General features: G+C 38.9%; 2 protein-coding genes and 2 long non-coding RNA genes across 5 annotated transcripts; 3 read left to right on the top strand and 1 right to left on the bottom strand.

The window, feature by feature from the left end:
* Positions 1–24400: 24400 nt before the first annotated feature.
* On the top strand, positions 24401–26017 carry LOC138895937 (uncharacterized). Its single transcript, XM_070180700.1, has 3 exons — positions 24401–24972; positions 25054–25697; positions 25743–26017. Exons 1-3 carry the CDS (start codon positions 24401–24403, stop codon positions 26015–26017), a joined length of 1491 nt encoding a protein of 496 aa, XP_070036801.1.
* Positions 26018–34323: 8306 nt separating this feature from the next.
* Positions 34324–35391, top strand: LOC104097240 (transcription repressor OFP2-like). The gene has a single exon (XM_009603788.4). The coding sequence runs from the start codon at positions 34419–34421 to the stop codon at positions 35331–35333; it is 915 nt and encodes a 304-aa protein (XP_009602083.1). The 5' UTR covers positions 34324–34418; the 3' UTR covers positions 35334–35391.
* A 15674-nt stretch (positions 35392–51065) lies between these two features.
* LOC117277051 (uncharacterized) lies at positions 51066–51740 on the bottom strand. Its single transcript, XR_004507319.2, has 2 exons — positions 51517–51740; positions 51066–51382 (listed from the first exon to the last, which is right to left on the bottom strand). It is a non-coding gene; the product is annotated as an uncharacterized lncRNA (long non-coding RNA).
* A 1854-nt stretch (positions 51741–53594) lies between these two features.
* LOC104097234 (uncharacterized) lies at positions 53595–58577 on the top strand. Of its 2 annotated transcripts, none has more exons than XR_011409852.1 (3): positions 53595–53719; positions 54457–54543; positions 58264–58577. It is a non-coding gene; the product is annotated as an uncharacterized lncRNA (long non-coding RNA). The 2 variants fall into 2 exon arrangements; XR_011409851.1 differs by lacking the exon at positions 58264–58577 and adding an exon at positions 56363–56638.
* The last annotated feature ends 13512 nt before the right edge of the window (positions 58578–72089 follow it).

Raw genomic sequence — 72089 nt, 5'->3', positions numbered from 1 at the left:
TGACGCATGATAATTAAAGAAAGATGGGAATTTTATCCTAGATGCCCAGTAGTCTCTCAAAGATAGGTATGAACGTCATCATACCAATCCTCAAGACTCTATTAGACATTTGCTCATGACTCATAGAACCTACGAACCTAGAGTTTTGATACCAACTTGTCACGACCCAAAATCTAACCAGCCGTGATGGCACCTACCCAACCAGCTAGTTAAGCCAACTAATAGTCAACACAATCCAAATGAGATTAATAAAAAAATCAATGATAAATTAAATGAACTTTTATATAATAACTCAAGGACTAGTAATACAAATCATGAGCTTCTAAGACTTAGAATTTACGAAGCTGGTACGAAATAAATACATCATCTGCTCGGAATATACATAAACAGATCTGCAAATCTAAAGCTACCAAAGACAAGTGGCAGCTATGACCGAAATACATGTACATCTTCCATGCCATCTCCCGCCGTACACAACAACATCAGCTCCAAGATCTGCAGGCAAAGTGCAGAAGTGTAATATGAGTATAACCGACCACATGTACTCAATAAGTAACAAACATAATCTTAGGCTGAAAGTAGTGACAAGATCGTAAGACAATCAGAGTCCAACATCAATAGCCAATAACAGTTCATAATAGTATAGAGAAGACAATAAAGGTATATAACTCAGGAGATGTAATGCCCAGCTCGTTCACAAATACGGAAATGTAGACATGTTTTTGAAGTATAATAGCCCCAGTATAAATCTTACCACTGAAATCAATTAAACATGAGTTTATCAAAAGAACTGTGTTTTTCCCAATTTACAACCTCAGATAAGACTTTTCATTTACCAGTTAGCATGAGAAAAATGCATCTCTACGCCTACATGTCAAATATACATGTCGTGTAATCAAATGACATATCACTATCTAACACGAGGAAGGTACATCTCTATGCCTACATGTCAAATATACATTTCAAGTAATCAGATGTCATGTCACTATCTAGCATGAGGAAGGTACATCTCAATGCCTACATGTCAAATATACATGTCAAGTAATCAATTTCACAGTGAACTCATTAAGTACACACAGTCATAGAACACTCCAGGTGCCAGGCTTAAAAGCATGTTTCATAACCGTGGATCCATCAAAATAACCATACTTAGCACTATACGAGTGCCTGACATACCTTCCCATCATCGAGCACATGTATATAACATTGTGCCTGATACCGCTACTGGCATGTCAGACTCTGGAGGTTCGGATCCTACCCAAGCACTAATCATAATCACTTAGCCCAATAGTAGGTCATGGTGCACACGTAGCCTCAAATCATTATAACTTAGCCCAATGCGGGGTGTGGCATATGTGTCACCTCAATATCAATATAACCGTTGCAGCGTGCAACCCGATCCAAATACCCAAATTAATATGGCTCTATGGCCCACATCAATCAACAAACCGTTCGAATTTCAATATGTAGATACCTCACAGAAACACAATCCAATTAAAACACGGAATAACACAATATGTCTCAAAAATAGTTCAAACACATGTCACGTACCAGGACACCAGTAACATATGAGATGGCATATCAAAAGTGCTCAAAAACCAAGATATAACATACGGATGTAACGAGCGTGACTGTACATTATGATTACGACTAAGGCAAATAGCTCAACATGGCAAAAATAGCCCTATCATGTCTCAAACAATTGAACAGGTAGACTAGGCATGATTTCTAGCATGAATAATATCCCATGTAGTCACATGAATGGAGAAAATATGATATCAAAGAAGCATGATCACAAAACAAGGCATATAATAGCCTAAGAACTACCCGTATCATGAATACCTCGGTGCACGCACCTGTGCCCATCACCTAGCATGTGTGTCGCCCCAACACCTCTCATATAACATAGTTCCTTGGGTTAAATACTCTCAAATCCAAGTTTAGATATGTTACTTACCTCGAACAAGCCAAATCCAATACCGAGCAAGATGAACAATACTCTTTAAGCGCCATCTCGCATACATTGACCTCCGAACGACTCGAAACTAGCCGAAAGAAACATAAAAACATCAAATAATGCCAAAGGAAACAAACTCAATCGATAAAGGTTGAATCTTTAATCAAAAGCTCAAAGTCAACCAAAAGTCAAACCTGGGCCCGTACCTCGGAATCCTACAAAACTCACAAATTCTGATAACTCATTCAAATGTGAATCCAATCATACTAATTTTACTCAAATACGACCCGAAATCGATCTTTAAATATCAAATATTCAATTAAGAAATGTTTAGACAAAAATCCCCAATTTCTCTTTTGAAATCATCAATCAAATGCCAAAATCGAAGATGGAATCACGGAATATAATTAAAACCGAGTAGAAAACACTTACCCCAATCCATGTGATAAAAATTGCTTCCAAAATAACCTAAATCCGAGCTCCCCAACTCAAAATGTGAAGAAATAAGCAATGCCTTTGAAATAGAGTATATTATACATTACTCCAGGTACATTCTTCGCGAACGCGGACGAACCATTGTGTTCGCGATCAACAAAAAAAATGCACTGCCATAAAATGCCTTACGCATTCGCAACACTATCCATGCGAACATGATTCCCACAGACGCCACACTACGCGAACGTGACACGCGTCTCACAGATGCGAAGAAGGATCCTGCAGCTCTCAGCTTACCAGTGCGAACGCGACCTCACCACTGCGAATGCTAAGCTCAAGTTCCACAGTCTCCACGAACGCAACTTAATACTCGCGAATGCAATGAGATAAAAATTTTAGTCAAAATTTCCTCTACGTGATCGCAAGCCTAGTTCTGCGATCACGATGCTCTGCAGAGACACCAACAATCAGTATACAAAATCCATCCGAAATAATCTAAAACTCATTTGCGACTCAACCGAGCCCCTCGGGACCCTGTCCGAATATGGCAACAATTCCCAGAAAAATAACACGGATCTACTCGAGGCCTCAAATCACACATAACTGTTAGAACATGCGAAGCAGAAACAAGCATTCAATTCAGGCATCACATATATGTAAACTAGATAATGATATAATTACGAGATTAGAAACCACTAACCTCTTAAAAATGTTTCACAAGTCCTCCTCAGAGCAATAATCCAGGGCTGCAGTCTTCTGCTATAGTCCTAGTAAGACCTAGGGCGAATTTGATTTGAGTAGGCAAGAACAATACAACTCTAAAAGTAAGTCATTGGGTGAAAAACGTCTTCCTTATGTAGACTCGTTTTTCAGCCAAAGAAGGCTCCAAAAACGTGTAGGATTCTGCTTGTGCAAGTAGAAGTCTACTCTAACTCTACAGGATGACTTTTCTCCCAAGTCTCTTCTTTTACCCAAGTCAGTCTAGGTTTTACTAGGTATAGCAGGGACCACAGAAATAGTAAGAGGCTACCAATTATTGCATAATTAGAAAATTTGGATTAATTAATTCCTACTATAATTAATTACAGTTTATTCCACTAAAAACTGCAATTGAACTCCTAAATATTAATTTCAAAAATTCACTAACACTTATTTTAACTCCCCATATTAAGATCACAAATACTAGTTAATTAAATTAAATCACTAACAATTTAATTTAATCAACTAATTAAATCTTATATAATTCCGCTTATACTATTTCATGTGACGGATGCAAAATCCACCTGCCGGGTTTTCACATGAAAACTTATAAGCTTACATAAAGGGGTATCATCAAACTCAAAACTGAGTCATGGATTCTATTAACTAATTATTATTTCATAAATGTTATTCGTTATTGCCCAATCTATTAGGCATACACTAACTCTGAATAGAGTTGTACCTTTTGATAAATCAAAACAATAAATAAATCACATTGATCATAATAATTATATCAAGATTAGGAGTATAATCTCATTTAATGAATTAGAGAAAATGTTGTATATATATTCAGTACAAAAACATCTTTTCTCTACTTGGTCTGTTCAATATACACTAAGTATACTAGCACAAGAAGTCAGAGTAAAACCACTCTCATAATCAAGACAAATTATACTATAATCTTGTGCTACAATTATCAAGATATTTTGCCCAATAATATCTTTGATTGTGAACATAGTTTAATAATTATGAGAACCGACAATTTAATCTTCTGTGCATGAGCTAAGACTCCATACATTAAATTGTCTACTATATAGTTGTAATGACCCGGTCGGTCATTTTGAGAGTTATAGCCCCGATCCCCTATTAACTGCTTCTCCCATATCTATTTCTGCTATTGTGACTTGCCGGGAGGTTTCGTTTTGGTTTTTGGAGTGTTTTGGGACACTTAGTCCCTAAATGGAGGTTTAAGCCTTAGGATTTGGACCGTAGTCGGAACTGTATGAATACGACTCCGGAATAGAGTTCTGTTGGTTCTGTTAGCTCCGTTGGGTGATTTTGGACTTAGGGGCATGTCCGGATAGTGTTTTGGAGGTCTGTAGCTTATTTAAGCTTGAAATGGCGAATGTCGAATTTTTGGAGATTTTGACCGGTAGTGGACTTTTTGATATCGGAGTTGAATTCCAATTCCAGAAGTTGGAGTAGGTTCGTAGGCTTGAATATGACATGTGTGCAAAATTTGGGGTCAATCGGACGTGGTTTGGTTGGTTTCGGCATCGGTTGTCGGATTTGGAAGTTTTAAGTTCTTTAAGTTTGAATCGGAGGATGATTCGTGATTTTAGCATTGTTTGATGTGGTTTGAGGGCTCGACTATGTTCGTATGGTATTTTAGGATTGGTTGGTATGTTTGGTTGAGGTCCCGGGGGCCTCGAGTGAGTTTCAGGTTCTTAACTGATCAAAAGTTAGATTGGTGTTGTTGCTGAAGTCTTCAGGCATCTGGTGTTTTCGCACCTGCGGCGGGGAGACCGCAGGTGCGGGATCGCACGTGCTCTGCAAAAAGCACAGAAGCGGAGATTGGAGGCGTGGCCAGGGATCGTAGGTGCGAGGGAATTTCCGCATCTGCGATACCTGTAGATACGTTATAGGAATCGCAGGTACGGTGAATGATCGCAAAAGCGGACAGTGCTCCGCAGGCGCGCACACGCAGGTGCGGCCCCCTTGCCGCAGATGTAGTCCCAGCCCCCTTTAGTGATTTTTGCACTTGCGATGGATTTCCTACAGGTGCGGTACAGCAGGTGCGGTTGAAGGCTCGTAGAAGCGAGTTTACTGGGCAGAAAAGAGGAATTCGAGGGTTGATTACCCATTTCGATTTTGAGAGTTTGAGAGCTTGGTGTGAGGCGATATTTTGCGATTTCTTCAAGGAGATTGTTGGGGTAAGTGGTTTTAACTCGGATTGGACTATATTTTATGAATCTATTGCTATTTTCATCATCTAATTAGGGATTTTAGTTGGAAATTGGGGGGAAAATGGTAGAAACTTCATAGACTAAAATTTCGAGTATTGGAAGGTGATTTGAGGTTAGATTCGAGTAATTCTTGTATGGTTAGACTCGTGAGTGAATGGGTGTTCGTATTTGGTGACTTTTACCCAATTCCGAGACGTGGGCCCGGGGAGACTTGTTGGGGCGATTTTTTAATTTCTTGCTTTAGCTTTGATTTCATTAATTAGATTAATTTCTTATAGTTGTATTTATGGTATGAATTTGACTGCTTATTTGAACTCTGTAAAGCATTCCTAGTTGATTTCCTATTTTTCCTTGTTCTTTATCAACCTTAACTGTAAATTTCTTGCAGTTAACTATGGTATTTGTCGGTTGAGCTGTGAGTTTACTTTTGAGACTACAAGGTGTTTCCTCGGGAGTTCTCCCTTCACATTTATTTTTCAGACTACGAGGCGGTTCCTTGGGAGTTCTCCATGTATATTTACTTTTGAGACTATGAGGCGGTTTCTCGGGAGCACTCCCTGAACATTTACTTTTAGGACTATGAGGCGGTTCCTCGGGAGTTCTCCATGTATATTTACTTTTGAGACTACGAGGCGGTTCCTCGGGAGTTCTCCCTACACATTTACTTTTGAGACTACGAGGCGGTTCCTCGAGAGTTCTCCCTGTATATTTATTTTGGGACTACAAGACGGTATCTCGGGAGATCCCCTGCTATTTACCCCTGTATGTTCTGCGTTGCTACTTTTCTATGTTCTCTTTGTTTAAATTCTAGTCTCTTACTATATTGTACATTCTCCTGCTTTATTTATTATATAACAGTGGGCCTGACCTGACCTCGTCACTACTCGATCGAGGTTAGGCTTGGCATTTACTAGATACCGTTGTGGTGTACTCATGCTACTCTTCTGCACATGTTTTTGTGTGCAAATCCAGGTACTACTTATCAGCCTCGCTATTAGCTGAGAGTGCTTGCTGTTGTATGGAGACTTCAAGGTACATTTGCCGCATTCGCAGACCTCGGAGTCCCCCTCTATTCTCTCCTATGACATTTACCTTTTGTACTTCTTTTGTTAGACTCTGGTGTATAGAAATACTAGTTTCCTTTTGTAGCTTATGACTTATGATGTTCTGGGTTTTGGGAAGACTGTGTATTGTAGAGTATTGGTTATTGTACATGCCGAGCGGCATTATTACTAATTATTCAGTTATCCACTATTGTTAGTTGCCAAGTTTTACTTTTTTATGTTATATTTCTGCAATTTGTTAGGCTTACTTAGTCGTAGAGACTAGGTGTCGTCACGACGTTATACAAAGGGAGTTTGGATCGTGACAAGTTGGTATCAGAGCTCTAGGTTCATAGGTGTCGTGAGTCACAAGCCAGTTTATTATAGTCTCGCGGATCAGTACGGAGACATCTGTACTTATCTTCGGGAGGCTATGGAACTGTTAGGAAAAATTATACTTCTTTGATTCCTTGTCATGTGAAATTTTTTGACATCAAAATTCTAAACTTCTGTATTCTATTCTCTCACATATGGTGATGACACGTACAGGCAGATCTGATGACTAGGCACTCGCGCCCCCTGCTAGGGCCGTGAGAGGACGAGGCCGGGGTAGAGGCCAAGGACGTCCACGCGGTGCAGCCAGAGCACCCACACGAGCTGTTACAGAGGAACCCCCAGTAGCTCCAGCTGGAGGGCAGATACCTGAGATACTTGTTGCTGCACCAACCCTCCAGGAGACTCTAGCCCAGTTTCTGAGCATGTTCAGCACCTTAGCTCAGGATGGATTGATTCCACTTGCTCCTGCCACATCTCAGGCCGGGGGAGGGGCACATACTCCCGCAACCCGCACTTTTGAGCAGAGGGTCTAGGTTGACCAGGCCCCAGAATTCATCCCTATGTAGTCGGTAGCTCTGGTTCAACATGAGACTAGGACAGCCGCTTCTGAGGTGGAGCTACTCAGACTTGAGAGGTATAAGAAGTACCACCCACCTACCTTCAGTGGATTGGCTACTGATGATGCTCAGGGTTTTCTGGAGGAGTGTCATCGTATTCTCCGTACTATGGGCATAGCGGAGATGAGTGGGGTTTCTTTTACCACCTTCCAGCTTAGAGGAGCAGCCTATCAGTGGTGGCGTGCTTATGATTTGAGTAGTCCGGATGAGGCAGCTTCACTTACATGGACTCAGTTCTCGGATATGTTTTTGAGAGAGTGTGTCCCTCAAAGCCTCAGGGACTCATGGCGTGCGGAGTTTGAGCAGCTGCACCAGGATGCTATGAGTGTGTCAGAGTATGCAGTCCAATTCAGTGATTTGGCCCAACATGTACCGGCCTTGGTTGCCACAGTTCGAAAGAGAGTTCGTCGATTTATCGAGGGACTCCACCCCAGTATCAGGATTAGTATGGTCAGGGAGCTAGAGATGGATATTTCTTACCATCAGGTTATGAGCATTTCTAGGAAATTGGAGGGCATGCTCACTCGGGATAAAGAGGAGAGAGAGTCCAAGAGGTCTCGAGAGACTGGTTCTTATTCTGGTGTTCTTCCCCAGCAGGTCGCCATGGTAGGGGTTATGGGAGTCGCCCCGTTCATTCAGCTCTTCCAGCCGCCAGTGGTATTCCGGTCCCTTCTATTCCCCAGGGGCCTTATTATGCACTGCCAGGATCTAGTGTGCCTCCTACTCCTGGTGCTTTTAGCGTCCAGTCCAGCAGACCTGGCCCGAGCCAGTCACAGCAGTCACGCTCTCCGAGAGCTTGTTTTGAGTGTGGGGACACTCGCCATATGGTGAGGGATTTCCCCAGATTTAGGAGGGGTGCACCTCCACAGACTTCTCAGCTACCACGTGCTCCACCGGGTCCTCAGGCTAAGATTCCAGCACCAGCTATTGCCCCACCTCCTCAGCCAGCTCGAGGTGGATGTCGGAGAGGTCGAGGTCTCCCTAGAGGGGGAGGTCAGGCCAGATATTATGCTCTTCCGGGTCGTACAAAGGCAGTTGCTTTCGACTATGTCATTACAGGTATTATTCTTGTCTGTCATAGAGATGCGTCGATATTATTTGACCCAGGCTCTACATATTCCTATATGTCCTCTTATTTTGCCCCGTATTTGGGCGTATCTCGGGATTCTTTGAGTTCTCTTATTTATGTGTCTACTACTGTGGGAGATTCTCTTATTGTGGACAGCGTGTATTGTTCGTGTTTGATTGCTCTTAGTGATTTTGAGACCAGAGTCGATTTATTATTACTCAGCATGGTAGACTTTGATGTTATCTTGGGCATGGACTGGTTGTCGCCCCATTATGCTATTCTTGATTGTCACGCTAAGACTGTGATGCTGGCTATCCCAGGTTTACTATGATTTGAGTGGAGAGGTACCTTAGAGTATACTCCGAGAAGAGTTATTTCATTTCTTAAAGCTCGACGAATGGTTGAGAAGGGGTGTGATGTGTATCTAGCTTATATGAGAGATGTCAGTATTGATACGCCGACAGTTGAGTCAGTCCCAGTAGTGAGGGACTTTCCAGATGTATTTCCAGCTGATCTTCCGGGCATGTCGCCCGACAGAGATATTGATTTTGGCATTGATTTGTTGTCGGGCACTCAGCCCATCTCTATTCCTCTGAATTGTATGTCTTCTCCTGAGTTGAAGGAGTTGAAGGAACAGTTACAAGAATTGCTTGATAAGGGCTTCATTCGGCCCAGTGTGTCACCTTGGGGTGCTCATGTCTTATTTGTGAAGAAGAAGGATGGTTCTATGCGGATGTGTATTGATTACCACCAGTTGAACAAAGTTACAGTGAAGAACAAGTATCCATTGCCTCGTATGGATGATTTATTTGATCAACTACAGGGTTCCAGGGTGTTTTCCAAGATTGACTTACGTTCAGGCTATCATCAGCTAAAGATTCGGGAGCCGGATATCTCCGAAGACTGCTTTCAGGACTCGGTATGGTCACTACGAGTTCCTTGTGATGTCATTTGGGCTGACCAATGCCCCAGTAGCTTTTATGCACTTGATGCACAGTGTGTTCCGGCCCTATCTTGACTCATTCGTCGTTGTATTTATTGACGACATTCTGGTATACTTTCGGACTCGGAAGGATCATGAGAAGCACCTAATGACTGTGCTTCAGACCCTGAGAGAAAAGAGGTTATATGCAAACTTTTCAATGTGTGAGTTCTGGCTAGACTCAGTGGCATTCTTGGGTCATGTAGTATTGAGTGATGGGATCCAAGTGGATCCGAAGTAGGTGGAAGCAGTGTAGAGTTGTCCTAGACCGTCATCAACATGGAGATCTGGAGTTTTCTTCGTTTGGCGGGGTATTACACTTCATTTTGTAGAGGGATTCTCATTTATTACAGCACCTATGACCAGGCTGACCCAGAAGGGTGCTTCGTTCAGGTGGACAGAGGAGTGTGTGGAGAGCTTTTAGAAGCTCAAGACAGCTTTGACTACAGCCCCAGTATTGGTATTACCTATAGGTTAGGGGTCTTATACTGTATATTCTGATGCATCACGGATTGGTCTCGGTGCGATGTTGATGCAGGGCGGTAGGGTGATTGCATACACATCCATACAGCTGAAGGTGCATGAGAAGAACTATCATGTCCATGACCTTGAGTTAGCAGCTATTGCTCATGCCCTGAAGATTTGGCGGCACTATTTGTACAGTGTTCCTTGTGAGATTTACACCAATAATCGGAGTTTGCAGCATCTGTTCAAGCAAAAGGACCTTAACTTGCGTCAGCGGAGGTGGTTGGAGCTACTTAAGGATTATGATATCACCATTTTGTACCACTCGGGAAAGGCCAATGTGGTGGCCGATGCTTTGAGTCATCGGGCGGAGAGTTTGGGGAGTTTAGCATATCTTCCAGCAGCAAAGAGACCCTTAGCATTAGATGTTCAGGCCTTAGCCAGCTAGTTTGTGAGATTGGATATTTCTAAGCTGAGTCGAGTGTTGGCTTATGTGGTCTCTCGGTCTTCTCTTTATGATCGTATCAGGGAGCGTCAGTATGATGACCCCCACCTGTTTGTCCTTAAGGACACGGTTCAGCACGATGATGTTAAGGAGGTCACTATTGGGGATGATGGCGTATTGAGGATGCAGGACAGGCTATGTGTGCCTAATGTAGATTGTTTGCGTGAGTTAATTCTTCAGGAGGCTCATAGCTCGCGATACTCTATTCATCCGGGTGCCGCGAATATGTATCAAGACTTGAGGTAGCATTACTGGTGGAGGAGGATGAAGAAGGACATAGTGGATTATGTGCCTAAATTGCCAGCAGGTGAAGTATGAGCATCAGCGACCGGGTGGGTTGCTTCAGAAGTTAGAGATTCCAAAGTGGAAATGGGCGCGGATCACAATGGATTTTGTTGTTGGACTCCCACGGACTCAGCGGAGGCTTGTTGCGGTTTGGGTGATTGTGGATAGGCTAACCAAGTCAGCTCATTTCATTCCTGTGATGACTACATATTCTTCCGAGCAGCTGGCTCGAATCTACATCCGTGAGATCGTCAGGCTTCATGGCGTACCAGTATCTATTATCTCTGACCGGGGTACGTAGTTTACATCACGGTTCTGGAGAGCCATACAACATGAGTTGGGTACTAGAGTGGAGCTGAGCACAGCATTTCACCCTCAGACGGATGGAAAGTCTGAGTGCACTATTCAGATATTAGAGGATATGCTCTTTGCATGTGTGATGGAGTTTGGAGGGTCATGGGATCAGTTCTTGCCACTTGCGGAATTTGCCTACAACAATAGTTATCAGTTGAGCATCCAGATGGCACCGTATAAGGCTCTATATGGTAAGCGGTGTCGGTACCCAGTGGGTTGGTTCGAGCCGGGCGAGGCCAGATTATTGGGTACAGACTTGGTCCAAGATGCCCTGGATAAGGTGAAGGTGATTCAGGATCGACTTCGCACAACCCAGTCCAGACAGAGGAGTTATGCGGATCGGAAGGTTCGCGATGTAGCATTCATGGTTGAAGAGCGGGTCTTGCTTCGGGTATCGCCTATGAATGGCGTTATGAGGTTCGGAAAGAAGGGCAAGCTGAGCCCGAGGTACATTGGTCCTTTTGAGGTGTTGCGGCGTGTTGGGGAGGTTGCTTATGAGGTTGCCTTACCTCCTAGCCTAGTAGGAGTTCATCCAGTATTCTACATTTCTATACTCCAGAAGTATCACGGTAATCCGGCTCATGTATTAAATTTCAGCTCAGTCCAGTTCAACAAGGACCTATCTTATGTCGAGGAGCCAGTGGCTATTTTGGACAGGCAGGTCAGAAAGCTAAGGTCAAAGAACATTACGTCAGTAAAGGTTCGGTGGAGGGGTCAGCCGGTCGAGGAGGCGACTTAGGAGACCGAGCATGGTATGCGCAGCCGTTATCCTCATCTTTTCACCACTTCAGGTATGTCTTTATGCTCGTTTGAGGATGAACAATTGTTTTAAGAGGGGAAGGATTTAACGACCCGGCCGGTCGTTTTGAGAGTTATAGCCCTGATCCCCTATTAACTGCTTCTCCCATATCTATTTCTGCTATTGTGACTTACCTGGAGGTTTTGTTTAGGTTTTTGCAGTATTTTGGGACACTTAGTCCCTAAATGGAGGTTTAAGCTTTAGGATATGGACCGTAGTCGGAACTATGTGAAGACGACTCCGGAATGGAGTTTTATCGGTTCCATTAGCTTCGTTGGGTGATTTTGGACTTAGGGCATGTTCGGATGGTGTTTTGGAGGTCTGTAGCTGATTTAGGCTTGAAATAGAGAAAGTCAATTTTTTGGAGATTTTTGGAGGTCTGTTTTTCCTTGTTCTTTATCAGCCTTAACTGTAAAATTCTTGTTGTTAACTATGGTATTTATCGGTTGAGCTGTGTGTTTACTTTTGAGACTACAAGGCGGTTCCTCGGGAGTTCTCCCTGCACATTTATTTTTGAGACTACGAGGCGGTTCCTCGGGAGTTCTCCCTGCACATTTACTTTTGAGACTACGAGGCAGTTCCTCGAGAGTTCTCCCTGTATATTTACTTTTGAGACTACGAGGTGGTTCCTCGGGAGTTCTCCCTGCACATTTACTTTTGAGACTACGAGAAGGTTCCTCGGGAGTTCTCCCTATATATTTATTTTGGGAATACGAGACGGTATCTCGGGAGATCCCCTGCTGTTTACCCCTGTGAGTTCTTCGTTGCTACTTTGTTATGTTCTCTTTGTTTAAATTCTAGTTTCTTATTATATTGTACATTCTCCTACTTTATTTATTATATACCAGTGGGTCTGACCTGACCTCGTCACTACTCGACCGAGGTTAGGCTTGGCACGTACTGGGTACCGTTGTGGTGTACTCATGCTACTCTTCTGCACATGTTTTTGTGTGCAGATCCAGCTACTACTTATCAACCTCGCTATTAGCTGAGAGTGCTTGCTGTTGTATGGAGACTTTAAGGTATAGCCGCGTCCGCAGACCTTGGAGTCCCCCTCTATTCTCTCCTATGACATTTTCCTTCCGTACTTCTTTTGTTAGACTCTGGTGTATAGAAATACTAGTTTCCTACTGTAGCTTGTGACTTACGATGTTCCAGGTTTTGGGAAGACTGTGTATTATAGAGTATTGGTTATTGTACATGCCGAGCGGCATTGTTACTAGTTATTCAGTTATCCACTGTTGTTAGTTGCCAAGTTTTACTTTCATTTTTGTTATATTTCCGCAATTTATTAGGCTTACCTAGTAGTAGAGACTAGGTGTCGTCACGACGTTATACGGAGGGAGTTTGGGTCGTGACAATAGTTAAAGGACACACATGTAACAAATGATCTATTTAAAATAGTACTTTATTGAATTGAATAAATTAAATAAATAATTGTTCCATAAAGAATAAAACACAATACTATGTCTAAACTGCATGGTTAATAGTATATCCCAACAATCTCCCCCTTAGACTCATAACCATGCGTCTACAACTCTAACACCCATTCCTTCTACATGCTTATCAAATATCTTCTGTGGCAAGCTCTTTGTAAACGGGTCTGCCAAATTGTCCTCTAACGCAATCATCAGCACTCTTGCATCACCTCTTTGAGTTATGTCCCGAATTAAATGATATTTACGCTCAATATGCTTACTCCTTTTATGGCTTCTTGGTTCCTTCAAGTTTGCAACTGCACCACTATTGTCACAATAAAGTACAATCGGTGCTTGAACCGAAGGAACTACAATAAGCACTTTTAGAAAGTTCCCGAGCCAAACAACCTCTTTAGCTGCCTCAGATGCAGCCACATATTCAGCTTCCATGGTGGAATCAGCAACACATGATTGCTTGATACTCCTCCAACTTATGGCTCTACCTCCTAAAGTAAAAATATATTCTGAGGTAGATTTTCTAGAATCTCTATCTGACTGGAAATGTGAATCAGTATAGCCAATACGTACAAGATCACTTGAGTGATAAAACAACATATAATCCCTAGTCCTTTTCAGGTACTTGATTATATGTTTAATGGCAGTCCAGTGTTTCGTCCAGGATTAGAATGAAATCTACTAACCATGCCAACGGCAAAGCAGATATCAGGTCTAGTACACAGCATAGCATACATGAGACTCCCTACACCAGAAGCATAAGGGACCGCCTTCATCTTTTCTATCTCATCAGTCGTTTTTGGGGATTGATCTTTTGACAAAGAGATTCCATGCCTAAAAGGGAGAAAACCTTTCTTGGAATCTTGCATGCTAAACCTGGTGAGAATAGTATCAATATAAAGTGCTTGGGATAAGCCTAATATCCTTCGCTTGTGATCACGCATAAGCTTGATCCCAAGGATATGTGCCGCTTATCCCAAGTCTTTCATATCAAAACGCGAGGACAGCCATTCCTTTACTGAATTCAACATGCTCACATTATTTCCTATGAGCAAAATATCATCTACATACAAAACCAAAAATGTAACTTTATCTCTATCTAACTTCTTATAGACACAAGACTCGTTTTCACATTGATCAAAACCGAAGGTTTTAATCGATGTGTCAAAACAAGTATTCCATGCTCTAGAAGCTTGTTTCAACCCATAAATGGATTTCTTTAATTTACACAACATGTGCTTATTGCCACTTTTAATGAAACCAGCTGGTTGTGCCATATAGATGCACTCATCAAGACTTCCATTAATGAAAGTCGTCTTGACATTCATTTGCCAAATCTCATAATCGTAATGAGCAGCAATGGATAAGAGAATCCTAATGGATTTAAGCATGGCTACTGGCAAAAAATTTTCCTCATAATCGATCCCTTCTTTTTGAGTAAACCCTTTTGCAACAAGCCTAGCTTTAAAAGTTTGTGCTTTTCCATCCACTCCTCTCTTTTTCTTATAGATCCATCTACAACCAATGGGTTTGACTCCAGTAGGCGATTCTACAAGATCCCAGACTTGATTGGATTACATGAACTGCATTTTAGATTTCATAGCAACAACCCATTTATCAACGTATGTATCCTGTAGTGCTTCGTCGTAATTAAGAGGTTCTCTATTAGGATCTTTAGAGATTCTATCATAAGATTCTCCCAAGAGCGCAAACCGGACAGGTTTTTTAATAATTCTCCCACTACGACTAGTCACTACAGGCGCAGTCTGATTTTGTTGTTGAATCACAACATCATTTTTCGGAACTGAAGCCTCAACATTATCCTCCACACCTTGTGGTGTTGGGATATCATTAACTTCTTCCTGGAGTGCAGGTTGCAGAACAATTTCAGGTTGCTCAACAATCTGAGGTTGCTCAACATTACTCCCACTACTTTGGGGTAGTGAGATGTCAGGCAATTGCTCTTGTGCGTTCTGCTGCCTATTGACATTTCTCCCACTATGATAATGCAGTGGTATGTCAATAATGGCTTCAGGGATACGTTCCAAAGATGACTCATTAGTTACTCCATTACTTAATTCCTGTAAAACTAGTTTACTTCTACGAATATGGTTCATTAAATAGTCCTCTTCTAAAAATCTGGCATTTGTCGTAACAATTACCTTTTTTATGGGACAATAAAATAAACAGCCTTTAGTTCCTTTTGGATATCCAATAAAAATGCATACTTCAGTCCTCGATTCCAATTTATCCGCTTTCCCTTTCAACACATGTGCTGGACAACCCCAAACCCGAATGTGTCATAAACTTGGCTTGCGCCCAGTCCACAATTCTACTGGAGTTGAAGGTACTGACTTTGAAGGAACCAAATTTAAAATGTAATTTACTATTTCTAAAGCATATCCCCAAAAATAAAAAGGCAAATTGGTATAACTTAACATTGATCTAACCATTTCCATAAGGGTTCTATTTCTTCTTTCTGCCACACCATTTTGTTGGGGTGTTCCTGGGGCAGATAATTGAGATGTAATTTCATAATCTGATAAGTATTTAATGAATTCCTCAGAAAGGTATTCACCACCACGATCAGATCGCAATGCTTTGATATATTTATCATGTCGTTTCTCCGTTTCCGTCTTAAATTCTTTGAATTTCTCAAAGCATTCAGACTTACGGCGCAACAGATAAATGTATTCATATTTTGAGTAATCATATGTGAAAATCACAAAATACTCAAAACCACCTCTTGCTTGTATATTCATTGGTCCACACAAATCAGAGTGAATTAATTCTAACTTATAGCTGGCTCTATTTCCTTTTGAGGAAAAATATCTCTTGGTCATTTTACCTTATAAACATGATTCGCATGTTGGCAGTGACTTCACTTTCAATGAACTCAAAGGTCCATCAGAGACCAATCTCGAAATCCTATTTAGATTTATATGACCTAGACGTAAGTACCACAAATAAGTATGGCTCAATTCAGAAATACGTTTTCTTTTATGTGGCAGATTAATGTTATTTCATTCTTTTGGTTGTTGTATCACATGAGGAGATATATTAAGAATAAAAAGGTCAATGTACTCTAGCAGGAGTGTAGATAAAATATTTATTAAACTTAATAACAGCAGATTTATTAGCAAAATAAACATTATAACCAGCATCCATTATTTTCGAAACCAAAATCAAATTCCTTCTAATGGAAGGTACATAGAGAACATCTTCCAAATCTAAAATTCTATCCCTACTAAACGAAACTCTAATATCTCCTAATGCTAAAGCTGGTGCTGGCTCGCCATTGGCTTGAAAAATACAAACTTCATTCTCACTTAGCCGTCGCGTTTCCTGAAATCCTTGCAAAGTGGTGTAGATATGATTAGTGCCTCCTGAATCTACACACCAAAATATGGTAGAGACAGCTGCTAAATAAGTTTTAATGACATTTAAATTCGAATTACCTTGCTTATTCAATTTTGCCAGATAGGCAAGGCATTGCTTTTTGTGATGCCCAGGTTGTTTGCATTGATAGCACTTTCCTTTGGGCTTTTTCACACCAGCCGCACCTCCAGGTGCCAAAACCTTTTGAGCCTTCTTCTCTTTCTTATCAATTTTCGACTTAGAAACCAAAGCTTTCTCAACATTCAGTGCCACAACTGGATTTTGCTATTTGATAATAGATTCTATCGCTTGCAACTCATTCAATAATTTTTCCAGTGACAAACTATTTTGTTCATATTATAGTTCAAGCGAAATTGTTGAAAACTGTCAGACAGAGTCTGCAGGACCATCTCAACTAGAGATTCCTTATCAATCACAGCTCCAAGGACCTCCAGTTCATTCAGAAGACCCATCATCTTCAGAACATGTTCCCTTACCGATGATCCTTCAGCCATCTTAGTGTTCAAAAGGGATTTCATGGATGTCTGCTTAGCCGCACGATTTTGCTCACCGAACATCTCTTTTAGATTTTCGAGCATGTCATAAGCAGACCTCATAGACTGATGCTGATGTTGCAAAACATTCGCCATAGAGGCAAGAATGTAGCATCGCGACATCTCATCAGCCTTGACCCATTTGTCATAGGCCTTAAACTGATCATCAGTAGCATCTTCATCAGATTTTTCTGGGTACTCCTCAGTGATTACAAATTTGTAACCTTCAGCAGTAAGGACAATATCAAGGTTCCTTTTCCACTCAACATAATTCGGTCCTTCTAATTTGTTTTGGTTCAAAATTGAGGTAAGTGGGTTGAATGAAGACATGGTTAATCTGAGAGTTATTCACATTAAATAGATCATTAGTTATGTAATAAGAATAGTTAAATTCATAATAGTACATTACACATATAACCATCTCATTGAACAGTTAGATTCGTTAGGGAAACTTAACTATTCATGCAAAATATATGAGTTATGTAAGATATTTACTCCATAAATTAAAACAGGATCAACTCAGATGGAGAGTAAACTGTTAATTTAAGATAGGTAAATATCACTTTTATAAACTCTAGTTTCATTGAATCAACATATAACTCAGTTGGAGAGTTAATACAAGTAATCAAATAACTAGAGGCAAAACTACAGCAATCATCTATAATAAATTTATCTGATGTGGAAGAAGACCTTTGTCAACATATAAATTCATTATATTACTGTAAAAGATGATTGGGAACCATGGGAATTGAACCCTACCAACACTATTTTCTTTAAAAAAAATTATTAAAAACAATTTTCAGAAAATAGAAAAATGGCCAAAAACCCATCTAAACGACCCCGAATGCGCAAAGAACGACGTACATCGTGATCAAAGCTCATGAGTATTGCACACTGGGTCGTTTCTGATGAACCTACCCCGAATACTTATGTATGTTAATCCACGATTTCAGAACTCAAAATAATATTATTATTACAGTGTTATATAAAAACAACTTCGAACAAATATGGAAAAAACAACACTATTTTCACCCGTTCAAAATGCCACTGTTCATAATTCTATATATTTATCTATAATTTCAGAACTAATAGTATTCAAAACAGTCACGTTTTTATTAAAATAATACTGTGATTATGGACAAAAACTCAACTAAAACAGATTGTCATGAAATAAAATACCATTGTTTATGCATATATATATTAATCCATAATAACAGAATAGATAGTATTCAAAAACAGTCACGTTTTTATTAAAAACAACACTGTTATTCAACAAAACCGCAATAAAATAGATTGTGATTAAATATAACACCATTGTTTATGCATATGTATATTAATCCATAATTTTAGAATTAAAATACTAATTAAAACAGACACTATTTTTGACATAGAATAATCATACTAAACATGTATCATTAAACAACATATTTTAATATTACTCTATTCATGTTGTATTACATTATCTAGTTAGATGTAAGACGGCATCTGATACCAATTGTTAGAACATGCGCAGCGGAAGAAAGCATTCAATCCAGGCATCACATGCTTGTAAACTAGATAATGATATAATTACGAGATTAGGAACCACTAACCTCTTGAAAACGTTGCACAGGTCCTCCTCAGAGCAATAATCCAGGGCTGCAGTCTTCTGCTATGGGCCTAATAAGACCTTGGACGAATTTTCTTTGAGTGGGCAAGAACAATACAACTCTAAATGTAAGTCATTGGGTGAAAAATGTCTTCCTTATGTAGACTCGTTTTTCAGCCAAAGAGGGCTTGTGCAAGTAGAATCCATGCTAGTCTCTTCTTTTACCCATGCCAGTCCAGGTTTTTACTAGGTATAGCAGGGACCACAAAAATAGTAAGAGGCTACCAATTATAGCATAATTCAAAAATTTGGATGAATTAATTCCTACTATAATTAATTGCAGTTTATTCCACTAAAAACTACAATTGAACTCCTCAATATGAATTTCGAAAATTCACTAACACTTATTTTAACTCCCCATGTTAAGATCACAAATACTAGTTAATTAAATTAAATCACTAATAATTTAATTTAATCAACTAATTAAATATTCTATAAATCCGGTTAAAATATTTCATGTGACGAATACAAAATTCACCGGCCGGGTTTTCACATATAAACTTATAAGCTTACATAAAGGGGTATCATCAAACTCAAAATCGAGGCATGGATTCTATCAACTAATTTTTATTTCACAAATGCTATTCGTTATTGTCCAATCTATTAGGTATACACTAACTTTGAATAGAGTTGTACCTTTTGATAAATCAAAATAATAAACAAATCACATTGATCATAATAATTATATCAAGATTAGGAGTATAAGCTCATTTAATGAATTAGAGAAAATATTTTATATATATTCAGTACAAAACATCTTTTCTCTACTTGGTCTGTTCAATATACACTAAGTATACTAGCACAAGAAGTCGGAGTAAAACCACTCTCATAATCAAGACAAATTATACTATAATCTTGTGCTACAATCATCAAGATATTTTTTCCAATAATATCTTTGATTGTGAACATAGTTTATTAATTATGAGAACCGACAATTTAATCTTCTGTGTATGAGCTAAGACTCCATACACTAAATTGTCTACTACATAACTAAAGGACACACATGTAACAAATGATCTATTTAAAATAGTACTTTACTGAATTGAATAAATTAAATAAATAATTATTCCATAAAGAATAAAATACAATACTATGTCTAAACTGCACGGTTAATAGTATATACCAACAATAACAACATCAAAATCACGAATCGCACCTCAAATCTAATTTTATAAACTTTAGAACTTTCACTTTCCAAATCAACTCGGAATTACCTCAAATTTTGCACACAAGTTTCAAATGACATACCGAACCGATTCCAACTTCCAAAATAACAATCTGGACCCGATAGTATCAAAGTCAACTTCCGGTCGAACTTATGAACTTTTCAAGCCTTCAAATTACCGACTTTCGCCAAATAGTGCCGAAACCTTCTAGAAATGTCCAAATGCAAATTCGGCGATACGCCCAAGTCCAAAATCACTATCCGGACCTAAACGACCAATCAAAACTCAGATCCGAGGTCAATTACATAAAAGTCAAACTTGGTCAACTCTTCCAACTTAAAGCTTCCTAGTTGAGAGTCATTCATCCAAATCAATCCTGAATCACCTGAAAACCAAAACTGGCAATTTATACAAGTCATAATGCATCATATGAAGCTACTCAAGACTTCAAACAGCTGAATGGAATGCAAATGCTCAAAACAACCAGTTGAGTGGTTACAATATTATACACCAATAGATCAATGTCGCGTCATTACAAAGAGAGAAAATGTATGTTCAACTAAAATCAATTCAGATTATTTATCAAAGAAAGATTTTTATTAAGTAAGTTTTAATTGTAGAAACAAAATGATGGGTGGTGTAAATAAATTTAAAATAAAAAGAAGAAGAAGAAGATAGAATGACTCTATATATATATATATATATATGAAGAGAGAGAGAGAGAGAGAGAGAGAGAGAGAGAGAAATTTAGCAACGATGGAGAATAAAAAGGAAGAAAGAGAAGTGAGGTCCTAGAGAAATAAAGGGTGCAACAATGGAGAATAAAAAGGAAGAAAGAGAAGTGAGGTCCTAGAGAAATAAAGGGTGCAACAATGGACAATAAAAAGGAAGAAAGAGAAGTGAGGACTTAGGGAAATAAAGGGTTGTCAGAGTGTCTACGCGTGGTTTCGAACTCGGATATATAACAAAGTCCTCAATGAAGCAGTGGCACCCGGAGCTACTTTGCGCATTGCAGGTGCCACTTAAAATATTATCCGCTTTTTTTCACATATTAATGTACATGCTTAGAATTTTTGCGGAACTGTGCGAGTATCGCACCACCTGATATTCAGCTTAATGTATGCATATTTTGATGTATATTGCCTTGCATTATGCTCATGTCTCGTAGATTTCGGATATGTAATATGATGATTTGTGCTAATTTATGGTATTTCTACGTGTAGGAATCATTCGGATGCGATTTGGGATGAAAGTGCGCGAATTGGAGCGAAAACGGGAAGAAAATGCAAAAGTGCACATTTGAGGGCCACCGGCAGCGTGGGGTGCTGCTTGTGGCGCACAAAATAGAAACTTGGGAAGCTGAGCGCCAGGGCCAGTGCCCCTCGCTGCCCTGGACGCTCAAAATGTGAACATGTCCTATTTCTACTAGGACTCGGTTATTTCGACCCCAAGACGCCCCCAACTCAAATAAAGCCAACCTAAACCTATTTTGAGAGGGGGCGTGACTTTGAGAGAAAAACAAAAGTACGAAATACTCGAGAGCACGGATTTGATCAATTCTTCCATACTTCCTCTAGTATTCATTAATTTTATGTTTGAAAACATTATTTTTGTTGATTGTATGAACATGAGTGGCTAAGAACCCTATTGTTCTGGGGTCATGGGTGCTACATGAATGTTGATGTTTGAAGTTTAAATTGACGAGTTTGATTTTATCATATTGGGTTATTTATTTAATTCTATTTTAAATTATTATGCTGAGTAGCTAACAATGAAATACTATCTACGAATCTAGAGTGGAACTCAAAAGTGAGAATTTTAGATTGCACATAGAGATAAATTGAGCGGGTTCTTGAACCCGGGCACCGGGGAACAGATTCGCAATTAGGATAGAAATATACCTAATTGCCTTGCTTGGTTGAAATACAGGAAGTGTAAATGCATTCTTGTTAATCTTAGTTCCATAGACATATAGGAATTAAGTTATCTTGAATAGGCGAATAAGAACTCGACAGATTCTTATGAGTAATATCAACCTTGCCAATCAACAATCCAGATAAATCAATTAGTCATTTTAAGCCAAGAACGCAACATGATTGTTAGCTAGCCTGTGACCCTGGAATATCCTCTCCTACTGATTGTTATCCGAAATTGCTTAAGTATTGTGGTTGATCTCTAGTTATATCATTGCTTGATCGTTTTTAGGTAGTAAATTAGTCACTTACACATTTTGTAAGAAATCTCTTGAATCGATAATTTGTTTGAGTTTGAATCAGTCAAAAGTTAATCATAAGTCTTCGTGGGAACTATACTCTACTCACTACTCTATTACTTGACGAACCAGTATACTTGCGTGAGTGTGTTTGGTCGCAACAAGTTTTTGGCGCCGTTGCCGGGGACTTAGAAATTAGCTACTTGACTGAGTTAAGCTTTTATTAGTCATTTGTTCAAGTTTTAATTTTTAGTTTGCCTTGTTTGTGTTAACGCAGGCTTTTCTCTTGAATGCATAGGAGTAGAAGCACAAACAACCTCCTTCCTCTTGATCCTGAAATTGAACGAACACTTCATAGAGTGAGGAAGGAAGTCGAAGCTATAACTAGAATAAAAAGAGAGTTGGACATCGTAGTTCAACCACTGCCAATAGAGATGGTAGGTAATGAAGAGCGTCCGGTGATAGAATCCGCAAGGCCCAATCTTGCTAATATGACTCAGGCTACTGTGAAGCGTGATATCACGGGGTATTTTGAAGTCAAACAGTACATGGTACAACTGATTCAGTCCACGGGGCAATATGTGGGTCTATCTCATGAAGACCTGCAGAGGTACATTCAGAACTTCCAGGAAACTATGGACACTTACAATTATCCGAACGTTTCCAAGGACTATGTCAGAATGACATTGTTTCCCTTTTCATTGCTGAGGGAAGCTAAGGAATGGTTGCAAAAGGAGCCTACGAACTCAATCCACACTTGGGATGATCTAGCAAGGAAATTCTTAATCAAGTTTTTCCCCACTAAGAAGACAAAGTCATTGAGGAGCCAGATTCTTGGGTTCCAACAACAGGATAGTGAGACTCTTCGTCAAGCTTGGGAAAGATACAAGAAGCTACTTAGAGACTGCCCGCATCATTGTCAGACTGATGAGGTGTTGGGTCATACTTTCATTAACGGGCTAGACAAGACATCAAAGATGAATCTTGATTTAGCTTGTGGGAGAATTGGAGGGACCGTTGCACCCTCAGTAGGTGTAGGGACATGTGCGGTCTGATAAGTTGTAGTAGAATCAGAGAGTGTAGTAACTGGAGTAATATTCTCACTCCTTGGGTGCTCACCCGCATCATTAAATATAGAATCAACTGCCACTCCTGGGGTGACATTGGATCTTTGGCTAGTTTTTGCCTTCTTCTTAGCGCCATATACTGAAAGTTAGAGCAAAGAAAGAGTTAAAGGAGGAACAATCTTATAATAAGCTTTATCGCACGATCGAGAACATGAAAGAAGGGTATTATTCCTAAATGCCCAAATAGCATCCTAATTATAGATGTGGTCAACAACACACCGATAAGAAGGACTCTACTAGACACGGCCCCGAGACATCCTAGGACACTTTAAAACCTTAGGCTATGATACCAAGTTTGTCACGCCCTGAACTCGTGGAACACAATTATGATTGCGGTTGATGTCTCTAATGATATGGCCTAACCGGTCGGGTCGTGATTGGACTCCGTGCTAAAAGTACGGTGGTATTGGTATTGTGAATATTAGAATCGTGAATGGTGGCATATTGGTACTAAAGACCTCCCAACTTAAAAATATGAAAATTTATTTGAACATTGTCTTGATCCTAATTTGAGGTTTGACGTTATTTGAGGCTTCACTGATATTATGATTGTACTTGCTCGTATTATTTACCATTTTATTGAGGGAGTGTTTTATCATTAATACTAGTACTATTCCATATGTACTAACGTGCCTTTTGTCCTGGTTTCACAGCAGGAGACACTGATCAGTGATAGCGGTACACTCTCTTGCCAGCAGACTTGGTAAGCCCCACTTTATTTCGGGGTCATGTATCTTTTGTTCCTTGTGTATTGTGTTTGAGGTATAGCTGGGGCCATGTTGTCGGCATTATTATAATACTCTTCTGTATCTATTAGAGGCTCCGTAGACATAGTGTGGGTTCTATATTGGTGCTGGGGAAGTCAAACCATGTTATGTTGTGTTTGAATTACTTGTTCCACTTTAGACCATGAAAATGTGTGTCAAATTTGAGACTCTAAAATGAAGTAACTAATGGTAAGAAATTGGTATTGCAGACATGATCACTTTATTGTTTGATTAACGAAAATATGTATTCTCTTTATTCATGAATTAGTTTGGGTAGAAGAAAATCTAATAGGCTTGCTCGGCCGGGTTCACTCGGTTGTTGCATGGTGAGGCAGTATAGTGAAATCCAGCTCCTGCTAAACAATTTAACTGCTAATGATCATAATTGGCAAGGAGATGGGGAATCACGAAGAGCAATTAAACAGAAAGCAGCCGGTGTAATTGAGCTTGATGACTTCTCAGTCATGAGAACAAATATAGCAAAATTGGCAAATCAGATGAATAGAATGACAATGCACCAAACACAACAGATGCATCATGTTCAACAGATGTCTACTTGCTGCGAATTATGTGGTGATAGTCATACGAGTGACATGTGCCCCACGAATCCTGAATCTATCTATTATGTGGGGCAACAGATTAGAGGTCTGATGAACCAGCATGCACAATATGGGGACACTTGCAATCCAAATTGGAAGAATCATCCTACCTTCTCATGCAGTGGAAATCAGCCGACTCAGAATCATTATAGTCCCCAAGGAAATTTTAATCAACCTCAGAAGCCACCCCAGAGAGTAGAGGAAAGCACAAATGACTTGTTGAAGAAGCTTCTGCTTGACAACCAACAACTCCTGACCGATTTCAGAAATCTCGAGAGACAAATGGGGCAGTTAACGTCAAATCAAAATACTAGACCTGCAGGCGCTCTTCCCAGTGATACAGAGAAGAACCCTCAAGTTAATGCAGTTACACTCAGAAACGGGAGGGAATTAGAAGAAGTGCCAAAGAAGAGAAAGTACAAGCCTATACCTGAGGGGGAGTTGATTCCTAAGGCAACACATAAGTCAAAGAAACATGATGCAAGTTCAGAGCAAGTGAATGCTACAAGGCCACCACCACCTTTCCCCCAAAGATTGCAGAAGAAGAATGATGATCGCATGTTCAACAAATTTCTCTCTATGTTGAGCCAGGTTCAATTGAATATGTCATTGGTAGATGTACTTCACGAAATTCCAAAGTATGCTAAGTACATCAAGGATATAGTGGCTCACAAGAGGAGATTTACTGAATTCAAGACAATCGCACTTACTGAGGAGTGCACTTCACGGGTCCAAAACAAGCTTCCTCAAAAGCTTAAGGATCCTGGCAGCTTCACCATCCTTGTGCAAATTGGTAATATCGATGTGGGTTGTGCTCTTTGTGATTTGGAGGCAAGCATAAATCTGATGCCCTTGTCCTTGTTCAAACAATTGGATCTGGGAGCTCCAAGACCAACCACTTTGATGTTGCAACTAGCTGATAGGTCCATAGCCTACCTTGAAGGAGTGATTGAAGATGTGTTGCTACAAATTGGGAAATTCATCTTCCCAGCAGACTTCATTGTCCTAGATTATGAGGCTGGTGAACAAGATCTAATCATATTGGGATGACCTCTTTTGACTACAGGTGATGCAATTATTAAAGTGAGAAAGGGAAAAATGATTATGAGGGTGGATAACAAGGAAGCAGTCTTTAACGTCTACAGGGCGATCCAACTTCCCCGCCATTATGAGGAGCTCTCTACCATATCTGTTATGGTGCTGGATGAGCAACTTATTGACACGAGTGTATATCTAGACGACTCTCTAGAGAAAGCACTCATGTTGTTCGATAGCTTGGAGATTGATGATGACGTTGAAGAGATGATGAATATCCTAGATGCATCATGTGATTACATGTAGGGATTAAACCCCTTTGAGCCCCTAAATAGGCCAAGTGGGCCTCCTGCAAAGCCGTCGATTAAAGAATCTCCAAAATTGGAGCTTAAACCCCTGCCCCTCACCTTCAATATGCTTATTTTGGTGGTTCTGACACTTTACATGTTATTGTTTCTTCTGACTTGTCTAAATTGCGGGAAGAAAGGCTGTTGAGAGTGCTACGTGAGCACAAGCGAGCAATTGGGTGGACGATGTCTGACATTAGAGGCATTAGTCCAGCTTTCTGCATGCATAAAATACTCATGGAGGACGGATACAAGTTAAGTGTAGAGCAACAACACCGCCTAAATCCAATCATGAAAGAGGTGGTAAGAAAAGAAGTGATTAAGTGGCTTGATGCAGGTATTGTATTTCCAATCTCTGATAGCAAATGGGCAAGCCCCGTCCAGTGTGTGCCTAAGAAAGGGGGGATGACTGTAGTGGTTAATGAAAATGATGACCCGATTCCCACAAGAACTGTCACTGGGTGGAGAATTTGCATAGATTATAGAAAATTGAACAATGCCACTCTAAAGGACCACGTTCCCCTCCCCTGTATTGATCAAATGCTTGATAGATTAGCTGGACAGGAATACTACTGTTTCCTAGATGCCTATTCGGGGTATAATCAGGTTGCTATAGCCCTAGAGGACCAAGAGAAAACTACATTTACGTGTCCCTATGGCACGTATGCGTTTAAGAGAATGTCCTTTGGTCTCTGTAATGCACCTGCGACTTTTCAAAGGTATATGATGGCTATTTTTACTGACATGGTTGAAAGATTTGTGGAAGTGTTCATGGATGATTTTTCTATGTTTGGGTATTCTTTTGATAATTGTTTAATGAACCTTGATAAAGTGCTTGCTAGGTATGAAGAAACAAACTTGGTGCTAAACTGGGAAAAGTGTCATTTCATGGTACGTGAAGGTATAGTCTTGGGGCACAAGGTGTCCAAAAATGGTTTGCATGTGGACAAAGCAAAGGTGGAAGCGATTGAAAAATTGCCCCCACCGATATCCGTCAAAGGCATTCGCAGTTTCTTGGGTCATGTAGGTTTTTATCGTCATTTCATTAAAGATTTTTCAAAAATTTTATTCTCCTTTGTGCAGGCTCCTTGAGAAAGATATACCCTTCAAGTTTGATGATACTTGTTTGAAAGTATTTGAGGAGCTGAAGGGAAGATTGGTAACTGCACCAATTATCATTGCCCCGGATTGGGCGCAGCCATTTGAGTTGATATGCGATGCGAGTGACATAGCAATTGGAGCTATTTTGGGGCAAAGGAGGGAGAAAATATTTTACTACATTTATTACGCGAGCAAAACTCTGAATCCAGCCCAGATGAACTATACTATCACTGAAAAAGAGTTGCTTGCAGTGGTGTGGGCGTTTGACAAATTCAGATCTTATCTAGTGGGAACCAAAGTCATCATCTACACTGATCACTCAGTTATAACGTATTTGTTTGAAAAGAGAGATGCCAAGCCAAGGCTAATTCGATGGGTCCTCCTCTTGTAAGAATTTGACTTAGAGATCAGAGATCGAAAAGGAACAGAGAATCAAGTGGCTGATCACTTACCCAGATTAGAAAATCGGGACCATGTAGCTGAGGAGGGTCAATCAAAGAAATATTTCCTGTTGAGCAGTTATTAGCAATCACCTCGAGTGAAGCCCCGTGGTATGCAAATTATGTGAATTTTATTACAAGTGGGGTGATGCCACCAGAATTGACACCCGATAATAGAAGAAGGTTTCTACATGATGTGAGGATCTACATGTGGGATGAGCCATTCCTATATAAGCAGTGCGCATATCAGTTGGTACGAAAGTGTGTCCTTGAGGAGGAGATGAATGCGATATTGCATGACTGTCATGCTTCTCCATATAGAGGTCACCATGGTGGGGACAAAACTTCCCAAAAAGTGCTGCAATCGGGTTTCTATTTTCCAAAATTGTTTAAGGATGCACACGACTTTGTTAAAAAGTGTGACAGGTGCCAAAGAACCGGAACAATCACGAAGAAGCACGAGATGTCCTTGCAAAATATTTTGGCCGTAGAGCTCTTTGATGTTTGGGGAATTGATTTCATGGGACCGTTCACATACTCTAATAGTCACAGGTACATCTTGGTGGCATTCGACTATGTGTCTAAGTGGGTGGAAACCATTTCTCTTCCTACTAATGATGCAAAGGTAGTGGTAAACTTTGTAAAGAAGCACATCTTCACATGCTTTGGGACTCCAAAGGTGCTGATAAGTGACGGAGGAACTCACTTCTGTAACAAATTGTTGAATAATATTCTAGCAAAGTACGGAGTTAAGAACAAGGTTGCCACCGCCTATCACCCCCAAATGAGTGGTCAAGTGGAAGTGTCAAATAGAGAGGTGAAGCAGATTCTAGAGAAAACGGTAAGTGGAAATAAGAAGGACTGGGCCGGAAAGCTTGATGACGTATTATGGTCATATCGAACTGCATACAAGACCCCCATAGGTACTTCTCCGTATAAGTTGGTTTATGGGAAGGCATGCCACTTGCCCGTTGAGCTTGAACTCAAAGCCTATTGGGCGATTAAAAAGCTAAATATTGATATGGAATTAGCCGGCGAGAAGCGGTTGTTACAACTTAACGAGCTTGATGAGTTTCGGTTGCACACATATGAAAATGCCAAATTGTATAAAGGAAAGACCAAGAGGTGGCATGACAAGCACATCCAACATCGTGAGTTTGAGCCAGGTTAAGAAGTTCTCTTGTTTAATTCGAGGTTGAAGCTTTTCCCTGAAAAGCTTAAGTCTCGATGAGTAGGTCCTTTCGTTGTGGTAAGTGTGAGGCCTCATGGAGCGGTGGAATTGCGTGATACGAGCTCAAGTGGTACCTTCTTGGTAAATGGGCAGAGAGTAAAATATTATTGGAGTGGTGACATTGTACGTCACAAGACCTCATTGGACTTAGCCGATGCTTGAAAACGTGTTGAGTCGTGCCGCGACGTTAAATCAGGCGCTTGTTGGGAGGCAACCCAATTTTTAATGCTTTCGTAGCTTAGTTTTTTTGTTTTATTTTATTGAGAGTACAAAGGTTTTATTTTCGTTGTAGTTATAGAAATCATAGGCAGGAATGGTGTTGGTGTGTATAATGTATGTATTGAATGCTCGGGTTAAGGGTTGTTTATATTTGAAAAAAAAAAAATATATATATATATATATATATATATATATATATATATATAGCGAACGAGCGCCCAGGTCAGCGCCCCACACTGCCTGGGGCGCACTTTACAGAAGCATCACAACCCTCAGCGCCAAGCCCAGCGTGGGGCGCTGGGCTAGGTGTCAGGTAAGGTGTAAAAAAAAATTTATTTTGTTTTTTTTTATTTTTTTTAGACCCAACACCCATTAACCCGACCCAACTACCCATTCCTTCTCACATACTAACCCACAACCAATTAACCAAACCCAACCCTCACCTAAATTAAAATAACTCTAACCCAAAACCCCACCCACCCTCTCCCGTAACTCTCAAACGACCCCCACTCTGTCTCTCTTTCTCGCCATTGCTCTCTCTATCCTTCTCTCTCAAATTCTTCAAATTTTGTTGCTAACCTTCATCTCAAGACTCAAAGGTATATTCTTCTTGTTATCCTTTTCCTTGTAATTTGTAATTTCTTAGTATATTTTTAGTTTTCTTTGTCCAACAACCCCCAATCACCTAGGTCTCTTTGACATGTTTTGTTCTTATGGTGGGTGGCCTTATTGTGCACGAAATTAGTTGCCAATATTGGTTGTGAAGTTGTATTTGAAGTAGTAAACTACAATTCTCTCTACTTCATGTCAATTTGGGAGGGCCACCTTGTTCCACCATTGTTGCAATAAGAAAAGCAAAATTGATGCCCACAAGGTGTTTGCTAAAATGCCTAAGAGTGTGAATTGAACACTGGTGAATTCTAAGTAGCCGAGTGTTATTGTATATGTGGTTGGGCGAAGTGTGGGGTCTTTGGAGGTATTGTGTCTTATTGTAAACTCTTGTAAGTAGTAGTTAATGTACTATATTAGTGTAGTAAATTGGACTCTAGCATTTCTTGCTTGCACTACGGTTAAGTTATGACCATGTTCGCCTACTTGAATGGTGACATGGAGAAGTCTTGAGTACCTATCGTTTTGTGATGAAACATTAGTGTATGTTGAACCGCTATTGTGAGTAGATTATACATAGCCTTCGGTTTTAAGTGTGGGGTCACCTTCGCCTCTCACGATAACCTTGGACGAATTTCTTGATTCATTCTCACCTTTGTGTTTGTCGTGTGTAGGTTGTTATGGCTTGTGAAAGTGTCGCCAAAGGAAAGGGGGTGGGAAAGTCCTCCGCCACTACTCCCCCTCCCAAAAAACGCAAGCAAGGTGAAGGTTCTTCCTGGCAAGCTAAGAGAAAGTAGGTTGTTAGCGGGTCGACAAGGCCACCACGGCCTCGGGTGGATCAAGTTCGAGAAGACGCCATCAAATGGCATGATAACTTTGTGCCATATGGGAAATATGTCTCCGAAATGGGGATTAATGTGAAGGCCCTAGAAAAGAACTTTCTGAAGGTGCTTGCCAGGTTGGTAGAAATGAAGATGGAGAAACTCAAGGAATGCCCGGGCCCTGCGAATCTGAGCATGGTGCGCGAGCTATACGCCAATTGGAATGCGGACTTGTTCCGATCATGTGTCCGAGGGAAAGAGATACCACTGGACAGGAGATCCTTGTGTGCATTTTTGGGAGTTAATAGCCCTAATCCACGGAGGCTACAAAAGTTCGTCAAAAGTCCACGCTACCGGGCAATACGTCACACACTTTATGGCGTTGATTCTAATGCAAAGTGGACGCAGACTAAGGGAAATTCCCACCTTGAGATGCTCCGTTTTGACTTCAACAAGACGGCTAAGGTATGGAAAAACTTCGTGCAGGCTAGATTGATGCCCGTCGAGCATAACAGTGAATGCACTCGCGCTCGAGTGTGTGTGATCTACTTTCTGATGACCGGGTGACCCATAAATATGGGTGAGCTCATGCTTGGGGAGATGGCCCACACCCGCTTTGGGGGAAGGATCAAAAGGTTTTTCTTTGGAAACCTCCTGACACAGTTCATGCTATCCCGTAGGGCACCGGAGTACCCTGGATATGATGAGGTAGTGGAGGCACCCAAGGCATTGCTAGACGTCACATCTCTACTGGAGTCCACATCAAAGCTAAGCCAGGCGACAAGGAACGAGAGGGACGAAAATTTTAACAGGTATCTTTATAGTTCCCTCAATGTGATAATGAGCAGGCTAGGGGTGTCGGATGAGGAGCGCATGCATTTGCGAAATGATTTCTCTAGTTCCTCCAAGGAGATGTTGGGCATAGCACTGGGAAGTCCCATCCATATGTCTAAGGATGAGAACGCTTACAAGGGATCTGATGATGAAGATGCGGATGATGATGACGTTACGGGGCCCATGGCTTTGGTGCCCTTAGGAGATGATGATGAGCCCAGAGCCGGGGCTGGTGGGCATCCTGAGGAGGTGGACTCCGACTAGCAAGGAGTTCTTTCTTTCTACCTTACCTTGTTTTGAATTTGTTATGCATCGGGGACTATGCATTGTTTAAGTGTAGGGTGGGGGAATACTTCTTGACTTGTAATTGTATAAAAGTTATTGTTAATATTTTGTTTTATACATACATATATATATATATATATATATATATATATATATATATATATTAGATTAGTTTAGAACTAGCATAGTCTAGTTAGCTAGTAAAAAAATAAAAATAAAAATTCAAAAGAAGTTCGTACTTTTCCCGACGATCGATCTATTGGACAATTTTTTTGAGGGATCAAAGTCCGCTTAAAAATACCAAAAATATTTTCCTTTGTTCTTTTAGGATAGTTAGGTAGTATCCCTTGGTTTTTCTTTGGACGCTGGTTCTTTTCCAAGGGTGTAGCTCGAAACGGGTGTTTTTATTTTTGTTTTTTTTAGGAGTAGGATAGGGAGAAAATTGAGGTGCTCTGAGGTACCTTTTGACATGTTTGGTGTTGGCACGTTAAGTTATGGCATGCGCTCAGTCTTCCTGAATATTTGATTTGAGTTGTAATGCCCAAGTAAATTAAGTAGCCTACTCTTTGATGTTTTTTTCTCAGTTGGTTGACTTGTATGCCACCTAGTGCATTATTGCTTAAAAATTCTCAACTTGCTTGCTTTCTTGACTTGAGAGTCGAGCAGAACCGTCTTGATTGAGTTAAGTGCAATGTGTGTGTAAGGATTGGTGATATTTTGTACTATTTTGTGTAGTCTAGAACTTGCCCTGTGTGTTAATCGAAGCGAAATCGTTAAGTTGTGCTAGTCTAGGAGATGACGTAGGCGTTTCTTGCTTGACCATAGGAGTGCTTGTCACTCATAAATAAAATTTTTTCGTTGCTAGCCCCTTTGAGCTTATAGACCTTTTCTTTGGCACCCACACTACAAGTTGTATCACTATTTTGTTCTTAATTTGAGCTTGTTGAGCATTTACCTCTTAAGGCACTTAGTCGCTAAGTTGAGAGATAGGGGAGTGGCTTTCAAGTGGAACCATAGAAGGGCCCTTAAGGTTCATTAAATTTGTGAAAAGAAAAAAAAAGGTCACTAACCGATGAACATTAATGTATGGAGTGTGTGGAGTAAAGAAAAGAAGAAAGAAAAAAAATAGTAGTTCAAATAATGTAGAAAAACACACACCTATCTTTCAAATTCGGGCTAGTGGGAATATAGAGGTGCTTAATTGAAAAGAGGGTTATGTTATATATGGTGTATGACAAGTGAATTGGTTGAAAAGAAGATGTGCTCAATTTGCGAGTGTAGCGTATTAAAGTGCTTAGGAGGGTTAGTCGCTAATCCTAAATGTATCTTACTCGTCCCTTAGCCTACATTACAACCTTAAAGTCCTAATTGATCCTAGATTTGGCTAGCTTAGATTAGTAGAGATATGCACTATGAGCAAGCTTATAGTACGACTACGGGATGCACATGAATTATTTGTGAGAGTGAGTGGATTTTGTTCAATTGTTTGATATCCTCAATTTATGTTCAACAACTTTGAACGTTTGGGATAATTTTGTATTCACTCTTTTGCTTGTGGTGAGGGCACTTGGTCTCATGACGAATTGGTGATGTTGTACACTTCTTTTATTGGGTGAGTGCGTGAGTTGAGTATGCTTAGTGGTAACGAGTCGTTGTATGAGGTAGGGTGGTTGTGGAGAGGTTTCTTGAGTTAGTTGAATAGCATTGTATATACTTGGGCTAGTTTAAAAACGGGAAGAATGTGAAGTTCGTGTGTTCGTGCTTAATTGTCGGTATCAACATAGTCAAAAGATAGAGTGTTTGATTGAATTAATTGTGAATTGCTCTTTCATAGTGATGCGTATGTTTTGGGGTGTTAATGTAGTTCCATTGCTAGAATACGAGCAAGAGTCTAAGTGTGGGGTGTTGATATTCGGCTTAATGTATGCATATTTTGATGTATATTGCCTTGCATTATGATCATGTCTCGTAGATTTCAGATGTATAATATGATGATTTGTGCTAATTTGTAGTATTTCTATGTGTAGGAATTATTCGCATGCAATTTGGGACGAAAGTGCGCGAATTGGAGCGAAAACGGGAAGAAAATGCAAAAGTGCACATTTGAGGGCCACAAGCAGCGTGGGGCGCTGCCCGTGGCGCACAAAACAGAAACTTGGGAAGCTAAGCGTTAGGGCCAACGCCCCACGCTGCCCTGGACGCTCAAAACGTGAACATGTCTGAACATGTCCTATTTCGACTAGGACTCGGTTATTTCGACCCCAAGACACACCCAAATCATTTAAAAGCCAACCTGTTATAACATAGCTCCACCCCTGTTGACATATAATATTTTAGAAATCAAGCAATTTAACCTGTTATAAAAGGCTACTTGCCTATTCTCCAAGTTACTAGTTCTACTAATTAGGGTCCAAGTTATTAGTTCTACTAATTAGGGGTTGTTACCTTTAAAGTAGCCTGCTTGAGTAATTTGTTTTCACCATTTGCATACAGAGGTCTTTAAACTCTTGTATTTTTTTATTTTGTGATTGTTTCTGAAGTGTAACGAAGTAAAATACCCGTACTGCAAGAGAGCTGGCAAAAAATAACTGGCTTGTGCACAGCAGAAAGAAGTATGCAGTTTGTGATGATGAAAGAGAGGGCATTTTTATAAAAAGCTGGCTCCACTTGTCCTTCGTGCCATGCTTTATCAATATATAAGGGACCCCTACCTTATTTCAACATTATATATCTTCTGCTTATTTCACACAACTTTTCATTCTTTAGAAGTAAGTCTTAAACCAACCATCTCTGAGTGAAAAAAAAGAAAGGTATTCTTTAATGGGAAATCACAAATTTAGATTATCAGATATACTACCAAATGCTTGGTTCTACAAGATAAGAGACATGGGCAAATCCAAACCCCATAAAACCTCTGCCTCCAAGAAGAAAAACCCTTGTTCTAGTATGCAAAAAACACAATTTTCACAACCAAGATCATCCTTTTATTATGCTACAGAGTCTATTAGAGTTGACAATTCTGCTGCAAATCTCAAAACTTTGAACTCTGATCAACCAAGAAGATCATCTAAGAGAAGAAGCAAAAGAATGACCATTTACAAGCCCTCTCCTAAGAATATTATTGACTCTGTTAATAATTCAGATAGCTTCCCGGAATTTGACTTGCTTAAATCTCCATCTTCCGAATTCGACTCTGCTTCTCAATCTTTCAACGGTCTTGCCTCCTGGTCAAGTTCTTACTTCAGTTCTTCAACTACTGATATAATCATAGATATGAATGAAATAATTTCAGAAATTGACCTTCCTCCAATTCTCACAAAGCCAGCAAAATCCCATAATAGCAAGCAACAAAGTCAAGAAAGCATTAACACTAAAAGAGAAAATTCTGCTCCCAGAAAATCGTCTACTGGAGTGAAACTGAGAGCAAAAATTAAGGGGCATGGCAGAAAAAGCGTGTCATCCTCAAAAAAGCGTGTCTCCAAAAAAGAAAATTTAAAGTCAAAAAGAAGGAGCTTTTCATCAGGGAGCTTTGCAATAGTGAAAGCTTCATTTGATCCTCAAAAGGATTTTAGAGAATCAATGATGGAGATGATTCTGGAAAACAATATTAAGGCATCAAAAGACTTGGAACATCTTCTTGCTTGCTATCTTTCTTTGAACTCCGATGAGTATCATCACCTTATTATCAACGCATTTGAACAAATTTGGTTCAACTTCTCTCACCTTCACTTGTAAATTCATTCCTTGTGAAAATCGTAATTAATTCTAGAATACACTTCTTCTTTTTGGCTCATGCTTTTCATTCTTTGATTAGCTTCATCTTACTTCGAGTATTCATTTAGCCAACAACTTCCTATTAGCGTATTCAATATGAATTGGCTACATTACATGAAGGTAGAAGGAGAAGTTTTAAAATTATATATACCTCGCTAACAGAGAAAATGAACATTTCTAATTGGTTATAACTTTTTTTTTCACGATGTTTATATGAAAAAGTTGTTGTGAGTCAACTTAACTTAATAATTAATCGTGTTGTTGTAAATCAACTAAATAGGTAAAAACACTTTTACATTAACAGAACAATAACTCAAAAGAAAATGTCAGTATCTTCCGGAAGACAAAAAAGTGTAGGATTGCATATAGGTGCCGGGCCTTATTTACTGATTATTGTTTTTACTTTTCATCTATTTCCAGGTTCTTATGATATTGTTATTCTTTCTATGGTTTCTGTTGATGGTACCGATATATTATCTCTTTTTGTCTTCTTGAGCCGAGGGTCTATCAGAAATAGCCTCTCTATTCCCTCGGGTAGCAGTAAGTTATGCGTACGTACTACCCTCCTCATATCTCACTTGTGGGATTTTACTGGGTCGTTGATGTTGTTCTTTTTCTTGTTTTTGTAATACGAAAACTCTATGCACACAGAGACCGATCCTTTCTATCAACTATTTAATTAACGAAACCCGCAAAGAAATTGAATGAAAATATTGTGTTGAAAGTTTTCTCAAAAAACTCAACTCAAAGGTAGAAGAACAAGAAATAATTTTCTTGTAATAGTATTTTCTCTCTTAGTTTTGTATTACACTCTCACTTTCACAAAGTGATTTTCTTCGAGATTTAATGGGCAAATCTTCCTAATCACCTTTTATATAGCATCACTTATAAACCCTTTTCCTATTGGAATTTTTACCTTCCTATACTATATATAAAATTTTATTACCCTTCCTAATCAAGTGTTTACTTAATTAGATGGACATATTATAACGATCCGACTTGTCATTTTGTGAATTGGCGTCCCATTCAACGACTTAAGGCATCGAGCAGCTTCATAATATGTATTATAATGTACGTGTATGGTCCAGTTTGGTTTTCGGAAGATTCGAAATTAAAATAAAAGAACAATTCTTACTTTTGAAGTTTAAATGAAAAAAGTTGACCGGAGTTTTGACTTTTGAGCAAACGACTCCGGATTGGAATTTTGATGATTCCAATATTTTCGTATGGTAATTTCGGACTTAGGTGTATGTCCGAAATTAGATTTGAAAGTTCGTATGTCAATTCGATGTATTTTGGCGAAAGTTGAAAAATTGAAGATCTTTAGAAAGGTTGACCGGGAGTTGACTTTATTAATATCAGAGTCAAAATTTGATTCCCGAAATTGGAACAGATTCATTATGTCATTTATGACTCGTGTGCAAAATTTGAAGTCATTCCGGATTGATTTGATACGTTTTGGCGCAAATTATAGAAGTTGGAAGATTTAAAAACTCATAATTCGATTCGATGCGCGATTCGCAGTTTTCACGTCGTTTGACGTGGTTTGAAGCCTCGACTAAGTTCGTGTTGTATTTTGGGACTTTTTAGTATATTTGGTTGGGGTCCCATGGGGCTCGGATGGGTTTTTAACGTGTTTGGTGTTTTGTCATTATTTTGAGCATAAGCATATAATGATCCAAAGGTCCATTTTTAGTTCTAGAGATCGAAATTTGATTTCGAGACTTCTGGAAGTTTGATAATGAATTATAGGAATGATCTGGAATGTTTGATCTAATTTCATCAAGTCGCGATTGGGTTTTTAGCGCGAAATATGAGTTAATTGTTTAACGAACGATGTTGGTATCACATTGAGAAAATGAGCTCTCACTTGAGTTTCGATTAAACAACTAGGTTCGTATTATTATTTGTGACTCATAGGAACAAGAATTGTCGAATTACGAGTTCGTATGACGGAGTTAGAGTCTTTTTAGTGAAAAATAAATTATTGGTGTAAACAGTTCTAGTGTGCACCTTTAGCGACCAGATAAGAGAAAATGAGCTCTCACTTGAGTTTCGATTGAATAACTAGGTTCGTATTATTATTTGTGACTCATAGGAACAAGAATTGTCGAATTCCGAGTTCGTATGACGGAGTTAGAGTCTTTTTAGTGAAAAATAAATTGTTGGTGTAAACAGTTCTAGTGCGCACCTTTAGCGACCAGATATGGCACTTTTAGCTACGCGAATTGGACTTTTAGCGACTAGATTAGTGTTTTTATTGGGCACAAACTTAAGGACCAAAAATGGTCATTTCCTTCATTTTGTTTTGAATTTTTGGAGCACGGTTCTTGGGCAATTTTGAGGATTTCTTCAAGACTTCAACTTGGGTAAGTGTCTTATATCTGAATGTAATTATATTTCATAAATCCATGGTTATATTTATCATTTAATTCGGATTTAAATGGAAGAAATTGGGATTTTTGCAAAATTGTTCCAAAAATAGAAATTTAAGATTTGGAGGTCGAGTTGTTATCAGAATTTGATAAAATTAGTATGGTTGAACTTGTATCAGAATGGGTGTTCAAATTTCGTGAAAATGTTGTCGGGTTTCGAAAGGCGGGCCCCGCATTGACTTTTGGTTGACTTTTTAATGTGAAATTTTAAATCGACGTTACATTATCTGGAATTGTTTCCGACGAATTTTAATGAAGTTATACAATTAATTTGGATAGATTTAAGCTGTCTGGAGGTCAATTCAAGCAAGAAGGCTATTTTGAAATATCGGCCTAACATCAAAAAGGTAAGTATCTTATCTAACCTTGAGTGGGAGAATTACCCCTTAGGCATTGAGTCTTATGTGGAAATTGTGTGATTGAAAGCCATGTACGCGAGGTGACGAGTACGTACTTGATTTATATGTGCAAATTATACCCGTTAAAACTTGTAGACACCCTTATGTATTAAATTGGAAAATTATTAGAACTTATTAAATCCTTTTTTTGTCATGCCTCATTTCTTGCTTGCCGAAGTTGTTTTTATATGATAATTTGGTGTGATTGCCACTTTAATTTTTATGTGAAATGTCGTGGTTGGTTGGGTTGACATTTCTTGGAAATAATTTTAGTATGGATTCCTTATCTACAAATAATTAATTAATAAGTTTAAAATGAGGCATTAATATATATATTTATCAAAAGTTTTGATTGAAGAAGGCGTTGTCCTATGCTGAATTACCTTTCCATCTCTGTTGTTATTTTTGAGTTTTTATATACGTTGTGTGGAGCCTTAGGCTATTTGCTATGAAATTTATTGATTTTATTGTATCTTTGGAATTGGTTGTGGTCGTTGGGTAATTAGTGATATGAGCTAATTGTGTTGTGTTGTTGTGACAATGTTCCGTGTAAATTGTTGGGTGATTTGAGTTATTGTTATGAGGACATAAGGGTGATATTTCACTGTTTATATTATGCGGACATATGGGTGGCATATCATTATTGTTATGTGTATTGGGGTATTATCTGGGAGGAGAGATAAGGGAGGCTATTATAAGGAGAGATAAGGGTGGCTATAGGAGAGATAAGGGTGGCTATAGGAGCGATAAGTGTCACGCCCCGATCTCGAGGAGCGCGACCCGCGCTCAACCAAGTGAACCCGACCGAGCAAGCCTGTTAGATTTTCTTTTAACCAAACTCATCCATGAATATAGAGGAGATGCACTCCATTAATCAAACACTGCAAAGATTTCATTAATAACTCTCATTTCATTTCCATTACCAGTTTCATTCATAATTTCCAAAATATTACAAGTTTATAGATATAATGAAAAGCATGCTTGTCAAATACCAACCTTTTTAGTTCAATTCCCCACATCAAACACTACCTACAACCTGTCTATGGAGCCTCTAAGTATAACGGAAGAGTAATATGAAAATGCCGGCAATAAGGCCCTAGCTATACCTCAAAACACAAAGTACAACATCAAATGATATTAGGCCCGGAATAGAGTAGGGCTCACCAAAACCTGCTGAATAGGGAGTAACTGCTAACGAGGTCCAAAGTTGCCCGCTGATGAACCACCTGTATCCATTGAAGATGCAGCGCCCCCGGCAAAAGGGACGTTAGTACATATGGAATGGTACTAGTATGTAAAGTTAAATTCCCATATAGAAAAGGGGAAACCATAGAAACAACAAGTCACAATCAACCATATCCAAATGTCGAGTTAAAACATAATAATTTTCGCAATACGAACTTAATATATATTTTTGGTTGGGAGATCATTAGCACCGATATACCACCGTATTTTTAGCGCGGAGTCCGATCATGCCCGATCGGCTAGGCCATCTACCCAAGAACAATATGGTTTGACATGTGATGCGAAAAAAAAAGGCGTTACCAAGAGTAGTACCACCATGTGCGCAACATGGCGTCCGATCTCCACCCGATCAGCTAGGCCGCCTTCCTACATATGCTGTGTGGGTTGACTTTTTCAATTCACAACTATTATCAGTTTCATCCCATTTGAGGGAAATAATTTCAACCCATCAATCACATCCCAAATAAGGGGAATAATCATAATCCACTCTTACACCGGCACGTGTAATTTTAGGTGTGGGTTGTTACAACCCACCCTTCCTCGGTTTGCTAATGATACTCCCAAAACTATTATTTTTATTTTTGCACACAAAAGTAACATAAATACAAATGTATTTACCTCATCATATTTCACATTATATAAATCTTCACTAGTATTTTCAACCAATCACAACAATAATATTTCCTTGGCTCTTTTGGTCATTCACAAGATTCTTTATTCAAGGCACGGTGGCCGTATTTCATATTCCAAATTTTTATATCTTTCCTTTCATGGATCATCATCATAAATATCAATATATATATATATATAATATTCCGGAAATCACAACTTTAAGTTCGTTAGAAATGAAGGCTTTAAACACAATAGATTTCTTTTCAAGAAATGGAGTAAAATGATTAGCAATCGAAGCGCAAGTTAAAATAATAACAAGTAGCACACCATTAATTCTTGAAATACTTTTTCCCAAAAAGGGAAATACACAATTTTCACTCACGAATATGTAAGAACACAAAACACATTGAAAATACTTACAAGTATAGCATTAGTTAAAACAGCCACATATGGGCACGAGTTGAGTATATAAGCTTTTAGGCAATTCTATTTTCGAAGTCATTTTAAAAAAGTTGAATCAAGACTTATTTCTTAACCTCTCTCACATCATCTAATTTCATTGGCACCACTAGCCACAAGTATAACTTTCATTCTTGGCACGTTGGCCACACTCTATATCCCCACTTCACTTATTCCATTTTCCAGCATCTTTATAGATTATAAACAACAAGAGATTTTCAATCAAGACCTTAGATACACATATGAGCAATTAAGAGTTTTAAGCATATCGAATTTTTTTTCCACACAATTTGGCATACTAGCTTTCATTTGAAACATGACTCAAAGCCATAATATTTTGATACGCAACCCATACTTTGAACATATATCTTTTGGCATAAGGCTCATTCGGAATAGTCAAGTTTATAAGGGATGATCCGGAACATAGGAATTAGGAACTTGAGCCAACCATACTTGAAACTTACGGGAACATTATGGAATTCGATTCTAAGAGAGAAATTTTAGCCAACATACCTCACTTTGAGCTTTCCATAAATTACTACAATGTTACGGAAATCCCAGCAACTTCAATCTATTCTGAGACATAACAAAATTGAACACAAATTAGGAAGATATTCATGATCTCAACTTATTTGAGCATTTTACCAAACACTAGATGTGCAAATTTGATTACATGATTTTTTCACAAGATTTCCTTCACTTCACATCCCAATATTTACCCATTTGAGATCAAAAATCTTCCCACAAATATTATTGGTACATGAATGTATACATAATACTCTCACACCCAAGAATTATACTCCCAATCATCCATTTTTTATCCCAAACTCGAAATTGAAGACTAGGGTTAGAACCTTACCTCTTGAGTGCAAATTTTGTGAGATTTTCTTGTTGGATTTCAAAGCTTGGACAAGATCTTGATGAACAAAGCACTTGAGCTTCTTTCTCTCTCTAGAATACTCTCACTTCTCTCTAAAAATATCAGATTTTTTCCTTCAAAACGAGCCCCAAAGGCTTATCAAAATGGGGTTGGGTTATAAAAATAAGAAAATGGACCCTCTGAACTCAGGTATGCGGTCGCAGAATGGACCGCATAATAGGTATGAGGTCCCAAAATGGACCGCAAAACTGATGCCCAAAAACTGGAATGCTCTGGACCGGTCTGCGATAGGTTTGCGGTTCGCAGACCACTTGTGCAGCCGCAAAATGGGCCGCAGAATCACCCAACGAATTTTCCTCATGCTAACTCTGCGATAGAAGTACAGACCGTGAAACAGGTATGCGATCGCACAATGGACTACGAAACAACTCTCAAAATTCAACAACTTCCTGCTCAACTCCGCGATGATTATGCGGCCCGCGAAACGGTTCTGCGGTCGTGAAATAGACCGCATAATTGCCTTCTTCTGCCAAAATTTTCATCCACTCCTCAGTGCATTTCTTCAACCCAAAAAGTCTGTTCTACAGTCCTCAAACACATAAGTCTACCTCGGCACCACAAAACCTCAAATTCCTTGGCGAAAGTTTACGGGGCCTTACATCCTCCCCCGCTTAGGATCATTCGTCCTCGAATGAGGGGTAGAGCCCGCCCAAAACACCCAATATAATTCATTTCTTCCTTTCACACATCGCAATCCCCCAAATTTGACTAACTCCCAGATTTTCCAAAGATTTCGGCAGAGTCCCTTCTGTAATTGGGCCTATTCACCTGCCAGAGAATCACCAAAACCACCCTAACAACATATCCATAACTCAACAATGCATCACAGTATATATCAACAACACGGATCTCAACATTAGGGCATTACATTAACAGAAGTGGTATTTTGACATGAATTGTACATATTTAAACCATAATGCATAGAAAGTACCTTTTTGAACCACAACCATTTGGCTCTACAAACAAGTGAGAATATTTCCTTTCCTCAACACTTTCAGCCTACGAGGTGATATCCTCGACTCACAGACTTAGCCATAGCACTTGACGGAGGCAATCTCAACTTTCGGACTTATCTAACAAGGATGACAATTAGGTACCTCTCATAAGCCAATTACCCATTAACTTTACCTTCCATAGCTTCCACCGTAACGATAGACAAATGATTCCCAACTACCCTCCTTGACATAGACACATGAAACACCAGGCGCATGGAGAACAACGATGGGAGATATCATACTTATAACTTGGCCTATTTTATTTCCTTCAAGATTTTATAAGGCCTAATGTGACTACACATACTTCACCTTTATTAGGAATTCACATAATATCTTCATGGAGAAAATCCTGAGAATTACCTATTCACTTTCTTCAACTCTAAATCTCTACTGCGAATACCCAAACTAAACCTTTGGCAACCTTTATAAGTTATTCTAAGATGTTCTAACATGAATATGACCATAAAATTTCCTACCCAATATGTTTGATCATGGAATGATGCTTCTTCTTTGATATGTTTGAACCTTCAAGTCTCGATAGCTTTACTACAAATAGGAACAACAAGGTTCGAGATTGGACTGAAATTATTCAACAATCCATCAATGTACCGAGAAGGGAATTTTAGGAGGTTATATCCTAAGAGACATGAAGGTTACTACCAATATGCTGACATGGTTAATCATCATAATGACACCATTGGTTAGAAAGGTTCTAATGGCTGATATAATGTTCCGAGGAGAAAGACGAATAATTCCTACCCACCCAGGGATGTGGAACATTAAGGATAGTAAATTCTCCGCACATGAAAATGACATAGTCAATGATTCTAGAAGCCGAGTATGTAAAGATAGCGAAACCCAGGGAGACACTATAAAGTAATCATGGAAGGTTTGCAATGTTCATAATGAGTTCGCCATGTATTTTATGACTTGAAAAGCACCCAGATGCTAATGAAAGATAAGAAAACATGAGAAGTAGACGTGATGCTATGATAACCCCAAAGGTGCATTTGGTCTTGACGGAGAGCCTATTAAGGACCCCTATGAAAAAGGAAGTGTTGCAACAACATATGAAAGGATGCGATCTCTCATGGTTATCTAACAAATGTTAGGAAACTAGCACAATAAATTCACTAATTAAGGAACACAATTAATACATGTTTAGAGGTGTAAATAGAAAATGAACATTTGTTATGACTGGACATTTCTCTACCATAATAACGCTCAAGCCGCAATACCAGGCCATTTTATGGGAAACTACAATACTAGGAACAAAGTGAGCTACTTACTGCGGAATGATCTAAGTGGACATGAAAGTCATACTGAGATGGGCAAACAAAAAGATCTTCCTGTGACAAATTTGTGAAAATCTCAAATTTCCCAGAAATTTTATGCGGACAAATGACCCCCTTTCGATTGACAGGTATACATATGATAGGTGCTAAGATATGCTCTCATGTTACTAGACGGTAAAAAAGATTTATGATAATATTCACAAAGGAGTAAAGTGGTTGTTCAAACAATAGGAGCCACATACACCGGAGAGAGAAAGAGTGGCTCAAGAAGGATATCAACACTAGGCTGCTTTACATAGATTTGATACCACATGGGTAAATATTATGATGGTGCGTGCATAGGCACAAGTGAGAAGATGTTATCCTTATTGGATTTCAAAGCTTGGACAAGATCTTGATGAACAAAGCACTTGAGTTTCTTCCTCTCTCTACAACACTCTCACTTCTCTCTAAAAATATCAGATTTTTGCCTTCAAAACGAGCCCCAAAGGCTATTTATCAAAATGGGGTCGGGTTATAAAAATAAAAAAATGGACCCTCCGAACTTAGATCTGCGGTCGCAGAATAGACCGCATAACAGGTATACGGTCCGCAAAATAGACCGCGAAACTGATGCCCAAAAATAGGAATGCTTTGGACCGGTCTGCAGTCCGCAGACCACTTATGCGGCCGTAGAATGAGCCGTAGAATCGCCCAACGAATTTTTCTCATGCTAACTCTGCGACAGAAGTGCGGACCGCGAAACAACCCTAAAAAATCAAGAACTTCCTGCTCAACTCCGCGATGATTATGCGGCCCACGAAACAGTTCTGCGGTCACAAACAGACCGCAAAATTGCCTTCTTCTGCCAAAAAGTTTCATCCACTCCTCAGTGCATTTCTTCAACCCAAAAAGTTCGTTCTACAGTCCTCAAACACATAAGTCTACCTCGGCACCACAAAACCTCAAATTCCTTGGTAAAACTTTACGGGGCCTTACAATAAGGGTGGCTATTGATATTGTTAGGGCAGAGGGATAAGGGTGGCTATAGGAGAGATAAGGGTAGCTATTATTAGGGATGATACGTGATGATATGGGATTACTGTGTTGGTGATTTTTATGTGATGTTGTGATTTTCCTTGTGTTTATTTTTATCTCTTGTGCAACTTGTCTTGTTGTTTCGGTAAACTTGATAATAGTCTAATTCATGTTAAAATTATGAGCATGTGGCTATTGTCGGGCGGTTTATATTATTGGCACTTAAACTGTCCGTGCAGATATGGTATGAAATGTGGGCACGAGGTGCCGGAAAAATATGATGATTTTATTATTGGCACGTGAGTTGTCCGTGCGGTTATGAAAGAAATATGGGCACGAGGAGCCAGGAAAATATGATAATTTTATTATTGGCACGTGAGTTGTCCGTGCGGTTATGAAAGAAATATGGGCATGAGGTGCCGGGGAAATATGTTAATTTTGTTATTGGCACGTGAGTTGTCCGTGCAGTTGTGATAGAAATATGGGCACGAGGTGCCGTGGAAATATGAAAGTGGACTGAGACTCGTAATTTTTATGATTATGAAATGAGGTGACATGATGACTTTTACTTGAAAGGAATTATATTCGAAAGATTTTACTTGAAAGGAATTATATTCGAAAGATTTTATTTGAAAGAATTATATTCAAAAGATATTTATTTGAAAGAATTATATTCAAAAGACATTTATTCTAAAGAATTATATTCGAAAGATATTTATTTGAAAGAATTATATTCGTAAGATATTTATTTGAAGGAAGTATATTCGAGATATATTTAATTGAAAGGATTACATTCTAAAGATTTTTATTTGTAAAACTTATAGATAAAAGATATATATTTTGAAATACTTAATTAATTGATTGTACTTGTGTTCATTATTCGTTTGAGTAATATTTATGGTATTCTTGCTGCCTTGCTGTTTATATCACTAGTTGATTATTGTTGTTATCACTGCTATTTATTTTCTATTATTTTTGTATGCTATATTGCACAGGTTATTAGACTAGTGAGTGTCTTGAATGTACCTCGTCACTACTCCACCGAGGTTAGTCTTGTTACTTACTGGGTACCAACTATGGTGTACTCATACTACACTTCTGCATATTTTTGTGCAGAGCCAGGTACTGGAGATATTGGACTCGAGCAGAGTTAGTGTGTTGATCGCAAGGATTCAAAGTAAAGCTGCTCGGTCGTCGCAGTCCCTTGGAGTCTTCCTATTTTATTGTACTGTTAATTATTATTCGAACAGTATTGTATATTCGATCCTTGAGATCATTTCATGTATTCAGTTAGAGTTCGTGACTCAGTATTACCAGTCTTGGGAGGTTGTTATAATTATTTTCGTTGTTGGTTTCGATTATCTATATAAAAAAAAGGCTTGAATTGTTATTAAAATCGGCTTACCTAGTCTTAGAGACTAAGTGCCATCACGATATCTGTGGTGAGATTTTGGGTGGTGACACATGGACAATTTACTAATTATATACGAATTAATATTAATGAGTATCCCTTTATATTAGGAATTGAATAGGAATTCACATCCCTTCTATCTCTCTCTCTCTCTCTGTCTCTCTGTCTATCTTTCTCTCTCTCCATCTCTTTCTCTTTCTCTTCTCTGTTTATTCCCTAATTTTCTTCCTTCATTTTTCTTTGCTTTTTATCCTTTTGTTTTTCAGAAAATTCATCACTGAATTTCAATTGTTATAATATAGAATTTGAAGTTATTTGATTCTCCACCATTGACAGCTATTAAAAAGTTCCGAAGCTTTGAATTCGAATTTGAGTTTTCAGAAACTATTGTTTGTTTAGATTTGGTGTTGTTACAAATAATTAAAAATATTCTTTGGAATTTATATCTCAATTTTGAGGGTGTTTAGTGATGATTAGACTTGATTTTGGTTAAATTTCATATTGAAACTCGATGACGAAGAAGAAGAAGAAGAAGAAGAAGAAGAAGAAGAAGAAGAAGAGGAGGAGGAGGAGGAGGAGGAGGAAGAAGAGGAAGAGGAAGAAGAAAAGGAAGAAGAGGAGGAGGAAGAGGAGGGAAAAAAAGAAGAAGAGGAGGAGGAAGAAAAAGAGGAGGAAGAGGAGGAAGAGGAAGAGGAAGAGGAGGAGGAAGAAGAGAAGGAAGAGGAGGAAAAAGAAGAAGAAGAAGAGGAGGAGGAGGAAGAAGAGGAGGAGGAGAAGAAGAAGAAGAAGAAGAAGAAGAAGAAGAAGAAAAAGAAGAATTAAAGGTGGTTGTAAACTGTATTTAAGTTATATTCTGTTATAATTATATATATTTTTATTTGAATGTTGTATATATGTTGAAAAATAGTCCTATAATGTATGAATCATTGTATGAAATTTGTATTTAAGTTATAAATGCTATTTGTTTTACATAAAGTTGTTGATACTGGAATTTCAGAGAGGAAGAAGAATACACCACTTACAAAATATATACAAATCATATACAAGAGACATATTGTATAATTTTTTTTAATGAAAATTGTATTTAAGTTGTATAATATTATAGTTGTATTTAACTGGATAGAAATAATATATGAAAGTTGTAGATAAGTTGTATGCTATATAATTAGTTGTATGAAATTTATTTTTACTACGTATGTTGTTGTAGATATTCAAAATTGCATTAAATTTGTACGGAATTTATTCTTAGTTTATATGTTGATATACCATACATTGTTCTTTTCTCAATTGATTTATTAAGGAAAGAAAAGTAGAGAATAAATTCTAAATCAACTCATGTGTACTGATTCATATTTCTTTGAACGGAAAAACTTGAATATTGATGGGAGCTGAATGATTTGGGTGGAGAAATTTTGAGTTTCACATTAAAAGTGCCATCGTTGCACTTTGGAGAAATTGAGTTTGATGTGAGATTCGAATTTTGTGTGAGAAATTAACTGGGTATCATAGATTCTTGTTGAAAATACTGATATAAAGATGAATCCGAATTTTGGAGGCGGTTGAATTTAATTTGAAATCTGCAAAAATTTCGAATCTGCTCAGTTATGCTTTTTGATTCAACTGCGATTGGTGTTGTAGTTTAACAATGTAATGAAGAAATTATTGAGTAAAAGCAGAGTAGAGCAATCGTTGGGATGATACTATGGATAAATTAATTGATGGAACGTAAATTATAGAGGTAAACAGAAACAAATAACTGATGCTTAGAAATCTAAATTCTTACCTGATAGAAATAACATTGTTATCACTATTTTATTCTAACTTAAAATTAACCATTTAATTTCTCATTCGCATTCAAACTTAATATTTAAATTCATGTTATAATTTTTTCAACAAATGGCCAGTCATTATAACATATTCACAAGGTTATGAATATTTCTAAAAAAACAAATTAGCCAAAATTATAGAGCTATCGAGAGTAAAGATTAAAAAAGATATACAAGGACAGAATGAAAACAAAACAATGCGGTAAAAGGGAATAGGAATGATTCAACGATGCATATTTCATAAATTGCTTAAAGTTTTAAAGTGAATAGAAGTGCAAAATTTTCTAGTGGTAAAAGAAAGCAATAATAAAATATGAAGCCATTTTCATAAAAATCATTTCAAGAGACTGATTTCTCATTTTTTTTCATTTTAATTGGTTGAATGAAATCAAAGTTGTTGTCATATTGTAGCGTATTGTTTTCCTTTTTTTTTTTTGTAACTGAAATTTCGTTTGTTATGGCTTAAAATAGGTAATACACAATTGGAAGGAGTCTTGTTAAAAGAGGAATACCGATAAAATAGGAAAAATATGTAACTAAATCCCCTAATTTAGGGCACTAATAATAGATTGTATATAATTTGTAAGTAATCCTTGTTTAGGGTGGGTAATATACAAAATTAAGACAATTTTGGTAAATAGGTTTCAAATATTGTATAGGAAAGAAAAAATATATTTTCTATTTGGTTGAGTTAATGATTTACTTAGGGTATAAGTTTATTTCAAAAATAAAGTTCATGGAATTTTTGTAAAGAAAAATCGGAAACCCATTCTTAATGCGTTTGAACCCTTCTACATGGACTTTCCATGTCCAACGTTAAAATTGGATAGTAAAGTCAAATCCAATTCAATATTGGATTTTCATTAATTAATATTTTGCTAAAAAGAAAGTTCAAACCCCATAACAAATGGATTTCATGTTGCCGACGTCTCTCGTGGGATTTACAATCCAAATCCAAATTGGATAGTTTATTAATAGTAAATTTTACATTAAGTAGCTACCTTTTCTATTTTATAGTAAAATATGTATTTATTTTATACCCTACCATTGAGGCATGAAATACGTCAGTTATGTTTTTCTTCTCTCCCTTTCTTCTCTCTCTATTAGTAAGATTCTCAATCCTCTCTCTTTTTCCTCAATTCTCTCTCCCTTTTTCATCAAGGCAGTAGTCGTAGCTGCCATATTTGGTAGCGATGGTGGACTTTCTTAGCGAAGAGAATATATCTGAAGCTAAGAAGGAGTAGGCGAACAAATCTGGCCATGGCTACAGATTGAGCTTTTGAAAATCTGAAGCAGAGTCGCCGGAGAAGATTTGAGGGCCGGATTTTTGTTCGTCTCTATTTTTAGTTTCAATACAATGTATGTATTATTTTGCTTGGCCGAAAAGCGCCATCTCCGGCAAACTTTTTTCTCTTCTTTGCTATTGAGTTACATACAATGATACAAATACATTATATTTTGTACAATACTCACATACATTATATTTTTGTATAAATGCATTATATTTTCGTCTGTATTTATGTATTCCGAAGGTCTGTATTTTTTGAATACAGTCGGCTATCACTGTTTTTTGTAATTTTTGGTTGTTTGAATACAATCGAATTGAATACGATGAATTGAATACACTGTATAATAGTTACTAACGAATATCGGTGAATTGAATACAATGTATACAGTCAAATTGAATAGAACGGTATACACTATATTTTTTGATTTTTTGTTATTTGAATACAACTGAATTCAATAGAGTAAAATTGAATACAATTCGATATTGCGCTTTTCGTTATTAAACACACGTAATCACTATTTTTTAGGCGGATTACCTCATTGTATTTATAAATACAATCGCACGACTACATAGAATACATAATTAAATATCTGTAGTCTATATTTTTAGGCGATTACCTCACTGTATTTATAAATACAGGCGTGCGAATACATGGAATACATCACAGTAGCAACGAAATTTTGTAGAATTGAATTTGTTGAGTTAAATTAGGAGTGATACACGCTAATTGATCCTCTTTTCGTTATTAAACAGCTGGACTCCCTACTTATTAGGCCAATTCTGCGGCTGTATTCATGAATACAATAGCGAATACAGCGAATACAATCCGGTAGCAACGAAATATTAGTTATAGGAAGTAAATATGTATATGGCAGCTATAGAAAGTTAATAGCCACTAAACTATAGTGGTTTCTGAAAATTTCTCTTATATATATATATATATATATATATATATATATATATATATATATATATAATATTTAATCGTACCCAATATCCTTTCAACTATTGCCCTAGGGTCATATGTGTCTAGTATCAAAGCACAATAAATAACTTGTCTATTACTATGATGATCTTAAGTCAAAAGAATCTCTTACATCACATTCTTCAAGAGAATATCCTATTGATAGTTTATGGTAATTCTAACCATTAGGAATTATCCAATGAGTTGGTTCAATGATCATATCTCCATATGCATCATCTATCTATGTGACTTAGTTAATGAGATCAACGAATCTTTATCCCATAACTACGATCACGTAAATATTGATCTAACCGGAGTACTAATGTCCAAATTAATAATCCTATGATCAAGAACAAATTTAGATTAAATTATAAGAAACTCCACTCTCATTATCACGATCTCCATCACAATGTGTAGCCTCAAAATTTTATCAAGGGCCTTATCAAATTAATCAAATAATCAATATAACTATGATAAAAGAATATCTTATGCCATCTATTTTTATATCAAATAACGTTCACAAAAATATGTTCAAATTATCAAATTTAAGATTGGATCTAGGGCATATTTACTATATCCCAATCAAAGAAGAGGTCAAATCATGAAAGATTAGGATAGGGAAAACGAATTTCAATGCTTGCAACTTATTTTCCATGCTCGGAAATGATCGACCAAGACATATTTTAGTTCTCACAACACCTCATTTTCTCAACTTATATTTCGGTGCTTTTACACCCAGCCTTTTTATCTGCTGAATCTTTTTAGCACTACTAGTGCAGTCATGACAATCAGTTATACCAGACAGAAATTGTACACAAATTAAAGCAGTGTACTCTTATCATGTTTTTGATAGCACAATGTCTCACAATTGATACTATAGTAGTCAGCCATGATATTATACAAAGAGATTAATGGAAGTTAGAATGTACACCTAGGATTGAACTTAGGACCTAAAGCATTTTTGAATCCCTTTGCCATTACATTAGAGCCTTTCCTTTTTTTCATCAGCTATATATAACCCAAAAAAAAAAACAATTTTGCCCTCTTTGCGGTGAAGAAAGTTCAATTGAATCCTTGCATGAACCTCGCTAGGGCCCTGATAGTACTCCACACTTCTCTATCAATCTTTGTAATAAAGAAATTGTATCTTTGTTAATAACTATCACTTTTCTAGCTCTCAGAAAGACAAATTAAGTGAACTTTGACAAGCATTTTAAATTGTTAGATTAAAACGAGGGGCAGAACAACAAGTTGTGTACCTTTCTATTTACAGCAGAAGAATTATTGAATTCACCACCGAAAAATTACCCCAAGTCGAACTTCAATTCACTTGGAAATGAAGTTTATATCCACAAACTAGATGTCTTTCCTCTCTTGTGTGTTTTTGTTGGAAAAATCACAGAGAATTGTTCTCTGTTGAAGAACAAAAAGCAAGAAGACGATTGTAAGAGAAGTTACCAAGTTGTGGAATCTGATTCCCCATTTAAGCGTACCACTTCTATGTGGTAGTTTTTGGTATTGTAACTCCCATCTAACTTCGTTTACTTATCCTTTCTAACGGGGTCGGATCAGCTCATATGGAGCGACCCAAACCCAATATCCAACATCTCCCACTTCGCTCATGGTGGGCTAGACCCAAGCAAGTATCATTTTGACACCACATGTATTCATACAAACAAATAGTTCGTGCGATCTGCGAGCATCAAGAGCTATAATAATCCAAACCCATTAAGGTCGTACAAAAGCCTTATATAGAAATCCAATCACAATGCGGAAAGGATCCACCACTAACATGAGGATCTTATTGCTCGCAATACCCCAGACTATCATTTGCTACTCCAATAGCTAGTTATCTGATCCCTCATCCTCGAAAGAGATTGTTGCACCCTATTTTTCAAAACAACGTACAACTTATAGCACTCTACAAGGTTATTTAAGGTTTAGAGTCTCCACCTAGAATTTAAGGTATACTAGGACACCTATTGTCACGACCCCAATATTTCTCCGTAGAATGTCGTGATGGCACCTAATCTCTACGACTAGGTAAGCCTAACGTTCAATAGAAACTTGACAGAAATAATTAACAGAAATACTAAAACAGGTCTAATAAACTCATAAAATCTCCCATAAACAGAATCTCAACAAAACACTTTCCCAAAACTGGCGGAACTGAGTCATAAGCTCTACAGAGTAAGCTAGAATGTCTACTACATTACTGTCTGGATGAAAAATACAACAGTAGTAAAAGTAAAGGAAGATGACTCTGAGACCTGTGGACGCCGAGCAGGCATACCTTAAACTCTCGTAAGTAGCTAGCAGTCGATCACTAATGTACCCGGATCTACATAAAAAGATGTGCAGAAGCGTAATATGAGTACACCACAATGGCACCCAGTAAGTATCAAACAGAGTAATGACGAGGCCAGATCAAGATTCCTGCTAGGATATAAATAAACAGTACAGAAAGCATAATAAGGGTAAATATTAGAAGGCAGAGAAATAATTGATACAAAACAAGTTAATAGTAAGAACTAATACCAGAATTGTAAGCATGGAAATACCATAAGAGAATCAATTAAAGCGAACCACAATGATTATATACGGACAATAACTGATAAAAATAAGGAAGAACAAACAACAAGAAGTGTTCCTACCAAATCTCTTTGCAACATGATATAAACAACAAGAATCACAACAAGGTACCACCTCGTGTACAATAAGAATCACCACCGAGATACCGCCTCGAGTATATATCAAGAATCACAATTGAGGTAGGTAGCTTTAGATTCGAATTTTATTCATGTACATTTCAAACATATGTTATAATTATATCAATTCGATTTTGTAAATCTAAGTCTTAATGGCTCATGACTTGTACTACCAGTCCTTGAGTTGTTGAATAAAAGTTCAGTTATTCCATCATTTGTTTCTCATTAATCTTATTTGGATTGTGTTATTGTTAAGTGGCTTACCTAGCGGCACTACAAGAATTATGGTTTTCGGTGGCAACCTTTTGTGGCGACGAAAAAAGTTGCCACAATATTAAGGGTTTTAGTGGCGACCTAGATAGTTGCCACATTAAGTAACATATTAGTGGCAATAAAAAAAGATCCGCCACAAATAGGTGTAACTAAAGTCAAAATTTTTCCTCACTTAAAAAATAAAATTTAGCTAAAAGATTCGTTTGTGGCGACTGATGAATTGTCACCACTAATATGAGGTTGTTGTAGCGACTTGGAAGCCGCCCCTAGATATACCCATCTATTGTGGCAGCGAAGTCGCCACTAATAATTTTGATTTTAAAATGAAAGATTACAAAAACAAACCCTAGACAAACGAGAAAAAACACCCCCAAAATCATTTTCTACAATACACTTCTCAACAAAGTTCCATCGGCTGCGAAATTCTGGATCCTCTATCCCTTTGCTGTGACCGGCAAACTCATCGACAATTCCTTTACCGGTAAATATTTCCGTCGGTTCTTCTCTCTCTATCGCTCTCTTCCCTTTTAGATTTCTTACCTTTGTCTCTGTTTTAACTGTGAATCTTAGTTCGTGCAAATATAAATAAGTTCTTCTATTCTGTTTCTTCTTTGCCTTCTTATATCTTGAAGTCTTTCAACTCTATAGGGAAAAAAACCCCTTTCTAAAAGTTTTTGCTATTTTCTTAACCTAAATAAAAATGGCGAGAGAGGGACTAGATGAAAATTGGAAGGAGTAATTGACAATTATGGAGTACAATTAAGATATTTCACCCTCGGTATGAGACGATATTTTCTTGGCAAAGCATGAGAATATTTTATCAATATTTTCTTGACAAAGAATGTGGACAAGTGTCCTTTCTATGATACTTTCCGAAAAAATGGAGTTCCTCTCAATTTATTGCTTGTAGCTGATGATTTTGCATCTTAATTTTTGGGAGTAGGTTGGTGGTATTAGATCTCACTATCTGTTAAATAAACTGGAGATCTCTATTTTGATTGCTAAAGTAAATTACAATATTTTGTATTGGAACATAAATTGGTTTCTGCTTAAATTGAAATGGCTTACTAGAGAAGGGTGATGCTTAATTGAAATTGTTGTTGGTTCATTGTGCCCTATAACAGATCCTCATTTGGATGTGCATATAGTGTTTCCAATTATTCATGTCGTAAAATATTAAAAATTCTACACGCATGAAAATATTTTCCTAATGTTCAGTTATACGGACCATCGGTGATGATTGCCGAGTTTAAGCAGATAGTACCTGATTTTAAGAAGCAAATGCTGATATCATCAGCATTTACTGTAAGCAATCTTCCACCATTAAATTATATTATAGAATAAATTAGAAAATGCCTTGGTTTGTTTGAAGCTCCCTTTATTACAATTGGTGTTGACTTCTGTTCACTTTTTATTAAAATTTGAACTTGAAATCTGGTAAATCAAGCAATATTTAATTATAGATGTGATTCATTTCAGATAGGAAAGAAATTATTGCCAAATATTGAAATCTTGTATCTACATTCCATGAAACAATAGTCAATATGTATAATCAACTAAAGATAAGATAATTTCTTTATTTTTGTTTTATTCTTTTTAATAGTCTACAGAATTTGAAACTTTGTCTGGCAAATCGTATGTTCAACCTTGCTTTTGTTCTTCTAGTTGGTGGGTTTATTAAATTTTGTGCTAGCTCTTAGTCTATTGTATTTGGGTGGAGATGCACTTTAATTTTTTTTGCCTCTTCCATGAGTGTTTTCCTTTTCATATGCTTGACAAAGTACAAATTTTTAACACAAAGTTACTCCTTGATTTGAATATCTTGGCATAAGTTTATGATTTGAGAGAGATTGATATGCAGTTAAAGCTATTTTAAAAATGTACAACTGTAAATTTATTTTGCACAGTTAAGAAATGGAAGGGCAGATGCCATGTGATAACAGTTCTAGGTCATTATCAAAATTATGATTTTTGACTTTGTCTCAAGTAAAAGATGACATTTTGTTGGTAACATACCAAAATATAATTTTTCTCTTTGTCCTAAGTGTATTAAGCCTTTCATTAAATAGAAATTGAAATTTTCCTTTCCTTACGACATAGTTAAGACTTTTCATGTTTTTAACGACTTAGACGAGTTTTGAGATAGGTTGACATGTGATTTCCTTCCTTTCCTTCTGATTTTTATTAATTACCATTTCCTTATGACATGTGACATAGGAAATTCAACCATTTTCTTCTTGTATCTTGTAGTTAGTTATAGAAAAGTTGTTAGGCCAGGAGGAGTGCCTATATGAACTGACTATGTCAATGCAATATAAGTTGCATATGCCTTATTATCTACTCTGAGCTCATGTTTGCTTATGACCTTTTTTCCTTACATATTTAAATAGAAGGATAAATCATATCACAACTAATGCTATTTGGCATGATTTCCGATCTTAAACCAAAGAGAAAATACTACTCTAGTAGATTTCACTTTTTTATGCAAAATCCTTATTACAGAGAAGTACTTAACAAACCAGATTCATAGGAAAACATCTTGGGAAGTTACTGGTATATGCTATTTTTTTCTTTAGTATCAAAATCTGTTAATAAAATTATTTTCGTTCACTGAACACCAGATATGTTTCAGTAAGTTTCATAATACACAGTAAAATTTAGCTTAAATTTCTCGCTTACTCTGTTGTTGATCACCATATAAAGGTTCCATTGCTGACAAGATAGCATAGTGTGAGTTTATAGCTTGAGATAAGAACTAGAAGGAAAATGTAATTAATGTTCCTTCTACTAGATATAACTGAATATGTGTCTGGATCTTTTGGCTGCACAGACAATTTTACGTTCAAAACTTAATATTACTCATTCCATTAGGCTTACAATGAAAATTCAATCAAACTTGAAAAAGTCTTTTACACCTTCGGGAAAGCATACCGGAAGACCCAACTTTCGCTTAAAATGCCAGTTTGGATGAGTGTGAATTTTTTGAAAGACATTCACTTGCCATGGTTCTCTCTGATTGTAGTAGACCTTTCCTTTTCATATGCTTTCCTTTAGTACTTGGCTTAAGATCAACTCTTTTTTGTATGCATGCATATATTACTGTTATTCTTTATTTTTTTAATAGCAAGGAGATAGTACTTCAACAAAATTAAGTTGCTCAAGGAGTAGCCTGAAGACATTAGAGTAACTTGAAGATATTGGAATAGTTTGAAGACGTATTCCTTTGGGTTTGTTTCTTAAAATAGCGAAGGATAAGGTTATTCAATAAGTAGGAGTTCGAACACATTTGATGTTATTTTTTCCATGTGTATGTGCAGTGACAGTGTATTATAGAGCGTAATGTACTTTGTTGCAGACTATTTGGTAATGAAAAGTTTCTATACAGTTTTATTTAAGAGTATCCATGGTGTTCATTATAATGATAATGCTATTGGTAAATTAGCAAGAATACTATTGGCTATTGCATTATTATTATTTTTGTAAAAACAAAGAGGCTTTAGTGGCGACTCTAGCTACCACAAAAAGAAAATCCTACTGTGGCAACAAGAAAAATGCTACTGAATGTCATTTATAGCGACTAACAGTCGCCACTATATGTCACTATTTAGTAACGACCCGCCTAAATTAAATTTTGTGAAACATGTTTTTGAGGCCACCTCAGTCTCTACAAAATGTGTAGTATTTGTGGCGACTCTCTAGAGTTGCCACAATAAACGTTCAATAACGGTAGTGCTTGGAGCGAGCCCATAGTCGCTGCTAAAAACTAGTGGCGACTTTCTTACCATTTGTGGCGACATTAGCTGCCGCAAAAAGGCCGATTTCTTGTAGTACGGGGCGGGTTAGGTGCCATCACGACTAGTTTGATTTTGGGTCGTGACAGAAATTGATTATGGAATTGAGAATAAATTATATATTTTAGTTCATGAGATCATGGGTAAAAATTATCTTCGAACATTTTCGGAATCCGGGCACGTGGGCCGGAGCCTCGGTGATGATTATTATGTACATTCTGAATTGAGTTGGAAAATTACTCTAATAGATGAATTATGAACTTTTGAGCATATATTGATTAGTTTGTACGACTTTTGATTAGTTTCGGATTGCTCAACGTCGTTTGGGGATTTCTAGTGAGGTTTAAGAGTCGGGTAGTGAGTTTGGAAGAGAGGTAAGTCTATTGCCTAATCTTTTAAGAGGGAATCATTCCCATGAGTGTATTAATCGTTGTGTGCTACTTGTTGTGGGAGCTACGTACTCACAAGGTGACAAGAGTTTATACGTAGCTAGATTCATGCTTATGTTCGGGTAGACTTAGATTCACATCATGCTTTAAATGTACTATTTGGATTAATCTTGTTTGTTTGATTTTTTTAATTTACGACTGAGATTGAGACTAGAATAAAATTAATGATCAAGCCTCTTACCTTGGAAATTGTGAAATATTAATGAATGATAGTTCCGTGTCTTCACGACTCGCATGTATTTTCGCGAGTGAGAGAGTTTCTCTATTCTTATGGGATCGGGCCGTTCGCCTCGGCAGTGTTATAAGTTATTCTTATGGGATCGGGCCATTTGGCTCGGCAGAATTATGTAACATTATTCTAATAGGATCGGACCATTCGCCTCGGCGGTGTTATGTAACACTATTCTTAGGAGATCGGGCCATTCACCTCGGCAGTATTGTGTAACACTATTCTTATGGGATCGGGTCGTTCACCTCGGCATACTTGTGTGTGACACTTGGGATTGATTTGGTATTGATATCAGTTGATTTTGTTCCTTCGGGTCTAGTTAGGACATCTTAGTGATTTTGTAAGGATCCATGTTGGAAATTTATTATTAAAGTTTATCTGTTTCGTTGTTACTTGTTGCATTTCATACCTGTCTATTTTATATATTTTTATTATTTTGACCACTAGTAAGTGTCAAGTCGACTCATCATCACTACTTCTTCGAGGTTATACTAGATACTTACCGGGTATGCGTTGATTTACGTATTCATGCTACACTTCTGCACTGATTGTGCAGGTACTGATTCAGGTACTTCCAGTGGTCACACGAGCGCGTAAACGCATCAGGGAGACTTAGTGGTGAGCTGCCTTCCATACATCAATCTGCAGCACTCGGAGTCTTCCTCTATCTTATTCACTGTTTCTGTCTATTTCATTTCATACAATAGCTATAGTAGTTATGTATATTCCCTATATTGCTCATGCACTTGTGACATCGGGTTTTGGGGGCTTCTAGTGGACTTTCACAGTTGTACTTATTGTTACTATCACTTTACTTTATGTACTATTCGTACCCGTTATTTTTGTAAAGTAGTGCTTATGTTTCTATGAGTTTTATGTTTAATTTATATTTATTTAAATGAAATTTTCTAAGTTTAAAGGGTAAAATGGATAACTAAATTGGAGGTTCACTGTTGGCTTGCCTAACCATATTGTTGGTAGCCATCGTGACCTATTATGGGATTTGGGTCATGACAATTAAATACCAATGCCTTGAAGATTATTTCAAGCTATAAATAGATCCTTTTTAATTTACAGACCTTTTGTTCTTGGCCTTTAACAATGAAGCCTACAAGTTATTCCATGTAGATTTTCTCATTTAGTTCTCCATTGAGAAAACTGTCTTCATGTCCATTTGGTTTAATTCAAAAGCTAAATGTGCAACAATAGCCAGAAGTAAGCGAATTGAGGTAAACTTCACAACTGGTGAAATGGTTTCCTCATAATCTATTCCAGCTTCTTGAGTAAAGCATTTTGCCACCAATCGTGTCTTGTATCTTTCTATTGACCCATCCGTTTTGCATTTAACTTTGAGAACCAATTTGTTCCCAATGGCTCTTTGCCCAGGTGGAAGGTCAAACACATCCAAACTTTATTGGTTTTCATGGGCTAATTCATTTTTTATTGCTTTCATTCGCTCATCTTTTGCAGGGCCCATAAAGCCTCAGTCATAGACTTTGGATCATCCTTTTATGTGCGAGATACCAAGAAAACGTAATCTTCAACTTCATAAGTATGTTTGGATATATTTTTTCTGGTACTCTTTCGTAGTTAAAATTCAGTTTCGTCAGAAGGATTTTGGGATTGCGAATTACCACTACCACTCGGATCAAGAACAAGATCTTGATCAATTTGATTATCAACTGTGTCAAAGACACTTGCTGACTATTTGATTTCAACATTTCATAAATGTCACGACCCAAAATCCAACTAGTCATGATGGCGCCTAACCCAACCCACTAGGTAAGCCAAATAACATTCAACACAACTCAAGTGAGAGTAATAGGAGTCAATGGGTAAAAAATAACTGAATTTCTATACAAGATCCCAAGGATTGGTAATATAAATCATGAGCTTCTAAGACTTAGATTTACAAAGATGGTATAAAATAAATACAACATCTCTTTGAAATGTATATAACAAATTACAAATCTAACTCTACCAAGGATAAATGGTAGCTATATCTGGAAAGTAAGTACGTTTTTAATGCCAGCTCCCGCCATATGAAGCAACATCAACTCCAGGATCTGCACGCAAGGTGCAAAAGTGTAGTATGAGTACAACCGACCCCATGTACACAATAAGTATCATAACTAACCTCAGCGAGGTAATAGAAGCAAGAATTATAAATGATACTCGCCAATGACCCGTACACTTCATAATTTCCAACAAGTACGGAATAATAATATGAACGAATCATAAAATTTCATATAAGATCACCTTGGAGCACAAAATATCTTTAACATACTCTGCTTAGTCAACAATCCAATATATAAGGAAGATATAAAATTATTCAGATAAACAGCCAAGGAGTATTGCAAATAAAGAAGAAGTGCAATAATCATATATCAATCTGTTGCACCGCGCAACCTGATCGAAATAGAAATCACATCATGGCTCTCAGTCCCACATCCGAATCTCAGTAATCAAACATAACAAGTAACCAGCTCTCCTAGAGCTCACATTAACCAAAAACCCTCCGGTTTCTCACAATCCGCGTGTACACAATCAAGAGAGAAACATGAGAGGGTGAACCTAGGGGGATGGATTCGTATCCACACGCTGCACAGACAACTCATGTGCTGCACGGATAACTCGTATGCTAATAATATCAATCGAATGGACAATTCACATGCTTGATGGATAACTCACGTGCCAATAATATCAATATCTAGATCCGTACAGATAACTCACATGCTAATAATCACAATCCATCCAGCGTGGTCACATGCTCAATATCACAATCCGCCAGCGTGGTCACAAGCACAATATTACAATCTGCTCGGTATGGTCACATGCACAATATCACAATCCGCCCGGCTTAGTCATAGGCACAATATCAAAATTCATCCAGCGTGGTCACAAACTACCAGTCCAAACCATATCACACATAAAGTAGATATACAAGAATACATGTACATGATCAAAGAACATCAAATTTCATAATCCTGGACTAGTACAAGTGACATGCTAAGGTGTATGCATGTGCAAGTGTGAAACCATAGCTCAAAACAGGTGAATACATCACAAAATAGCAGCTATCGGGCTAAATCAGGAGATTAACCTCTATGCAACCTCAAATAGCTCACAATATGGGGTACAAATAAGAGATACATCACATTATGAGGCTTATCACTCAACTCAAGGCATGTCATAGCCTAAGCACTACCCCGAGCATAGATAAATACCCCGGTGCTCGCAATGGGCTCAACCCCCATACATATGCACACCCATAGCACGTAGCTATCACAAATAACTGAGGCAACTAGTGCCTCAACCAAGTTTAGATAGGATACTTACCTCAAGCAAGCCAAATCAAATACCAAGCAAGGCAAACAATACTGTAGAAATGCCATCCCGCGTAAATCGACCTTCGAACGGCTCGAAACTAGCCAAAAGCAACTCAAATCATCAAATAATACTAAGGGAAACAAACCCAAACGAATAAGGTCGAATCATTAATCAAATACTCAAAGTCAACCAAAAGGTCAACCTGGGCCCGTACCTCGAAATCCGACAAAACTCACAAATTCTGACAACCCATTTGAATACGAATCCAACTATACTAATTTCACTCAAATTTGATTTCGAATCAATGTTCAAAACCCAATCATTCGCTTTAGTAAAATTTATGCAAAATCCACCAATTTCTCTTTTAGAATCATCAATCAAATGCCAATATAGAAGATGGAATCATGGAATATAATCGAAACCGAGTCAAAAATACTTACCCAAATCCATGTGCTGAAAACCCTCTCCATAATCGCCCAAATCCGAGCTCCATAACTCAAAATGTGATAAAATGAATAAACTCCCGAAATATATACAATCTACTTAGGCATTTCCGCATTTGCGGACCTGCAGCCGCTTCTGCGGAAACCACTAAATGGCCGACCTCTCACACCTGGAGACATTCTTCCGCTTTTGTGCAATCGCAAGCGCGAGGCAAAACCCATATTTTCACCCGTAGTTGCGCCCACAATTTCGCATATGCGAAGATCCCAAGCTGAGCCCTGTTTCACTTTCGCGAGAACAAACCCGCATTTGCGTATAGCTCCCCTCCAGCATTCATCATAGCTGAGACCATATTTTCGCTTGTGTGACCCGCATCTGCGGATAGCTCCCCTCCAGCTTTCATTATATATTATGACTTGCATGAATGGTTAGTTTCAGTTTTCGAACGGTTCGGTATTGATTTGGAAGAATGATTCTCGTTTTAGAAGCTTTAAGTTGGAAGAGTTGACCAAGGTTTGACTTTTAGATAAACGGACTTGATTTATTCCAATAAGTTTGTATGATGATTTTGGACATGTCCACAAAGTTTGGTTAAATTTCGATAAGTTTTAGATAAGTTTGGGTTGTATGGTGATTGTTTTCGATTTCGACATCGATTTGAGCATAAAGGTTATCATATTGAGCAAACGGCCTTTGATTCATATTTTGACTAAATTATTATATCTGTATCGTAATTTTAGAATCATAACAACTGAAATCATCAAGTTTCAACATCGTATGAGGAATGTATGGCCATTTAAAAATCTGCACTATTTCAAAATATTGAAACTAACATATCTCCTTCATTATAAGATCAAATGGAGTGATTCAAAAGCTTAACTTGACTGGAATTTCATGAGAAATCCATTGGAGGCATCAGAAAGTGAGTTTTGAGATCGTTTGGCTCAAGAAACGAGGTAGAATAGCTGGATATTTTTTTGCTATTAATGTTATGAGAGTTTTTCTCATCTTGAAAGTTTGGGATTGGGAGAATTCAAGGATGTTCTTCACGCTTCTTCCATGGGGTAAGGTCCAAAATAATAACCTCAGCATTTCTCTTTGATTCATTCCTTTGGTTTAAGCTTTAATCCATGATTTTAATTGAAAACCCATTTAATTCTTTGAATCAAGACCTAGGGTAATGTCCTAAATTTTAAAAATTAAAAATGAGTTAGACACGATTCCTTTTGGGGTTTTGTTCTCCTATATTAGGAGAACAACATACTCGAATTTGGCGAGTTTTGGAGGAGTATTTTGAGAGATATGAGACCCAACTAGTGTGGGTTGGACATTTGGGTTATGAACACCCAAGAGCGATATTTTGGAGAATTGGTTGAGCTATCGGACGCCGATTGAGTCGGTTTTTGTTCGTGTGAGATTGTATTGGTTTGAGCTTTGCTCGGGTAAGCTTGGATTCGGAATCTAAGGCTGGTCCGTCTTTGACTTTTGTTGACTTTTTGGGGAAAATATAAAGGTTGAGTCGGTTTTTGTTCGTGTGAGCTTGTATTGGTTCGAGCTTTGCTCGGGTAAGCTTGGATTCGGAATCCAAGGCAAGTTCGTCATTGATTTTTGTTGACTTTTTTGGGAAAATATAAAGATTGTACCTTTATTTATAGTAATTAGTTTCTCTTGCATTGTTTGATATTATTAAGTCATTTTTGGTTAGATTTGAGCTGTGCGGAGACAAATTTTAGCGGAAAGGCTATTTCGGAGGGTTGAGTTGGCCTAGTTGAGGTAAGTATCTTGCCTAACTTTATGTGGGGGAAACTACCCCTTAAGATTTGGGTTGATTGTGCTATTTATGTTATGTAAAAGCCATGTATGCAAGGTGACAAGTGAGTACACGGGCTATATATGGTATTTGACCGGTTTAAATTATTTAGACTCTTTCCATGCCTTTAATTGAATTGTCATAACATGTTATATCTCTCATTGTTAATCTACTCTTACATGCTCTATTTGACTTTATTAGCACTTGTTCTACCTATTACTTGTTATTTTGCTCTTATATGCTTGTCACAACCCAAACTAACCCCCGTCGTGATGGCGCCTATCGTGGAACTAGGCAAGCCGACTCATTTCCAAAAAAAATGATATTTTTATTTTAAAGATAATTTCAATGTTATTTAACATAAAAACCTTCGTAAAGAAGTTCCAATCAAATTAAAAGTGCGGAATGAAAAGCCCGACATCGGGGTGTCACTAGTCATGAGCATCTACTACAAACTGTCTAACAATATCAAGGCTAACTCAGCCTGAAAAATAACTAAATACAACTAGAGGAAGATAAGAGGGAGAAGAGCAGGGGCTGCGATTGCCAAACAACTACCTTGCTATCTCCAAGAAAATTTGCAACCAGAACACTCAATAACCACTACCGTGTCCAGCTACACCTGAATCTGTACACAAGGTGCAGGAAGTAACGTGAGTACGCCAACTCAGTAAATAATAATAATAAATAAAGGCTGAGCAGTAGTGACGAGCAATAATGCGTATAACGTTCATATCAGGAAATCTCAGTAAAATACCACATGCTTTTAAAAATAATCAGGATTTGAATCAAACTTCTCGTTTAAACCCAGTTCCAGTAAAAATCATTTAATGATATTTTTCAACAGTTTTCAAACAGAGAGAAATGCAAAGGTGAGAACAAATGATGAAATCATAAACAGCCCCTCGGGCAAAACATCACTCATATATAGCCCCTCGGGCAAACCTCACAGTCACCCGTGCCACTCGGGCATACCTCATAATCACTCTTTCCACTCGGGCATGCCTCATAATAACTCTTGCCACTCGGGCATACCTCACAATAACTCATGCCTCCCAGTCACTCAGCATTCGGCACTCAGCACTCGCATTCAGTAGGTACCAGCGCTCACTGGGGATGTGTAGAGACTCCGGAGGGGCTCCTTCAGCCCAAGCGCTATAATCTGCACGGACAACTCACGTACTGCACGGACAACTCACGTGCTATAATAATAAAGTATGCTGCAGGCGGGCAGCCCCGATCCACACTCACCCTCACAAATCAGGCCCTCGGCCTCACTCAGTCATAAACCTCTCAAGCCACTCGGGCATTTAAGTAAAATAGGGCATTCGGCCCAAAATATTTATATGCATCAAAATAGAGTCATAAAATTGAGTTATGCGGTAAACAAGTATAAACATGATTGAGTATAGATTTTCAATCTAAAACAATGAGTGTATAGTAAGAAACAACCCCTAAGGGTCCAAACAGCACTGGCGCAAGGCCCAAACATGGCATTCGACCCAATTTACATAAACTCTTTCTAAAACATATGAGTATCATATAGTTTTAACAAAATATGCAACTTTACCATTATTACGGGACAGACCAAGTCACCAATTCCCAACGGTGCATGCCCACATGGTCGTCACCTAGTATGCGCGTTACCTCAAAGTAGTAAAATGATGCGAAATTCGGGGTTTCATACCCTCAGGACTAGATTTACAATCGTTACTTACCTCAAGCCATGAAATTCTTATTCTGCAATGTCCTTTCCTAGTGAATTGGTCTCCAAACGCCTCGAATCTGGTCATAAATAATTCTTTTCAGTCAATAAAATTCATTGGAATTAATCCCATAAGAAAATAATGATTTTCCATAAAAATCCAAAAATTAGCTCAAAAATCGTGCCTCGAAATTCGACGAAAGTTACAAAAATCCGGAAGCTCATTCAACCACGAGTCTAACCATACCAATTTTACTAAATTCCGACCCCAACTCGACCCTCAAATCTTCAATTTAAACCAAGTGGATTTTCAAATTTTTCCAACTCAATTCACCAATTAAATGATAAAAATAACTATGGATTCGGGTAATTTAACCAATATTGAGTTAAGAACACTTACCCCGTTGTTTCCTCTGAAAATCATCCAAAATCGCCTCAAATCCGAGCTCCAAATCGTCAAATACTGAAAATGGGACGAAGTCCCATTTTTAGAACTTAAACTCATTGCCCAGACTTTTCTTCTTCGCGAATGCGGTCAGTGCCTCGCGTTCGCGAAGCACAAAATAGCTCTCGTCCAAATTCCTCCTTCGCAAATGCGGCAACACCCTCGCCTTCGCGAAGCACAAAATGCCTCTGCCTCAATGCCTTCTACGCGAATGCGTCCAACACATCGCGAACGCGTCCAACACATCACGAACGCAATGCTTCGTTTCCCCCTCACTACGCGAACGCGACACCCCCTAGTAGACCAATTGCCTGGGGTCCTCGGCTGCTTCCTCTCTTCTTTGCGAATGCGTAACACCTCTTGCGTTCGTGATTTACACCCAGTCCACCCTTCGCGAACGCGTTCTTCTTTTCGCGAATGCGAGGCTCCACTCGCGAACGCGATGAAGGAAACCAGACGGTGCATCAGAAAAATTCCAGCAGAGTTCCAAGTCCATAATCTATCCCGTTAACCATCCGAAACTCACCCGAGCCCCTTGGGACCTCAACCAAATATACCAACAAGTCCTAAAACATCATACGGACTTAGTCTAACCCTCAAATCACCTCAAACAATGCTAAAACCATGAATTACACCCCAATTCAAGCCTAATGAACTTTGAAATTTCTAATTTCTACAAACGACTCCGGAACCTATCAAATCACGTTCGATTGACCTCAAATTTTGCACACAAGTCATAAATGACATAACAGAGGTATTCCAACTTTCAGAATCGGATTCCAACCCCGATATCAAAAAGTCAACCCCCCGGTCAAACTTCTCAAAAATTAAACTTTCCGCATTTCAAGCCTAATTCCTCTATGGACCTCCAAATAATATTCCGAACACGCTCCTAAGCCCAAAATCACCATACGGAGCTATTGAAATTATCAGAATTCAAATCCGAGATCGTTTACACATAGGTCCACATCCGGTCCACTTTTCTAACTTAATTTTTCAATTATGAGACTAAGTGTCTCATTTCACTCCGAGTTCCTTCCGGACCAGAAACATCTAACCCGATATAACATAATATAGCTGAATAACACAAAAAGAAGTAGAAATGGAGAAAATGGGGCTATAACTCTCGAAACGACCGGTCGGGTCGTTACATCCTCCCACTCTTAAACATCCGTTCGTCCTCGAACAGGTCTAGAAACACACTTGGAGTCTCGAATAGGCGTGGATATCTGCTCCGCATCTCCCGCTCGGTCTCCCAGGTGGCCTCCTCCACAGGCTGACCTCTCCATTGCACCTTCACTGAAGCTATATCCTTTGACCTCAACTTTCGAACCTGCCGATCCAAAATAGCCACCGGCTCCACATCATAAGTCATATCACCCTTCAACTGATCCGTGCTGAAATCCAAAACATGGGACGGATCTCCAATATACTTCTGGAGCATGGAAACATGAAACATTGGATGCACACTCGACAAGCTGGGTGGAAAGTCAAGCTTATAAGCCACCTCCCCAATCCTCTGAAGCACCTAAAAAGGCCCAATGAACCGGGGGCTCAACTTGCCCCTCTTCCCAAACCTCATAACACCCTTCATGGGTGATACCTTCAGCAAAACCTTCTCCCCAACCATAAAAGACACATCACGGGCCTTCCTATCCGTGTAGCTCTTCTGCCTAGACTGCACCGTGCAAAGCCGCTCCTGAATCAATTTCACCTTATCTAATGTGTCCTGGACCAAGTCTGTACCTAAGAGCCTAGCCTTACCCGGCTCAAACCATCCAACCGGAGATCTACACCTCCTCCCATATTAAGCTTCATATGGAGCCGTCTGAATACTCGAATGATAACTATTGTTATATGCAAACTCCGCGAGTGGCAGAAACTGGTCCCATGAACCCCCAAAGTCAATGACACAAGCACGCAACATATCCTCCAATATATGAATAGTGCGCTCAAACTGCCCGTCCATCTGAGGGTGAAAAGCTATGCTCAACTCAACCTGAGTACCTAACTCTCGCTGCACGGCCCTCCAAAACTGCGATGTGAACTGAGTACCCCTATTTAAAATGATGGAAACTGGGACACGATGCAGGCGAACGATCTCTCGGATGTAAATCTTAGCCAACCGCTCTGAAGAGTAAGTAGTACCAACTGGAATAAAGTGCGCGGACTTGGTCAACCGATCCACAATAACCCAAATAGCATCGAACCTCCTCAAAGTCTATGGGAGCCCAACTATAAAGTCCATGGTGATCCGCTCCCACTTCCACTATGGGATCTCTAATCTCTGAAGCAAGCCACCCGGTCTCTGATGCTCATACTTAACCTACTGACAGTTGAGGCACCGAGCCACAAACCCAACTATATCCTTCTTCATCTGTCTCCACCAATAGTGCTGCCTCAAATCCTGGTACATCTTCGCGGCACCCGGATGGAAGGAATACAGCGAGTTGTGGGCCTCCTCAAGAATCAACTCTCGAAGCCCATCTACATTAGGCACACATATCTGGCCCATCTACTGACGCTCCCTGATACGGTCATAAAGAGAAGACCTGGAGACCACACAAGCCAATACCCGACTAGGCTCCGAAATATCCAATCTGACAAGCTGGCCTGCTAAGGCTTGAACATCCAATGCCAAAGGTCTCTCTGCTGCTGGAAGATATGGTAAACTCCCCAAACTCTCTGCCCGGCGACTCAAAGCATCGGCCACCACATTGGCCTTCCCCGGATGGTACAAAATAGTGATATCATAGTCTTTAAGAAGCTCCAACCATCTCCGCTAACACAAATTAAGATCCTTCTGCTTTAACAGATACTGCAGACTCTGGTGATTAGTATAGATCTCACAATGAACCCTATACAAATAATGATGCCAAATCTTCAAGGCGTGAACAATGGCTGCTAACTCAAAATCATGGACATGATAGTTCTTCTCATGGGTCTTCAACTGGCACGAGGAATAGGAAATCACCATACCCTCCTGCATCAAAACACAACCAATGCCTATCCTCGAGGAATCACAATACACGATGTAAGAACCTGAAGTTGATGGAAGAACTAACACTGGAGCTGTGGTCAAAGCAGTCTTGAGCTTCTGAAAGCTCTCCTCACACTCATCCGACCACCTGAATGGAGCACCCTTTTGGGTCAATTTGGTCAAGGGCGATGCAATAGATGAAAATCCCTCCACAAAGCGACGGTACTAACCCGCCAAACCAAGAAAGTTCCTAATCTCCGTGGTTGAGGACGGTCTGGGCCAATTCTGCACCGCCTCTATCTTCTTCGGATCCACCTGAATACCCTCATTGGACACCACGTGCCCCAAGAATGCTACTGAACTGAGCCAAAACTCACATTTGGAGAACTTTGCATAAAGCTTCTCCTCCCTCAATCTCTGTAATACAACCCTCAAATGCTGAGCATGCTCCTCCTGGCTACGAGAGTACTCCAGGATGTCGTCAATGAATACAACGATGAATGAGTCCAAATAGGTATGGAATACACTATTCATCAAATGCATGAACAATACTGGGGCATTGGTCAGCCCAAAAGACATCACCAAGAACTCATAATGGCCATATCGAGTCCTGAAAGCTGTCTTAAGAATATCTGAATCCCGAATCTTCAGCTGGTGATAACCGGACCTCAAATCAATCTTGGAGAACACCCTCGCTCCCTGAAGCTGGTCGAATAAATCATTAATACGAGGCAAAAGATACTTGTTCTTGACTGTGACCTTTTTCAACTGCCTGTAATCAATACACATTCTCATGGAACCATCCTTATTTTTCACAAATAGAACCGGTGCACCCCAAGGTGACACACTAGGCTGAATAACCCCTTATCAAGGAGTTCCTAAAACTGTTCTTTCAATTCCTTCAACTCTGCCGGTGCCATACGATATGGTAGAATAGAAATGGGCTGAGTGCCCGGCACCAAATCAATACCAAAGTCAATATCCCTGTCAGGCGGCATGCCCGGCAGGTCTGCAGGAAACACATCCGGAAAATCACGTACCACCAGAACAGAATCAATGATAGGAGTCTCTACACTAACATCCCTCACAAAAGCCAAATAAGATAGGCAACCCTTCTCAACCATGCGTTGGGCCTTCAAATATGAAATCACCCTACTTGGTACATAATCTACAGAACCGCTCCACTAAACCCTAGGAATTCCCAGCGTAGTTAATGTCACCATCTTAGCATGATAATCTAGAACAACATGACATGGAGATAACCAATCCATACCCAATATCACATCAAAGTTGACCATACTAAGCAGCAAAAGGTCTACTTGGGTCTCCAGACCCCCAATAGTCACCACACATGACCGATATATGTGGTCCACAATAATAGTATCACCCACAGGAGTAGATACATGTACAAATGAAACTAAAGACTCACGGGGTATATCCAAAAAATGGGCGAAATATGAGGAAACATATAAGTACGTGAAACCAGGGTCAAATAATAATGAGGCATCTCTGTGACAAACTGAGACAATACATGTAATCACAGCATCTGGTCTGGCAGGGAGAGCATAGAAACGGGCCTGACCACCCCCTGATCTGCCTCCCCCTCTAGGGCGACCCCTAGCTGACTGACCTCCACCCTGAGCTGACTGGGCGGGTGGTGAGGTAACTGGTGTTGTAGTCGAAGGCTGACTCCTCTGCTGAGATAGACCTCTATGACGATGAGGACACTGCCTCCACATATGCCCAAGCTCCCCACACTCAAAATAACTCCCTGGTGCTGGCGGCGGAAACTGAAGGGAACCCCCAGCACCGTGATGACTAGTAGAAGAACCTGGCATGGAAGAGCCTTGAACAGATGGAGCACGGGACGAACTCTGAACTGGAAGGGCACTAATTGATGAGTGGCCCTGATGAGAACTGTGAGAACCATGGCCAGATGATGCACCCCGATGAAATGGCCGAGCTGATTGAGCCTGTCTGAAATGACGACCTCTACCGTACTGGAACTAACCCCCAAAAGAAGCACTGCTGAATCCACCCTGACAACGAGGCCTCTTGGCCTTCCTCTCAACCCTCTCCTCACTGCGAACCATCTCAATCTGCCGAGCAATGTCGACAACCTCATTAAAGGTAGCACCCGAAACCCGCTCCCCGGTCCTGAGCAACTGTAGCTGATAAGTGAGGCCATCAATAAACCTCATGATCCTCTCTCTGTCCGTAGGGACCAACCAGATAGCATGACGGGCCAACTCAGAGAATCGCATCTCATACTGTGTCACAGACATATCACCCTGGCGAAGCCGCTCAAACTGTCTGCGCAGCTCCTCTCTGTGAGATCGAGGCATGAACTTCTCCAAAAAGACCACAAAGAACTGCTGCCAAGTAAGGGGTGCTGCGCTAACAGGCCTACGCCTCTCGTAAGTCTCCCACCATCTGAGTGCAGCTCCAGAAAACTGAAAGGTAGTGAATGAGACCCCACAAGTCTCCAAAATACCAGCAGTACGGAGTATCCTCTGACACCTGTCCAGAAAGTCCTGAGCATCCTCTCTCTCTATGCCACTAAAAGGTGGTGGCTGGAGTCTCCCAAACCTCTCCAACCTACGCTGATCATCCTCAGGCATAGCAGGAACCACATAATCCTGAGCAACTGTAACCGGCTGGGCTGGTGGTGCCTCCGGTGTCTGAAGTCCTTGAATAACCTGCTCGGGTGTGCGAGCGACGGGAGTCTGAGTGCCTCCCCTAGCCTGAGAAGTGGTTGCGGCCGTCGAAATAGAGACCGCCTGAGCAAGGCCGGTACACGCTGTCAGAATCTTAGCTAGGGCCTCCTGAAGGCCTGGAATCACAATAGGCACAAGTGGTGCTTGAGCTGGTGCATCAACAACTGAAACCCGGTCCTGATCTGAGACAACCGGTGGATCTGCAGGTACTTGCCCAGCTATTGTACGGGCTGAACCTCTGCCCCTACCACGGCCTCGGCCTCTCGCGGCCCTAGCTGGTGGTACTGGTGGCTGGTCCTCTTGACCGGTAGCATGAGTCCTCACCATCTGTGAGAGAATGAAACAACAGATATTTAGTTACTAGAATTAACAGATTCGTACGAAAAGAATTCAAGAATGTGGTGTTTCCTAAAGGTTCTGCAGCCTCTCGAAGATAAGTACAGACGTCTCCGTACCGATCCGCAAGACTCTACTAAACCCGCTCATGACTCGTGAGACCTATGTAACCTAGGCTCAGATACCAATCTGTCACGATCCAAACTAACCCCTGTCGTGGTGGCGCCTATCGCGGAACTAGGCAAGTCGACTCATTTCCAAAACAAACCAATATTTTTATTTCAAAGATAATTTCAATGTTATTTAACATAAAAACCTTCGTAAAGAAGTTCCAATCAAAATAAAAGTGCGGCATGAAAAGCCCGACATCGGGGTGTCACTAGTCATGAGCATCTACTACAAACTGTCTAACGATATCAAGGCTAATTCAGCCTGGAAAATAACTAAATACAACTAGAGGAAGATAAGAGGGAGAAGATCAGGGGCTGCGATCGCCAAACAACTACCTTGCTATCTCCAAGAAAATCTGCAACCAGAACACTCAATAACCGCTACCGTGTCCAGCTACACCTGAATCTGCACACAAGGTGCAGGGAGTAACGTGAGTACACCAAC

This window comes from Nicotiana tomentosiformis, chromosome 7 (assembly GCF_000390325.3).
Source record: "Nicotiana tomentosiformis chromosome 7, ASM39032v3, whole genome shotgun sequence".
Classification (NCBI taxonomy): Eukaryota; Viridiplantae; Streptophyta; class Magnoliopsida; order Solanales; family Solanaceae; genus Nicotiana; species Nicotiana tomentosiformis.
This window is presented reverse-complemented; position numbering and strand designations above follow the sequence as displayed.

Coding starts and splice junctions, on each gene's coding strand:
- LOC138895937 (XM_070180700.1), top strand. CDS start 24,401: ATGGTGAGGCAGTATAGTGAAATCCAGCTCCTGCTAAACAATTTAACT. Junction 24,973..25,053: donor AGACAAATGGGGCAGTTAAC/GTCAAATCAAAA, acceptor AGTTACACTCAG/AAACGGGAGGGAATTAGAAG. Junction 25,698..25,742: donor TGTCCTAGATTATGAGGCTG/GTGAACAAGATC, acceptor TTTTGACTACAG/GTGATGCAATTATTAAAGTG.
- LOC104097240 (XM_009603788.4), top strand. CDS start 34,419: ATGGGAAATCACAAATTTAGATTATCAGATATACTACCAAATGCTTGG.